The sequence below is a fragment of the Olea europaea genome, chromosome 9 (genome assembly GCF_002742605.1).
Source record: "Olea europaea var. sylvestris chromosome 9, O_europaea_v1, whole genome shotgun sequence".
Lineage (NCBI taxonomy): Eukaryota > Viridiplantae > Streptophyta > Magnoliopsida > Lamiales > Oleaceae > Olea > Olea europaea.
Window position 1 is genome coordinate 7,958,465 of NC_036245.1, and position 55,390 is coordinate 8,013,854.

The 55,390-nt window shown below is 34.2% G+C and overlaps 1 protein-coding gene across 16 annotated transcripts; it reads right to left on the reverse strand.

Moving 5' to 3' along the window:
- Window positions 1-8,509: 8,509 nt before the first annotated feature.
- On the reverse strand, window positions 8,510-47,697 carry LOC111399545 (CAAX prenyl protease 1 homolog). 16 transcript variants are annotated; one of them, XM_023026929.1, is made up of 7 exons: window positions 47,353-47,697; window positions 45,405-45,425; window positions 45,168-45,266; window positions 44,606-44,701; window positions 40,639-40,745; window positions 13,770-13,976; window positions 8,510-8,837 (listed from the first exon to the last, which is right to left on the reverse strand). In XM_023026929.1, the coding sequence occupies exons 1-5, from the start codon at window positions 47,362-47,364 to the stop codon at window positions 40,707-40,709; spliced, it is 267 nt and encodes an 88-aa protein (XP_022882697.1). In that variant the 5' UTR covers window positions 47,365-47,697; the 3' UTR covers window positions 8,510-8,837; window positions 13,770-13,976; window positions 40,639-40,706. The 16 variants fall into 16 exon arrangements, 11 of the variants coding, with proteins under 11 accessions (XP_022882697.1, XP_022882698.1, XP_022882687.1 ...); XM_023026930.1 differs by lacking the exon at window positions 45,405-45,425; XM_023026919.1 differs by lacking the exon at window positions 47,353-47,697 and having other exon boundaries at window positions 45,405-45,989.
- Window positions 47,698-55,390: the final 7,693 nt, after the last annotated feature.

Genomic DNA, 55,390 nt, shown 5'->3' on the forward strand with positions numbered 1-55,390 from the left:
TAATAAATGATAAATTTAATTTTTATAAAATCTACTGCAAATTCACTCAATTCAAGAAAAAGAGAGAGTTACCTCTAAAAGAGGAGGATCACAACTTTCAGATTTTGCAGATGATGTGAGCAACATCATCCTCATCACGTCATAGATGTACAACAAATAATGTGTGTCTTCTCTAGCATATCTGTGTTAGAGAAATCGATAAATACGTAGTGAGATCATGGTAGAAGCTTACCTAATCGCATCACAGAATTTCAAAACATAACTGGTATCATTACAACCTATTCAAACATGATAATGACAAGCCATAATTGGTAACTATACAAGGATCAAAGGGTCTGATAAAATTTGCATTGCAAAGGCTATTGATCAGTGTGCACAAAAGTTGAATCATGGTCCTATTGACTGCCTTAGTTTGCCCACGGTTTGTGGGTGACAAGTTGTTGAAAATAACAGCTTTGTTCCTAACTTACCCCACAACACTCTCCAAAAATGACTCAAAAATTTCACATCCCTGTCAGATATTATGCTCTTAGGAACCCCATGCAAATGCACAACCTCTTTAAAGAACAAGTCAGTTATATGTGTGGCATCGTTAGTTTTGTGACATGGTATAAAGTGGGCCTTTTAATAAACCTATCTACTACCACAAAAGTAGAATCCCGTTATTTCTTAGTCCTAGGTAAATCGAAAACAAAATCCATAGAAATTCAACCCAATGTTCACTAGGTACAGGCAGTGGTGTATATAATCCTTGAGGTAAAACTTTAGACTTAGCCTTTTTACATGTTATGCATCGACTACAAATTCTCCCAGCATCTACTTTCATCTTAGGCCAATAGAAATGCTCCACTAACATCTCCAAAGTTTTTTGTACCCCAAAATGTCCCATCAGTCCACCACTATGTGCTTCTCTCACCAATAACTCTCGCATTGAACAATTAGGAACGCACAACCTATTTTCTTGAAATAGATAACCCTCATACCTAAAAACCTTTCTTTTCATTTCTTTAATTATATTTTATTTAAGCACTACAATTCCTATGTAATTGACCCTACTTGAATATGTTGGCCAGGTTGCTACCACTACTAATAAAGAAGTTGATGCCCACGTAACAATCACCCAAGTTGAGAAAATTGAGATATCTATATGTCAGAAATAAAAATCTGAAGAAAAATTAATTAATTTGCTAACATTCGGTTTGGTAGTTGTCCAACCAGTATCTATTCATCTAGTTTATGCAAATACAGTATTTCTACATTTTGGTGTATGTAAGTGCATATTCGGTATGTGTTAGTTGCAAAATACGGTAATTACCGTACGCAGTAACTTGCAAATACGGTAAGATTCCAAATATAGTGAGCTGCCTGCCACGGTATCCAAATTACATATACGGTATATGTGAATCCAGTTCCATCCACTTCACTAGCGATTAAATTTCGACAATAAGCACCTTACCAAAACAAAACAACAAAAAAAAAAAAAAACCAAAACTTTTTCACCTGCCAAGATATCACAGTCGCTAAAGCGGCAAGTGCAAACACGTGGAGCTCGAGCTGTAGCCTAGCGCCTAGCGAGCACCAAGGTCCCTATTCTAGGTGCTTGAGCATCCCTCGAGCGTGCACGTCTCGCGTAAAACCTCTTCTAATCTATCTTGAATTCCTTCAAAATCTCTTCAAGTCCACTACCAACTCTCGGTACTCTTTCAAGGGTATTTCCAATCAAATAATCAACAAGAATTCGGGTCACAACTCTATTCTAACAATTTTTAATTGTTAACACATTTAGAACTTCAATTTCAGTTCTAGTTAACCTCTAAACACTACAGAATATTCAAATTGAAATCCAGTTTCCAATAACAAAATCACGAAGACTACTAGCAATACCAAGCTTAAATTCGAGAAAAAAATGAATTTCATCGGGCAGTCCAACACGCACATACAAAATTCAGTTATTAGGCCAGCAGGCCCAGCACGCACGTACAGAGAAAGAACAGAGTAGCAACAATTGAGTAATAATTTTCAGTTGAAAAAAGCAGCAAATCCAAGACATACATGAGATGGTTACAGAATATGGAAAGTCACTGTCAAATAAAATACTTAAATTTTGAAAATTCAACCAACGTCAATAGACCAATTATGTATAATTTGATAAAATCAAATAATGATCATTTGGTTACTCATTGTTGTGACACATACACCTCTGACGTGAATTCCAAAAATTAATCTGTAATTTTACATTAAGTTAGATACAAAAATAATTCAAATTACATTTATGTTATGCGTTGAATCTAACCTTGCAACTCACACCCACAACTGATCAACAATTCAACTCACTTCAGCTGAATCGATAAACACTTTAAAAGCAAGCAGAATTGAGAAATGAATAAAGGAGCAAACATAAGAAGTGAGAGGAAATGAAAAGTTGAATTACCCAACTAATTTTGCAGATTACAAATTGATTCCTTTCTACACACATGATTCAGTATATATAACCAAATCATACCGTTGTATAGAGGAATCGTAGTTCTAAAATGAATTGAGAAACGCACTTTTAACTATTACAATTAATTGACATTAAACGGTGTCGTCTCGCCTAATCGAAATTTAAATGATAAACACTAACCTGATGTAAAACCGGTGATTGAGTGATAAACGGTAACTTTATATAATACGGTGGCTTTATGTAAATACGGTCACCTCAGTGATATACGGTAACTTCAATCCATTTCAAATTATAGTTATTTGCTGTTGGTTTTTCATCTCCCGCCTGGTTCTATTTGATGACGTCATACCTCATGTAATAATTCCAGATAAAATGATAAAAATTATATCGAGAAATGTGTCGTGATAAAATTATATCGAGAAAATGTGTCGTCCAAAATAGTAAACATTAATGAAATAATTGATTTTTTTTTAAGAAAAAATGAATTAGACGCATCTTTTTGAACCACACGTTTAACTATTTCGATGTCCATTTGGACCATTCGATTTGTCTACAATATAGTTCTTAAAACGAGTTTCGAGACGAAGGCTAGTGTAAGATAGTTGGAGAAATTTTAAAGTTAACATGTTATTGAAATTTTCAAAATACTTGTGTTGAACGACCTACTTTGATGCATCATAAAATTTGCTACAATTGGGCGTTTTGTGCACTGTAAATGACGTGGAAAACTACGTCATGAGCATTTCGAAATAGTATTGAGAGTGAAATATTTTAACTTCATTTGGAATCTCGTAATGATCCCGAAAATTGAGACAATTCATTGATTTCATTATTAATACAAATATTTGATAATTTTATATATTAAAATCTACTAAAAAAATCTAATTTTAATCTCTACCAGATATGGCTTAATAGATTTGTAGGAACTTCATAAATATTTTCGAAATTTTCAACAAACGATAAACCTGAAAATCACATAATGTAGATAGCTTAATAACTTAAATCTTATCAAACTCTTTTATCGAATAAAATTATTTTTGGCTTTCTTATCAATAAAGTCATTTAAAACCTTGAACTAAAGTCAAATAAAAGTTTATTAAAAATCAATACAATTCCTATATAATTGACCCTACTTGAATATGTTGGCCAGGTTGCTGCCACTACTAATAAAGAAGTTGATGCGCACGTAACAAATCACCCAAGTTTGCCACCCTAGTTGCTCTGCTGACTATACAATGTTACAATGCTTGTGAGTTTTTGAACTTCCTACGTTACTCATTCTTGTAGTCTTGTTGTGACGAACTCATAGAAAATTCTTATACATAAGAAAACTGTGTTTATTTCTTCAAATGCAGACACATGTTGAAAGAAAATAAAATTCTGGTTCAATTTTTTGTGAAAAAAGATAATAAAAACTTAAAATTAGTCCAATTATATGTAGAGAAAATTGAGATAGTTGCCATAATTAGAAAAAAAAAATTGGAGAGGGCTAAACTGAAAATGAAGGAATCTTGAAGGACATCTTGTGAGGCACATTAAACAGTCCAAAATTATATTAGTACATTACCTCACTTTCAAAGTATCAAATTTTGTTAATTAAGGTCCGAACTAAAGAGTCGTTAAATAAAAATTGAAATTCTTTATTACGTGCGCTATACGCTCAAAGTAATTTGTACAAGTAATAATCCCCTCCGTTGCATAAGCTTATTGATGGTATACAAAAACTGCAAGCAAATTTGGCTAAATTTATGCATTCCGCCTGTGAAGATGAAATAGTTTGTCCTTTTCCAACACTAGGAATTGAACGATGCTACAGAGCCCGGGATTTATCCAGGGCCAAAGTGGTGCATGCCTCGGCCCTTGGATTTTAATACATGGGGTCCGCCCCCTTTACGTAATCCCGGGTTCTTTATCTTTTTTCCTAGTAATTAAAGTAAAATAGTATTCTTCGGGTTTTGGGCCTTTCTTTTGTTCTTATTGGCTTTCACTTGGGTTGGGCTTATGGTCTTCATTTGTTCTGGACCTTTTCCTCTAGGCCGGATACAGGCATTTTATTGGGACCCCATCATCCGTTTGGGCTGTTTAATATCGGTTACTTGTTCGAAGTAAAATAGTGGCTTGTCTTACCTTTTTCATTTTGTAAATTCTTGTTTTCATATATAAATATTCTTTACCTTCAATGTGTTTTTCTATTTTCTTATAGCCTCCTCTTTAAAATTGGTGTGCATTTCTTGTAAAAGGACAGTGTACATTTCTTTTTTATAAGTTGACTTTGAGAGTGGTCTTTTTGAGTTTTTATCTCCTGAAAAATAAAAAGACCTGATGTGGAGCAATCGTTGACCTGACGATTGAGATTGAAACACTTGACTAGACAGATGAAACTTGATGAATCTTATTGCGGTGACTAGTAAACTAACTTTTCATTTATCTTTCCTATCCTCGAGTTACCGTTCACATACCTCGGGTTCCGCCTCGGGATGCCACCAATGCTAACTTCCATAAACATTCCCTCTAGCTACGTAATGTAGATACACTGCCAAAAACATCATCAGACTTACATTTCTAATTACAATAAGGCCCTTGGGCAACTCGATGACGCGATGTTCAAGGAAGATGCACCTTAATTCTTTGTGAAATTTCTCTCCATTAATATCTATTTTATATTTTATGGTTTTAGCTGGTGAAAGTTATTTTTATTTATTTATTTATTTTATTTGTTAAGAGCAACTCATGTTCCCTTTAAAAAAAGATGATAAATTTAAAATGAACTTTAAACGGGCCGATAGCAGGACGAGGACCATATTTTCCGTCCCCATTTTGGAGCAACGACCCCCCACCCCATCCCCGTTTACCCTATTAGGTAGGTAATCTCTGTCCTGTTAGAAGTGGGGCCCACGAATGACTGGTTTGCCGAATTTTTTTGGTCATCCCTAGAAATAGGGGTCGGTCACTTTGAAACCTATTCTAGATTATGGGCCTCTTGACCTATGTAAGATTCCTTCCTCTTGATACTATTGAATCGTGGACCTGTCTTTGTTTGTCTCCATTAATGCTCGTGATGTTTCATCATTCTTGGACTTTTGGGCGAGTTATTCTACATGTACAGAGGTCTGCCATTACAGACCTCTTACAGATACTCATAAGAGTGGGGTCAGCATTTTTTTTTTGGTCATCACAACAATGATTTCAATGGATAGCGTAAGTCTATATTTAAAACTCGACTGTATATTCACGCAACAAAAACCTGTGACTGCATAATCATTTTCTGTAGAGTCATGGTCTGTTTGCATATATAATTCCTGTCAAAAGTCTGGTGATATTGTTTGAACACTTAGTCAGTTCGCTGGAGTGGAACCGCGGTGCTCGGATTCTGCTGGTTACCATTGTATCTTGGGAGACAAGCACTCAAAATAGACCTCTAGAACCACGGTGAGGGGGCAAATCTGTCTTAAGCAAATTGTATTTACAAAGTTCTCGAGTTAAAAGTTTATCTCAGATTTATATGCTTTCCAGTTTAAATATCTGTGCTTTAATTATTTGCAGAATTATAAGCCCTCCAGATTTATTTTAGCATGCTTTCAAATTTTATTTAGCTTTCTGAAATTTATACTACTTTTATGTTTCTGCGAATAATATAATTTGTCATTCTTATTCAAGTAGTTTAATTTGTTTAATCAGATAATATTTTGTATATACGAACCGGGATATGAAACCGTGTTTGTGAAAATTCAAACTCTGTGTTATTTTAATTATTTTATGAAGACAAACAATTTGTCCAAAATCTCTGTTGTTTAAGTTATCATAAAGTTTATACAAATTCTGTTGTTATGTCACTGCCATATACGGTGAACTGACTGGCATATACGATAAGATTCCAAATACGGTGAGCTTCCTGGCATATACGGTGAGTTGAGCTGCCAAATACGGTAAATAGCTACCAAATATGGTAAGCATTTGTAAAATACAGTAAGCGTGAATCCGATGTCTAAATCACTAATATGGTATATGAGAACCCCATTCCACTACCAATTAAATTTACCAACACTTCTGATGGGCCAATTTAAAGCATAATTCAGGTGAGGTGAGATTAAGGGTGTCCTCCATAATCATACAAGATGTTGGTGGATGTTAGGGCGCAAATCCAACATCTGTTTACCCTAATTATCAAAAATGAGTAGTGGAAGACAAGCCCTCGACGTTGAGTTCCTCCCCCACTTCCGCCAATTACACCACCTCCAAAACCACACAAGAGCTCGCAATTGACGGCCAAAAACACCTCGAAGAAACAATTGAAGCTGCTTTCTTAATCCTCTCCGCCATGAATGACAAGCTTTGCAATCCGCCAATCCTAATATCTGGTCCACCACCACTACTCAGCGTAATACCACCATCGCCGCCGCTGCTAATACTACTATTGCTAATTGCTGGCCTACCAGTATGAGTATTGGGCAACACTCGAATGGTGACGTTTTATCGAACTCGTCTTCTTTCGCTTCTTCCTCCGCCTCTACTGCCTAGTCTCATCACCCTAACTTTGATATTGGAGGTGGGACCCTCGATGAGGCCCGCCTCCGGTATAAAGCAGTTGTGGTGGTTCTCACTGCCATTTCCAATGCTGAAAAGGCAAAGGCGCCTGAAGCTATTTCGTCTCTATCTCCTTCAGAACAAACTGAAATTGAGAAGCTTGAAGAGCAGGCCTCTACCTTAAGAAATGAGCTCACGAACAAAAATAAGCATCTGAAGCTTCTGATAGGCCGGAAAAATTACGAATGGGATGTTAGGAAAAGGAAAGAATGAACAAACTGATAGTGATAGGCCACTACCTTAGTTTTTATATTTGTGGTGTAATAATAATTTATTAATTAAAAACCATATTAAAAGTCTAATTGTGTAATTTGAGTTAAGGATATTGTAGTAATTAGTAAATAAGAAAATTGTCGTGTGTTTAGTACATTTCATAGTACCCTTGTATTTATTAAATTTTGGACAGTTTTGTTTGTGCAGGTGCTGCCTAACTATTACTTTGGGCAGGGTACTATCAGTCTATCCCTTTCATCGTATTTTTTGAATTTTTGTTATTAATCTTTAACATCTTGTGAAGCAAGAAAACACATTATTTGAAATTTTTGACCCTGAAAATTAATGCTTTAACTGATTTGGGGGTATCGATCCGGAAAAGAAAAAATATTAAAGGTTGAAAAGTCGAAATCAAATCGACTTCCCCTGTGATTTCTTTAAGAAATAAATAAATGAAGAAATTTACAAAAATGCTTTCATATATTTTAAATCGGTGAAATCGAAAACGAGTTAACGATTTTCATTTTTAAATTTGTTATTTAATTATTTTATGTTGGATAACTGGCACATGTCTAATTTTATATATTTTTAGATTTATACACAAATAAATGTTAAAAATTCATTATTCCAAATGAAAGTTAACTCGATAATAGTCTATTTAAAGCATAAACTTTTTCTCTGATTTTATTGACCATTAATATTTATAAAAAAAATATTAAACAAAAGACAGAAAAAATATGTATTAAATAAAAAAGACTGTCTTGTTAAAGTGTGTAATTTTTTTTTAGTATGCTTCTTATTAATGGAGTGTTTGAGATATATATACCACCCAAAATCGAATTCATCGTTGGGACTACTATGGTTTCTTGGCCTGCACACTTTCTCATTGTCCGATTTACCCTAAGGTTATGGACCCTAGAGTCTGCCATTAGCTGCGACATAATTTAGCTGTACTATCGAAAGCATCATCTGACTTGCGTTACTAATTACAATGAGGCCCTTGAGCAGCTCCGTGGCACCGTGTTCTAGGAAGACGCAGTTGCTTCAACTTTGTAAAATTAGTAATTAGATTATTATATAGCTAACAACTCATGACTTACTATTTAATAAGATCAAAACTTGAACAAATGGAAATTTATCAATAAATATAAATACGCTGCTCAAGAACACAGCAGGATGGTTGAGAAGGATAAATTTATTTATTTTTTATTTTTTATTTTTAAGACTCATTTCCCATATGCATAGTTCTCTGCAATGGTGGAATTTGGAGAAAAAAATATCACTCAATATGGTACAAAATAATAAGAATTTAAGAGGTATTTAGTGCCACGTACGTTCATCATTGAGGCCTATCTAACAAGGCTACAACAAGATGCACACAGTTTGCACAAATTCTCAAGATAAGCATACAGAACTCTGGAATCTGTTTTACTCTGAATGTTAATGAATTAAAAACAGAAATTAGTTTCTCACACTAGAAAAGTTCACAAAGGAAGAGTCATTGTGTAGATCTGGAGAAGCAGAAGCAATATATGATTGTTCTAGTGGCCTTTCAATCACTAAACTGGTAGGGACTGGTTCAAGTTCCTCAAACTTACTGCAAAGAAGAAATCAGAGAAAAATATAAGAATTGGAAGAATGCATTGAAATGAAATCCGAAGAAATACCAATACCAAGCATTGCCAAGAAGTACATATGCCATGAATGACAACATGTACCACTTAAAAAAACTACAGAGTCAAGTTTGAGATGGTGATCACAGCATGCAATTTTTGCTCCATTCCTTTCATAATCAAGGGTTTTAAGATTTCAAATCAGCTGTGGTTTTCGGTGGTCACCATCGGATGTACATTAGTAGTTTTATGTATTCTGTTATTTTCAGTAATAAGACAATATTCTAATTAAACTTTAAGTCGAGGGAATTGATTAGGAACCGATTACAACTCTACAACGATTTGGAATTATATCATCAGGATATTCATGTTAGATTGAAGAATATGTGTTCTAGAATTTTTCTCTCATAATTTCATTATACAGAGATTGAGGGACACATATAGTCGTCGGGGTGGGTCTATATTTGGCTACTTTTACTAATTATGCTAAAAGCTATAATTACAAGACTAATTTAAAGATTACAGGCACAATTAACTCTAATTTCACAGCTCATGCCAATACTCCTCCTCAAGTTGGTACATATAGATCTCTCATGCCCAACTTGTCGAGTGAGTTGTGAAAGTTCTTGCTACACACGGCTTTGGTAAGAACATCTGCTAATTGATCTTCAGATTTGACAAATGGGAAACGGATTATCTTGGCTTCCAGGTTCTCTTTGATAAAATGTCGATCTACCTCCACATGTTTTGTTCAATCGTGTTGTACGGGATTATGAGAGATATTGATGGCAGCCTTGTTTGGTCACAGAACAGATCCATTTCACAGTCTGGAGTGAAGCCAATTTCTGTCAATAGTCTTCTTAGCCAGAGGAGTTCACAAAGACCCTTAGCCATCCCACGAAATTCTGCTTCTGCACTTGATAGGGCTACTACCTGTTGTTTCTTACTTCTCTATGTCACCAAGTTTCCCCCAACAAATGTAAAATACCCTAAGGTGGACTTTCTATAGAGAATATTTCCTACCCAATCAGCATCTGTGTAGCCTTCAATTCTTAGATGATTATTCTTTGAGAGCATAAGTCCTTTTTCCAGGGGATGACTTTAGGCACCTGAGGAATTGGATCATTGCATCCATATGATCTTCACTTGGGAAATGCATGAATTGACTTACCACACTTGCCGCATAAGCAATATCGGGTCGTGTATGTAAGAGATAAATGAGCTTTCCAACCAATCTCTGGTACCTTCCTTTGTCAGTTGGCACTTGGTTGGGATATTCTCCAAGTTTGTGATTCTGGACAATTGGTGTATCTGTCGGTTTACATTCCAGTAGTCCAACTTCCGATAGTAGGTCTAGAGTATATTTTTGCTGAGAAAGAAATATACCTTCATACAGTGTTCGTTGTAGTTTACACATGACTCTGCTAGAGGTCGTCACATACCCTGGGCACATACCCCGAGAGAACATCCATATAGATCTCCTCTTCAAAATCTCCATGAAGGAAGGCATTCTTCACGTTAAACTGATGTAACGGCCAGTCCAAGTTTGCTGCAAGAGATAGGAGAACTCTAACAGTATTTAATTTGGTCACTGGTGAAAACGTCTCCTGATAATTTACCCCATATGTCTGTGTATAGCCTTTTGCCACTAGTCTAGCTTTGTAGCGCTCGATTGTTCCATCAGCTTTGTACTTGATAGAGAATACTCATTTGCACCCTACTGTCTTTTGCCCTTCGGGTAAAGAAACAAGGACCCAAGTCTCGTTCTACTCCAGCGCCTCCATTTCTTCCTTCATAGCTTGAACCCATCTTGAATCTTTCAATGCCTTGTTAATACTTGTAGGAATATGGTGCGAAGATAAATCATTTGCAAATTTCTTGAGTAGTTCAGAAAGTCTTTCTGTAGAGACACAATTTGCAATGGGATATTTCAATCTCCGTGACTTGATCTCAGGTGATTATCTACTCGGTGGTTTTCCACGATTATGCCTGAAAGGTAGCTCATAACCACAATCAACCTCATTATTTGAGATAAAAGGTGTAGTAGGAGAACTTACCTCGATGATATTCTCAGGAGGCGGGTGGGTAGGTACTGAGGAGTGGAGGGCTACTATTTCAGTTTCAGGAGCTTCAGGAGATATATCAAGAATCGGCTCTGTAACAAGTTCCTTATCAGTTGATTGAGTAGTAGTTGGTACCACTGTTTCTGTATTCTCAGTGCTACAAAACCAGTCAAACCTCATCCAATTTAGCCCTTCATCCCGTGTCTCCCCCTGAAAAGAAGAATTGGATGCAGGAGACAAAAATATACTGTTCTCGAGGAAAGTAACATCCATAGTAACATAGGTGCATCGAGTAGTCGGATCGTAACAGCAATAACCTTTCTGATGGATGGCATATCCCAAGAATAGGCACGTAAGAGCACACGGATCAAGCTTCATGCGTTGGTCTTTGTAGAGGTGAACAAGGCAACACATCCAAATATTCGAGGTGGAAGCATCAATGCCGTTGGTAAGATAACATAGGTTGACAGAGTTTGCAGTGGAGTCTTAAACTTGAGTACTTTGGATGGCATCCGATTGATTAGGTGCACAGCGGTAGTTATTGCATCAGACAAGTACGAACTTGGAACGTATGCCCCAAGTAGAAGTGCTCGAGCTGTTTCAAGAATGCGGCGATTTTTCCGCTCAGCTACACCATTCTGTTCAGGTGTCTGATGACATGATGCTTCATGAATCAATCCGTGATATTGAAAGTACTCACGAAACTGATGATTTACATACCACCGTTGTCAGACCTAAGGATCTGAAGCTTAGCTGAAAACTGAGTTCGGATCATCTCATGAAAAGATTGAAAAACAGTAAATACTTCATTTTTATGTTTCAATAAGTATAGCTAAGTCATTCGAGTACAATCATCAACAAAAATTACAAACCAGCAAAAACCAAATAGAGTAGGCTTTTGGGAAGGCCCCCACACATTAGAATGAACTAATGCAAATGGAACTTCACTCTTATTCATACGTAATGGATAGGGTACCCGATGACTTTTAGCTAAAATGCAAGTTTCACACTTAAAATTCGAAATAGATGTAACGCCCTGACCCCTTGTGGACTGGAACGCTACTTACTTTATTTAACTAACCGGTGATTTAGTTATAGGAGAATATGTTTTAGCGGAAGCTTAATTTTTACAATGATAATTTTAACAACAACCTTTCGAATACTTTAAATACAGAAACTTAATTTTTACAATGATAATTTTAACAACCTTTCGAATACTTAAAATAAAACACTGAATAAAAAAACAACGAAATGTAATTTATTTGAAGAAAACACAACTTGTTCTCGCGTTCAGCGTTATTCAAATACTTTAAAGAAATAATATTGAAAACGTTCACAAAAATAAATCTAAATAATTTGTTCATCGGCTTTTCCATGGACTCGTTGTACCACTCTCCATCTTTTCCATCATTCAGGCCCAAGGTAGAATCATATCAATTTGTAAAGAATGGGTTAAACCCAAGAGCTAAAAAAACTCAATAGATATTATTGGTGCATTTGTGATCAAACTATACATTTCAAAACTGTAACTTTAGAAACATTTTCATAGTAGGATTTTTGGTAGAATCCCAAACACGTAGAGTCATGACTTAACACGACACCTCGACCGGAAGTACATGCCGTACCCGGAGGTACCATTAGACATGGAGGTGTATGCCGTACCGGAGGTACCATTAGACATACAAACATTAACATAAATCTTCATTTGTTAGAAACTTATAACTTAATACGAATTAACATTTTGCACCTCTACCTATCTTGATTGATGTTTTGAACCTTGTTGAAAAAATGTACTCCTTTGATGTTTCAAAAAAAACACTCCGTTGAGAATTGATGCTTTGAAAACACTTCTTGATAGCACCAAAACTTCTAGGAAAAACTAATTTTCCTTTCTCTTTTTTCTAGACTTGAAAACTCTCTTTTATGTTTAGAAACTTTTGTCTTGGTGTGAAAAATGTGTATGCATTGGGGCCTATTTATAGGTGAAAATCTCACAACTTAAGGGCAAGTGAAGGGCCTAATACTCATTAATACGAGTATCATTTATGTGGGAGTTATAGGTTTAAGAAGGTGCTAGAAAATCGTGTAGGAATTTGACTTTTCATATTCCGCATACTTCGATTGATACTATACAACCTTTAGTATTTCTATCATAACTTCTTCTCCCGATATCCGATTGAGGTAATTCAAAGTGCGTTGGAAAGCTAACTCAAAGAGTTTCAACTTTTCTTTAGATATCATTTTCCAAATCGAATGTTTTCTATGTCATAAATGGGTCTCAAATGAGACTAAAAATCTTAAGTATAATTTAGCCATCCAATATTCATGTCTTAGTGCCACTAAGGTGTTTAAAATTATTTGGGGTTCTACAATAGATAATTCTGAAAATAACCAAATGAAGGATGACCTAGTCGACGATGCCAAAGCCAAATCTATTCTGATTTGGTATCACTCAGTTAACCAACATGATGTACTTGGCCCAAGCTAAAATCATCCATATAATAGTCCTCCCTCCCCCCCTTAGTACCACGCCCAATGATCTCCTTCGAGAGTATATCCTGAATAAGACAATATTCCGGGTGAATAAGTCTAGTACAATTGAGTTCTTTAGTGATCTGACTCACAGATATTAACTTGTAAGAAAGGGAAGGCACGAGTAAGGTAGCGATAACCTTACGGTACCAGCCCCTTTTACCGAAGAGATACCCCCATTGGCATTGGCAATGCTAGCCTGCCAAGGACGAGTATGTTGACAAAAATCTCGTGCATCAAATGTCATATGGTCAGTTGCCCTGGAATCAAGAATCCATGTATTACAATTCTTATTGTTCTTAGACTCGAGTAGAGCCATACCTGAATTTGAGGTGGGAGATTCGGTCAAAATGAGGGGCAAGTGTGGTTGTGCTACAGCAACTATTGCCTTACCAGTGTTGGCATCTTTAGTGTCGGCCATGGACAAACACGGAATACAACTCTCCGACCGAGTCAACCTGATGTTAGCATCTAATGAATTTTGAAGAATAGAAGACATGTCTTCTGATTCATTGTTTCCATATAGATCTGCCATTTCAATATTCCAACACTGTAATAAGATCACGACTTCATCCAAAAATAAATAAATAAATAAATTCCACAATTTGATAATTAGACTATTTCGGGTATTTTTCTGCCTTATCTTGAAAAAACCCAAGTCTGCAATCTCTAGAAAAATATGAAAATTAAATGGAATTAGACTCAAATTTATCCCTCAATTCAGCCCCAGTAGTCACCGACCTGTGTATATGTATAAATAGATTTTAGCTCCAAGAAACAGTCGCCCAGTGTCTCCAAAAACTGCTGTTTTTCTGTTTAGATCTTTATAATCCAAAGTAGCCGTCGACTTTATTTGTTTAGCAGCTCAATTCTCTGCCTCTTTTTTGTCCAATTCAGTAGCCTACTTTTAATGTTTGACTAGAAGAAAACTCCAATTTCCTCCGGCCGTGATTAGGGTTGTCAATGGATTGGATATGGAGCGGATCTGTCCAAATTCAATCTGATTCGATCTGTTAAGAAAAATTATTCGATCCTCTAATCCAACGGATATTTGATTGTTAAATCAATATCCGATTTGCTATGTTATCGACTATCCGATCCGAATTTTTTTTCCACCAATTTTTTCCAAAAAAAAAATAATATTTTAACTATCTTGATGTGCTCACCTAATATACCAGAAGGCTTAAATCAATTTTTTATCCAAGTGATGCTCCTTTAGTTCCTTTTAACGAAGATTTCTCTTGGAATGTTTTAATAATCTTCCTATGTGTGATGCTACATTTTCAAAGGGTACTTCTCTTCTAATGTTTTAGCGGTCTTTCAATGTGGGATATTACTCAATTATCAATTTTAAGTGTTTACTAGTTTATTTTATTATTTTTCACTAAAAATCATAGCCTTAACAAAATCAAAATAAAAAACAATATCAATTTTAATAAAGTAAATTATTTTTGGACATATTAATTATTAGTTTTTGATGTAATTACTATAGTTATTTTTATCTTATTTTAATTAATAAAAAAATTAAACCTCTTTGAATTTTTCAAGTAAAAATATTATACTATTATCTAATATTATTTATTATTTGAAAATTATGCGTAAAGCATAATATAAGTTTCAAAATGGAAAAAATTATATTTAATAAATTATGATATAATAAATAAAATATATAATATTGTTATAATAAATCGGATCGGATCGACATATGTCCATATTTGCTCTATTTAGTTAACGGATTATCGAATTCGGATCTTAATCGGATTATCGGATTGAAACCTTAAATCCATCTCCCATTAATTTCATCGAATTTGGATCAAAATTCAATCTATTGACAGCCCTAGCCGTGATTCCTCGTGCCTATCTCTTTATCCCAGATTCTAGTGGTTATACGACCAGTGCACTTGCTAGCACAGATTGGTCTAGCGGTCAGATTCCCGCTTTGATACCATGTTAGATTGAAGAATATGTGTTCTGTAATTTTTCTCTCATAATTTCATTATACAGAGATTGAAGAATGTGTTCCGTAATCTTTCTCGATTGATATTGCACTTGACCAACTACGGTGAGATATCTCACCGTTTCCTCATCTGGATAGACCGAATTGCACCTCCATTTTTCATTCCCAGCGCTTTTTCAACTGCTGCTTCAACTTTCAGATCTTCAGCACCATATATTGCAAGATCTTTTGCCAGATCTCTAATATCAAGCAATTTCCAGTCTGCCTCCCTGAACGCAGCCGCAATATAGGATTTATTGTCGTCGATGTTATGGCCAACAGGAATCTTCCTCTTTAGAAAGTTCACAAGTTTCAACGATAGAGCTTTGAACTCACAATTGTTTTCCATGACGAGAATTGAGATATTGAAAAATCAGTGCCTCTTCCCCTGTTGAGATAACGAGGGTATTTAAAAAATCATTCTGTTCTTTATTTTGTTTATCATCAGGGAATTTTGTGCTCAGACTGAAATTTATGATTTGACTATCCTATCCTACATCCTTAGTCATTTTTCCTTAATGGTTTTATCCTTAGTCACAGTGGTTGTTATGACCAATTTTTTTCGGGCCGAATGGAAATACCACCTTATGTTTGTGGAGGTTGTTGACCATTTTTATTTTGGGAGGAGTGAAGTACGGTTTGACACAAAATGTATTCATGATCGGAAGAAAGTAAGTGGACAGAGGAGAGTGATGCGAAAATAATAATAAAAGGTCTATCATTAACGGAAGTACCCAGAAAAACTACTAAACAAAAATCAATTCATTAACAAGTCTATCATTCAAATTAGAATTATGACTATCAAACAAGACTTGGACAATAAGTCAACAAAAATCAATTAAAACAAAAACAATATTTTAATCAATATATATCTTTCCTAATTGATATTGCATTTGACCGACTACGGTGAGATATCTCACCGTTTCTTCATCTTGGCAGACCCAATTACACCTCTATTTTTCATTCCCAACGTTTTTTCAACTGCTGTTTCAATTTTCAGATCTTCAGCACCAAATATTGTAAGATCTTTTTTCAAATCTCTAATATCAAGCCATTTCCTTTCCGTCTTCCCGAACGCAGCCGCAATGTAGGATTTCTTGTCGTCGATGTTATGGTCAACAAGAATCCTCCTCTTTAGAAAGTTCACAAGCTTCTAAACAATTTAAAAAGTCTAAATGTCTCGTAAAGTAAGAAACTTATAATATGATACGAATCCATACATTATCCCATGGTCATATATTGCTAAGGGCACGGTGCTTTTGATAAAAAGAGAGTTCCTATAGGTTTCCAAGTTAAAATATACACCATCACACTCTCCTCCTCCATCCTTTTCATAAAATATGCACCATCACACTTTCCTCTCCCATCCTTTTCAAACTTTTTTAGAAAAAGACAAATGCTTTGCCTATATATATGCATCCACCCTACGTTCACTCCACTGTTCCTCTTCAAGCATTTTCTCAAACATGAATATCTCTTTCACTATAAAACCTTCTTTCACAACTCAAAGATCAAAAACACATGTCCTAACCTCCAGAAATATGAGGTTGATTGCCCATTTCACAAGAAACGCTTGGTTACCACCACCATCACCATAGACAAAATCCATCTGGAAGAATGGATTAAAAGAGAAGATGGAGGTAGTAAGGGCATTGAGTTTGATGTCAATACACGGCACATTGTGGTTGAAGATGAGCAGACAAAATTTCTTGCCATATTGATTGTTGCAAGCGGATTTGATACTTTGATATATCAAAGAACAAGCGACCATCATGCAAACGACCGACGCTTCGTAGATTTACCACTGGCTTTTGAACTATCTAAGTAGGAACACTCTTGTATATCACAATATGAAGGAGAAAAATACACCTCTTGCAGCTTCCTTTCGAGAAAAAGATCGGGAATCATTTTAGATCCTAAATCTCGAGAAAGAATTTCACCGTCAATTTGATATTAACAAAATGGTCTAGAGGCAGCTGGGAACAAGAAAGACGATCTAGGACTTGAACAATCGGGATTTATGTCAGCTGGAGAATATAGAAATGATGGAATTTCTCACCATTGTTGGTCAACTAGAGTTCTATTTAGGAAAAATTTTCACCGATTAGCATTCTGACTGTGATTTCGTTGAAATTGTTGAAGGATAGTTTTTTTTTTTTACTAGGATTTGATTGAAACAGTGTAGGATAGATCGAAAGCGTAGTATTTTGACTAGGATAGGATAGTCAAATCATAGATTTCAATCTGAACACAAAATTCCCTGATGATAAACAAAATAAAGAACAGAATGATTTTTTAAATACCCTCGTTATCTCAACAGGGGAAGAGGCACTGATTTTTCAACATCTCAATCCTCGTCATGGAAAACAATCGTGAGTTCAAAGCTCCATCGTTGAAACTTGTGAACTTTCTAAAGAGGAGGATTCTTGTTGGCCACAACATCGACGACAAGAAATCCTATATTGCGGCTGCGTTCAGGAGGCAGACTAGAAATTGCTTGATATTAGAGATCTGGCAATATATGGTGCTGAAGATCTGAAAGTTGAAGCAGCAGTTGAAAAAGCGCTGGGAATGGAAATTGAAAGTGCAATTCGGTTTGTCCAGATGAAGAAACGGTGAGATATCTCACCGTAGTTGGTCAAGTGCAATATCAATTGAGAAAGATATATACTGATTAAAATATTGCATTCGTTTTAAATGATTTTTGTTGACTTTTTGTCCAAATCTTATTTGAAAGTCATAGTTCAAATTTGAATAAGACTTGTTGATGAATTGTTGATTTTTGTCCAGTAGTTCTTCTGGGTACTTTTGTTAATGTTTGACCTGTTATTATTATTTTCGCATCACTCTTATGTGTTCACTTACTTTCTTCTGATCATGAATACCTTTTGTGTCAAACTGCACTTCACCCCTCCCAAAATAAAAATTGTCAACAACCTCCACAAACATAAGGTTGTATTTCCATCCGACTCAAAAAAATTGATCATAACAACCACTGTGACTAAAGATAAAATCATTATGGAAAAATGACTAAGGATGGAGGAGGATAGTCAAATTATAGGCTTCAATCTGAACACAAAATTTCCTGAGGATAAAAAAATTAAAAAACAGAATGATTTTTTAAATACCCTCGTTATCTCAGCAGGGGAAGAGACACTGATTTTTCAACATTTCAATCCTCATCACGGAAACAATCGTGAGTTGAAAGCTCCATCGTTGAAGCTTGTGAACTTTCTAAGGAGGAGAATTCTTGTTGGCCATAACATCGACGATAAGAAATCCTACATTACGGCTGCGTTCAGGGAGGGCAGACTGGAAATTGCTTGATATTAGAGATTTGACAAAAGATCTTGCAATATATGGTGCTAAAGACTGAAACTTTAAGCAGTAGTTGAAAAAAAGCTGGAAATGATAAATGGAATATGGAGGTGCAATTGAGTCTGCCCAGATGAAAAAATTAGTATGGTTTTGGGCCGAGTATGAATGACTTTTTAAAAATTTGAATTTCAAACGAATTCTTCTAAAAAATGCCACTGACTTTCTTCCATTTCTTTTTTCTGTTTTTTTTTTACACCCATTTTCCACCTCATCGTGTCAAAAATTGTGGTCAAGTAGTTTTATCCATCTTTCCCAATCGATATTGCATTTGACCAACTACGGTGAGATATCTCACCGTTTCTTCATCTTGGCAGACCCAATTGCACCTCCATATTTCATTTTTCATTTCCAGCGCTTTTTCAACTGCTGCTTCAAGTTTTAGATCTTCAGCACCATATATTGTAAGATCTCTAATACCAAGCAATTTCCTGTCTGTCTTCCCGAATACAGCCGCAATGTAGGATTTCTTGTCGTCGATATTATGGCCAACAAGAATCATCTTCTTTAGAAAGTTCACAAGTTTCAACGATGAAATTTTGAAATCACGATTGTTTTCATGATGAGGATTGAAATGCTGAAAAATCAGTGTCGCTTCCCCTGCTGAGATAACGAGGGTTTTTTAAAAGTCATTCTGTTTTTTATTTTTTTATCCTCAAAAAATTTTGTGTTCAGATTGAAGCCTATGATTTCACTATCCTCCTCCATCTTTAGTCATTTTTCCATAATAGTTTTATCTTTAGTCACAGTGGTTGTTAGGACCAATTTTTTTCGGGTCGAATGGAAATACAACCTTATATTTGTGGAGGTTGTTGGTTATTTTTATTTTGGGAGGGATGAAGTACAGTTTGACACAAAAGGTATTCATGATCGGAAGAAAGTAAGTGGACAGAGGAGAGTGATGCGAAAATAATAATAAAAGGTCTATCATTAATAGAAGTACCCAAAAAAACTACTGAATAAAAATCAACAATTCATTAACAAGTCTTTCCTTCAAATTAGAACTATGACTATCAAACAAGACTTGGACAATAAGTCAACAAAAATCATTTAAAACAAAAACAATATTTTAATCAATATATATCTTTCCTAATTAATATTGCATTTGACCGACTACGGTGAGATATCTCACTGTTTCTTCATCTTGGTAGACCCAATTACACCTCCATTTTAAATTCCCAGCGCTTTTTCAATTGCTACTTCAATTTTCAGATTTTCAACACCAAATATTGCAAGATCTTTTTTCAAATCTCTAATATCAAGCAATTTCCTGTCCGTCTTCTCGAACGCAGCCGCAATGTAGGATTTCTTGTCGTGATGTTATGGTCAACAAGAATCCTCCTCTTTCGAAAGTTCACAAGCTTCTAAACAATTTAAAAAGCCTAAATGCCTCGTAAAGCAAGAAACTTATAATATGATGCGAATCCATACATTATCCCATGGTCATATATTGCTAAGGGCACGGTGCTTTTGATAAAAAGAGAGTTCCTATAAGTTTCCAAGTTAAAATATACACCATCACACTCTCCTCCTCCATCCTTTTCATAAAATATACACCATCACACTTTCCTCTCCCATCCTTTTCAAACTTTTTAAAAAAAAAGACAAATGCTTTGCCTATATATACATCCGCCCTCTGTTCACTCCACTGTTCCTCTTCAAGCATTTTCCCAAACATAAATATCTCTTTCACTATAAAACCTTCTTTCACAACTCAAAGATCAAAAACACATCCTAACCTCCAGAAATATGAGGTTGATCGCCCATTTCAAAAGAAACGCTTGGTTACCACCACCATTACCACAGACAAAATCCATCTGGAAGAATGGATTAAAAGAGAAGATGGAGGTAGTAACGGAATTGGATTCGATGTTAATACACGGCACATTGTGGTTGAAGATGAACAGACAAAATTTCTTACCACATTAGTTGTTGCAAGCGGATTTGATATTTTGATATATCAAAGAACGAGCGACCATCATGCAAACGACCGACGCTCTGTAGATTTACCACTGAGGCTTTTGAACTATCTAAGCAGGAACACTCTTGTATGTCACAATATGAAGGAGAAAAATGCATCTCTTGCAACTTCCTTTCGAGAAAAAGATCGAGAATCATTTCAGATTCTAGATCTCTAGAAAGAATTTCACCGTCAATTTGATATTGACAAAATGATCTAGAGACAGCTGGGAACAAGAAAGACAATCTGGTACTTGAACAATCAGGATTTATGTCAGCTGGAGGATATAGAAATGGTGGAATTTCTCACCATTGTTGGTCAACTGGAGTTCTATTTAGGAAAAATTTTCACCGATTAGCATTCTGACTTGAATTTGTTGAAATTATTGAAGGATAATTTTTTTTTTTACTAGAATTTGATTGAAACAGTGTAGAATAGGTTGAAAGCGTGGTATTTTGACTATGATAGGATAGTCAAATCATAGACTTCAATTTGATCACAAAATTCCCTGATGATAAACAAAATAAAGAACAGAATGATTTTTTAAATACCCTCGTTATCTCAACAAGGGAAGAGGCACTGATTTTTTAACATCTCAATCCTCGTTATGGAAAACAATCGTGAATTCAAAACTCCATCGTTGAAACTTGTGAACTTTCTAAAGAGGAGGATTCTTGTTGGCCACAACATCGACGACAAAAAATCCTATATTGCGGCTGCGTTCAGGGAGGCAAACTGGAAATTGCTTGATATTAGAGATCTGGCAAAAGCTCTTGCAATATATGATGCTGAAAATCTGAAAGTTGAAGCAGCAGTTGAAAAAGCACTGGGAATGGAAATTGGAGGTGTAATTGGGTCTGTCCAGATTAAGAAACGGTGAGATATCTCACCGTACTTGGTCAAGTGCAATATCAATTGAGAAAGATATATACTGATTAAAATATTGTATTTGTTTTAAATAATTTTTGTTGACTTTTTGTCCAAATTTTATATGAAAGTCATAATTCTAATTTGAATGAGAGATTTGTTGATGAATTATTGATTTTTGTCCAGTAGTTCTTCTGGATACTGTTGTTAATGATAGACCTTTTATTATTATTTTCGCATCACTCTCATGTGTCCACTTACTTTCTTCCGATCATGAATACCTTTTGTGTCAAACTGCACTTCACCCCTCCCAAAATAAAAATGGTCAGCAACCTCCACAAACATAAGGTTGTATTTCCATTTGACTCAAAAAAATTGGTCATAACAACCACTGTAACTAAAGATAAAATCATTATGAAAAAATGGCTAAGGATGGAGGAGGATAGTCAAATCATAGGTTTCAATCTGAACACAAAATTCCCTGAGTATAGAAAAATTAAAAAACAAAATGATTTTTTAAATACCCTCGTTATCTCAGCAGGGGAAGAGGCACTGATTTTTCAACATTTCAATTCTCATCACGGAAACAATCGTGAGTTGAAAGCTCCATCGTTGAAACTTGTGAACTTTCTAAGGAGGAGGATTCTTGTTGGCCATAACATCGACGCCAAGAAATCCTACATTACGACTGCGTTCAGGGAGGGTAGACTGGAAATTGCTTGATATTAGAAATCTGACAAAAGATCTTGCAATATATGGTGCTAAAAACTGAAACTTTAAGCAGTAGTTGAAAAAACGCTGGGAATCATAAATGGAATATGGAGGTGCAATTGAGTCTGCCCAAATGAAAAAATTGGTATAGTTTTGGGCCGAGTATAAGTGACTTTTTAAAAATTTGAATTTCAAACGAATTCTTCTAAAAAACGCCACGGGCTTTCTTCCATTTCTTTTTTTTGTTTTTTTACACCCATTTTCCACCTCATCATGTCAAACCCTGTGTCAAAGATTGTAGTCAAGTAGTTTTATCCATCTTTCCCAATTGATATTGCATTTGACCAACTACAGTGAGATATCTCACCGTTTCTTCATCTTGGCAGGCCTAATTGCACCTCCATTTTTCATTCTCAGCGCCTCTTCAACTGCTGTTTCAAGTTTTAGATTTTCAGCACCATATATTGTAAGATCTTTTGTAAGATCTCTAATACCAAGCAATTTCCTATCTGTCTTCCCGAATGCAGCCGCAATGTAGGATTTCTTGTCGTCGATATTATGGCCAACAAGAATCATCTTCTTTAGAAAGTTCACAAGTTTCAACGATGAAATTTTGAAATCACGATTGTTTCCATGATGAGGATTGAAATGCTGAAAAATCAGTCTCTTCCCCTGCTGAGATAACGAGGGTATTTAAAAAGTCATTCGATTTTTTTTTTTTATCCTCGAAGAATTTTGTGTTCAGATTGAAGCCTATGATTTGACTATCCTCCTCCATCCTTAGTCATTTTTCCATAATGTTTTTATCCTTAGTTACTGTGGTTGTTATGACCAATTTTTTTTCGAACCGAATGAAAATACAACCTTATATTTGTGGAGGTTGTTGCCTATTTTTATTTTGGGAGGGGTGAAGTACGGTTTGACACAAAAGGTATTCATGATCGGAAGAAAGTAAGTCGACAAAGGAGAGTGATGCGAAAATAATAATAAAAGGTCTATCATTAACAGAAGTACCCAGAAAAATTACTGAACAAAAATCAACAATTCAATAACAAGTTTCTCATTCAAATTAGATCTATGACTATCAAACAAGATTTAGACAATAAGTCAACAAAAATCAATTAAAACAAAAACAATATTTTAATCAGTATATATCTTTCTCAATTGATATTGCACTTGACCAACTACGGTGAGATATCTCACCGTTTCTTCATCTGGACAGACCCAATTGCACATCCAATTGCCATTCCCAGCGCTTTTTCAACTGCTACTTCAACTTTCAGATCTTCAACACCATATATTGCAAGATCTTTTGCCATATCTATAATATCAAGCAATTTCCAGCCTGCCTCCCTTAACGCAGCCGCAATATAAGATTTCTTGTCGTCGATGTTATGGCCAACAAGAATCCTCCTCTTTAGAAAGTTCACAAACTTCAACGATGGAGTTTTGAACTCACGATTATTTTCCATGAAGAGGATTGAGATGTTGAAAAATCAGTGCCTATTCCCCTGTTGAGATAACGAGGGTATTTAAAAAACCATTCTATTCTTTATTTTGTTTATCATCAGGGAATTTTGTACTCGGATTGAATCCTATGATTTGACTATCCTATCCTAGTCAAAATACTACGCTTTCAACCTATCCTACACTATTTCAATCAAATCCTAGTAAAAAAGAAACTATCCTTCAACAATTTCAACAAAATCACAGTCAGAATGCTAATCGGTGAAAATTTTTCCGAAATAGAACTCCAGTTGACCAACAATGGTGAGAAATTCCACCATTTCTTTATCCTCCAGCTGACATAAATCCTGATTGTTCAAGTCCCAGATCGTCTTTCTTGTTCCCAACTGCCTCTAGACCATTTTGTCAATGTCAAATTGACGGTGAAATTCTTCCTCGAGAATTCCCGATCTTTTTCTCGAAAGGAAGCTGCAAGAGATGCATTTTTCTCCTTCATATTGTGACATACAAGAGTGTTCATGTTTAGATAGTTCAAAAGCCTCAGTGGTAAATCTACGAAGCGTCGGTCGTTTGCATGATTGTCGCTCGTTCTTTGATATATCAAAGTATCAAATCCGCTTGCAACAACTAATGTGGTAAGAAATTTTGTCTGTTCATCTTCAACCACAATGTGCCGTGTATTGACATCGAACCCAATGCCCTTACTACCTCCATCTTCTCTTTTAATCAATTCTTCCAGACGGATTTTGTCTGTGGTGATGGTGGTAGTAACCAAGCGTTTCTTGTGAAATGGGCAATCAACCTCATATTTCTGGAGGTTAGGACATGTGTTTCTTATCTTTGAGTTGTGAAAGAAGGTTTTATAGTGAAAGAGATATTCATGTTTGAGAAAATGCTTGAAGAGGAACAGTGGAGTGAACGGAGGGTGGATGTATATATAGGCAAAGCATTTGTCTTTTTCTGAAAAAGACGGGAGAGGAAAGTGTGATGGTGTATACTTTATGAAAATGATGGAGGAGGAGAGTGTGATGGTGTATATTTTAACTTGGAAACCTATAGGAACTCTCTTTTTATCAAAAGCACCTTGTCCTTAGCAATATATGACCATGGGATAATGTATGGATTCGCATCATATTATAATTTTCTTGCTTTACGAGGCATTTAGGCTTTTTAAATTGTTTAGAAGCTTGCGAACTTTCTAAAGAGGAGGATTCTTGTTGGCCATAACATCGACGACAAGAAATCCTACATTGCAGCTGCGTTCGGGAAGACGGACAAAAATTGCTTGATATTAGAGATTTGAAAAAAGATCTTACAATATTTGATGCTGAAGATCTAAAAATTGAAGCAGCAGTTGAAAAAGCGCTGGGAATAGAAAATGGAGGTGTAATTGTGTCCCGAGATGAAGAAACGGTGAGATATCTCATCGTAGTTGGTCAAATGCAATATCAATTGGAAAAGATATATACTGATTAAAATATTATTTTTGTTTTAAATGATTTTTATTGACTTATTGTCCAACTCTTATTTGATAATCATAGCTCTAATTTGAAGGAGAGATTTGTTAATGAATTGTTGATTTTTGTTCAGTAGTTTTTCTGGGTACTTCTGTTAATGATAGACCTTTTATAATTATTTTCGCATCACTCTCCTCTGTCCACTTACTTTCTTCCGATCATGAATACCTTTTGTGTCAAACCGTACTTCACCCCCCCCAAAATAAAAATGGCCAACAACCTCCACAAACATAAGGTTGTATTTCCATTCGACCCGAAAAAAATTGATCATAACAACCACTGTGACTAAGGATAAAATCATTATGGAAAAATGACTAAGGATGGAGGAGGATAGTCAAATTATAGACTTCAATCTGAACACAAAATTCTCCGAGGATAAAAAAATAAAAAACAGAACGACTTTTTAAATACCCTCGTTATCTCAGCAGGGGAAGAGGCACTGATTTTTCAACATTTCAATCCTCATCATGGAAACAATCGTGACTTCAAAACTTCATCGTTGAAATTTGTGAACTTTCTAAAGAAGATGATTCTTGTTGGCCATAATATCGACAACAAGAAATCCTACATTGCGGCTGCGTTCGGGAAGACGGACAGGAAATTGCTTGATATTAGAGATTTGAAAAAAGATCTTGTAATATTTGGTGCTGAAGATCCGAAAATTGAAGCAACAGTTGAAAAAGCGCTGGGAATAAAAAATGGAGGTTTAATTGTGTCTCCCGAGATGAAGAAACGATGAGATATCTCAACGTAGTTGGTCAAATGCAATATCAATTGGGAAAGATATATACTAATTAAAATATTATTTTTGTTTTAAATGATTTTTATTGACTTATTGTTCAAATCTTGTTTGATAGTCATAATTCTAATTTGAAGAAGAGACTTGTTAATGAATTGTTGATTTTTGTTCAGTTGTTTTTCTGGGTACTTCTGTTAATGAAAGACATTTTATTATTATTTTTCCATCACTCTCCTCTGTCCACTTACTTTCTTCCAATCATGAATATCTTTTGTGTCAAACCGTACTTCACCACTCCCAAAATAAAAATGGCCAACAACCTCCACAAACATAAGGTTGTATTTTCATTCGACCCGAAAAAAAATTGATCATAACAACCACTGTGACTAAGAGGAGGATAGTCAAATCATAGGCTTCAATCTGAACACAAAATTCTCTGAGGATAAAAAAATAAAAAACAGAATGACTTTTTAAATACCCTCGTTATCTCAGCAGGGGAAGAGGCACTGATTTTTCAACATTTCAATCCTCATCATGGAAACAATCGTGATTTCAAAACTTCATCGTTGAAACTTGTGAACTTTCTAAAGAAGATGATTCTTGTTGGCCATAACATCGACGACAAGAAATCCTACATTGCGGCTGCATTCCGAAAGACAGACAGAAAATTGCTTGATATTAGAGATCTTACAATATATGGTGCTGAAGATCTAAAACTTGAACCAGCAGTTGAAAAAACGCTGGGAATGAAAAATGGAGGTGCAATTGGGTCTGCCAAGATGAAGAAACGGTGAGATATCTCACTGTAATTGGTCAAATGCAATATCAATTGGGAAATATGGATAAAACTACTTGACCACAATCTTTGACACAAGGCTTGACACGATGAGGTGGAAAATGGGTGTAAAAAAAACAGAAAAAAGAAATGGAAGAAAGTCAGTGGCGTTTTTTAGAAGAATTCATTTGAAATTCAAATTTTTAAAGTCACTTGTACTCGGCCCAAAACCATACCAATTTCTTCATTTGGGCAGACTCAATTGCACCTCCATATTCCATTTATCATTCCCCGCGTTTTTCAACTACTGCTTAAAGTTTCGGCTTTCAGCACCATATATTGCAAGATCTTTTGTCAGATCTCTAATATCAAGCAATTTCCAATCTGCCCTCCCTGAACGCAGCCGTAATGTAGGATTTCTTGTCGTCGATGTTATGGCCAACAAGAATCCTCCTCTTTAGAAAGTTCACAAGCTTCAACGATGGATCTTTCAACTCACGATTGTTTCCGTGATGAGGATTGAAGTGTTGAAAAATCAGTGCCTCTTCCCCTGCTGAGATAACGAGAGTATTTAAAAAATCATTCTGTTTTTTAATTTTTTTATTCTCAGGGAATTTTGTGTTCAGATTGAAGCCTATGATTTGACTATCCTCCTCCATCCTTAGCCATTTTTCCATACTGATTTTATCTTTAGTTACAGTGGTTGTTATGACCAATTTTTTTGAGCCGAATGGAAATACAACCTTATGTTTGTGGAGGTTGCTGACCATTTTTATTTTGGGAGGGGTGAAGTGCAATTTGACACAAAAGGTATACATGATCGGAAGAAAGTAAGTGGACAGATGAGAGTGATGCGAACCAGAAGTACTGGACAAAAATCAACAATTCATCAACAAGTCTCTCATTCAAATTAGAACTATGACTTTCAAATAAGATTTGGACAAAAAGTCAACAAAAATCATTTAAAACAAATACAATATTTTAATCAGTATATATCTTTCTCAATTGATATTGCACTTGACCAACTACAGTGAGATATCTCACCGTTTCTTCATCTGAACAGACCCAACTGCATCTCCAATTTCCATTCCCAGCGCTTTTTTAACTGCTGCTTCAACTTTCAGATCTTCAACACCATATATTGCAAGATCTTTTGCCATATCTCTAATATCAAGCAATTTTCAGTCTGCCTCCCTGAACGCGGCCGCAATATAGAATTTCTTGTCGTCGATGTTATGGTCAACAAGAATCCTCCTCTTTGGAAAGTTCACAAGCTTCAACGATGGAGTTTTGAACTCTCGATTGTTTTCCATGACGAGGATTGAGATGTTGAAAAATCAGTGCCTCTTCCCCTATTGAGATAACGAGGGTATTTAAAAAATCATTGTGTTCTTTATTTTGTTTATCATCAGGGAATTTTGTGCTCAGATTGAAACCTATGATTTGACTATTCTGTCCTAGTCAAAGTACTACGCTTTCAACCTATCCTACACTGTTTCAATCAAATCCTAGTAAAAAAGAAACTATCCTTCAACAATTTCAACAAAATCACAGTCAGAATGCTAATCGATGAAAATTTTTCCTAAATAGAACTCCAGTTGACCAACAATGGTGAGAAATTCCACCATTTGTTTATCCTCCAGCTGACATAAATCCTGATTGCTCAAGTTCCAGATCGTCTTTCTTGTTCCCAGCTGCCTCTAGACCGTTTTGTCAATGTCGAATTGAGGGTGAAATTCTTCCTCGAGATCTAGGATCTGAAATGATTCTCGATCTTTTTCTCGAAAGGAAGTTGCAAGAGATGCATTTTTCTCTTTCATATTGTGACACACAAGAGTTCCTGCTTAGATAGTTCAAAAGCCTCGGTGGTAAATCTACGAAGCATCGGTTGTTTGCATGATGGTCGCTCGTTCTTTAATATATCAAAGTATTAAATCCGCTTGCAACAACCAATGTGGTAAGAAATTTTGTCTGTTCATCTTCAACCACAATGTGCCGTGTATTGACATCGAACCCAATGCCCTTACTACCTCCATCTTCTCTTTTAATCAGTTCTTCCAGATGGATTTTGTCTGTGGTGATGGTGGTGGTAACCAAGCGTTTCTTATGAACTGGGCAATCAACCTCATATTTCTGGAGGTTAGGACATGTGTTTTTTATCTTTGAGTTGTGAAAGAAGGTTTTACAGTGAAAGAGATATTCATGTTTGAGAAAATGCTTGAAGAGGAACAGTGGAGTGAACGGAGGGTGGATGTATATATAGGCAAAGCATTTGTCTTTTTCTAAAAAAGTTTGCAAACGACGGGAAAGGAAAGTGTGACGGTGTATACTTTATGAAAATGATGGAGGAGGAGAGTGTGATGGTGTATTTTTTAACTTGGAAACCTATAGGAACTCTCTTTTTATCAAAAGCACCGTGTCCTTAGCAATATATGACTGTGGGATAATGTATGGATTCGCATCATATTATAAGTTTATTGCTTTACGAGACATCCTACATTGCGGCTGCGTTCGGGAAGACGGACAGGAAATTGCTTGATATTAGAGATTTGAAAAAAGATCTTGCAATATTTGCTGCTGAAAATCTGAAAATTGAAGCAGCGGTTGAAAAAGCGCTGGGAATGGAAAATGGAGGTGTAATTGTCTCCCGAGATGAAGAAACGGTGAGATATCTCACCGTAGTTGGTCAAATGCAATATCAATTGGGAAAGATGGATAAAACTACTTAAAATATTATTTTTGTTTTAAATGATTTTTATTGACTTATTGTCCAAATCTTGTTTGATAATCATAGTTCTAATTTGAAGAAGAGACTTGTTAATTAATTGTTGATTTTTGTTCAGTAGTTTTTCTAGGTACTTCTGTTAATGATAGACCTTTTATTATTATTTTCGCATCACTCTCCTCTGTCCACTTACTTTCTTCCGATCATGAATACCTTTTATGTCAAACCGTACTTCACCCCTTCAAAAATAAAAATGGTCAACAACCTCCACAAACATAATGTTGTATTTCCATTCGACCCGAAAAAAATTGATCATAACAATCACAGTGACTAAGGATAAAACCATTATAGAAAAATGACTAAAGATGGAGAAGGATAGTCAAATCATAGGCTTCAATCTGAACACAAAATTCTTCGAGGATAAAAAAAATAAAAAACAAAACGATTTTTTAAATACCCTCGTTATCTCAGCAGGGGAAGAGGCATTGATTTTTCAACATTTCAATCCTCATCATGGAAACAATCGTGATTTCAAAACTTTAATCGTTGAAGTTTGTGAACTTTCTAAAGAAGATGATTCTTGTTGGCCATAATATCGACGACAAGAAATCCTACATTGCGGCTGCATTCGGGAAGACAGACAGGAAATTGCTTTGTATTAGAGATCTTACAAAAGATCTTACAATATATGGTGCTAAAGATTTAAAACTTGAACCAGCAGTTGAAAAGGCGCTGGGAATGTAAGATGGAGGTGCAATTGGGTCTGCCAAGATGAAGAAATGGTGAGATATCTCACTGTAGTTGGTCAAATGCAATATCAATTTGGAAAAATGGATAAAACTACTTGACCACAATCTTTGACACAAGGCTTGACACGATGAGGTGGAAAATAGGTGTAATAAAAAACAGAAAAAAGAAATGGAAGAAAGTCAGTGACGTTTTTCAAACAAATTCATTTGAAATTCAAATTTTTAAAAAGTCACTTATACTCGGCCCAAAGCCATACAAATTTCTTCATTTGAGTAGATTCAATTGCACCTCCATATTCCATTTATCATTCCCAGCGTTTTTTCAACTACTGCTTATAGTTTCGGCACCATATATTGCAAGATCTATTGTCAGATCTCTAATATCAAGCAATTTTCAATCTGCCCTCCCTGAACGCAGCCGTAATGTAGGATTTCATGTCGTCGATGTTATGGCCAACAAGAATCCTCCTCTTTAGAAAGTTCACAAACTTCAACGATGGAGCTTTCAACTCACGATTGTTTCCGTGATGAGGATTGAAATGTTGAAAAATCAGTGCCTCTTCCCCTACTGAGATAACGAGGGTATTTAAAAAATCATTCTATTTTTTAATTTTTTTTATCCTCAGAAAATTTTGTGTTCAGATTGAAGCCTATGATTTGACTATCCTCCTCCATCCTTAGCCATTTTTCCATACTGATTTTATCCTTAGTCACAGTGGTTGTTATGACCAATTTTTTTGAGCCGAATGGAAATACAACCTTATGTTTGTGGAGGTTGCTGACCATTTTTATTTTGAGAGGGGTGAAGTGCAGTTTGACACAAAAGGTATTCATGATCGCAAGAAAGTAAGTGGATAGATAAGAGTGATGCGAAAATAATAATAAAAGGTCTATCATTAACAAAAGTGCCCAGAAGAACTACTGGACAAAAATCAACAATTCATCAACAAGTCTCTCATTCAAATTAGAACTATGACTTTCAAATAAGATTTGGACAAAAAGTCAACAAAAATCATTTAAAACAAATACAATATTTTAATCAGTATATAGATTTCTCAATTGATTTTGCACTTGACCAACTACGGTGAGATATCTCACCGTTTCTTCATCTGGACAGACCCAATTGCACCTCCAATTTCCATTCTCAGCGCTTTTTCAACTGCTGCTTCAATTTTCAGATCTTCAGCACCATATATTGCAAGATTTTTTGCCATATCTCTAATATCAGGCAAATTTCCAGTCTGCCTCCCTGAACGCAGCCGCAATATAGGATTTTTTGTCGTCGACGTTATGGCCAACAAGAATCCTCCTCTTTAGAAAGTTCACAAGCTTCAACGATGGAGTTTTGAACTCACGATTATTTTACATGACGAGGATCGAGATGTTGGAAAATCAGTGTCTCTTCCCCTGTTGAGATAACGAGGGTATTTAAAAAATCATTGTGTTCTTTATTTTGTTTATCATCAGGGAATTTTGTGCTCAGATTGAAACCTATGATTTGACTATTCTGTCCTAGTCAAAGTACTACGCTTTCAACCTATCCTACACTGTTTCTATCAAATCCGAGTAAAAAAGAAACTATCCTTCAACAATTTCAACAAAATCACAGTCAGAAGGCTAATCGGTGAAAAATTTTCCTAAATAGAACTCCAGTTGACCAACGATGGTGAGAAATTCAACCATTTCTTTATCCTCCAGCTGACATAAATCCTGATTGTTCAAGTCCCAGATCGTCTTTCTTGTTCCCAGCTGCCTCTAGACAGTTTTGTCAATGTCGAATTGAGGGTGAAATTCTTCCTCGAGATCTAGGATCTGAAATGATTCCCGATCTTTTTCCCGAAAGGAAGCTGCAAGAGATGCATTTTTCTCCTTCATATTGTGACATACAAAAGTTCCTGCTTAGATAGTTCAAAAGCCTCGGTGGTAAATCTACGAAGCGTCGGTCGTTTGCATGATTGTCGCTTGTTCTTTGATATATCAAAGTATCAAATCCGCTTGCAACAACCAATGTGGTAAGAAATTGTCTGTTCATCTTCAACCACAATGTGCCGTGTATTGACATCGAACCCAATGCCCTTACTACCTCCATCTTCTCTTTTAATCAATTCTTCCAGACGGATTTTGTCTGTGGTGATGGTGGTGGTAACCAAGCGTTTCTTGTGAAATGGGCAATCAACCTCATAATTCTGGAGGTTAGGACATGTGTTTCTTATCTTTGAGTTGTGAAAGAAGGTTTTATAGTGAAAGAGATATTCATGTTTGAGAAAATGCTTGAAGAGGAACAGTGGAGTGAACGGAGGGTGGATGTATATATAGGCAAAGCATTTGTCTTTTTCTGAAAAAGACGGGAGAGGAAAGTGTGATGGTGTATACTTTATGAAAATGATGGAGGAGGAGAGTGTGATGGTGTATATTTTAACTTGGAAACCTATAGGAACTCTCTTTTTATCAAAAGCACCTTGTCCTTAGCAATATATGACCATGGGATAATGTATGGATTCGCATCATATTATAAGTTTATTGCTTTACGAGGCATTTAGGCTTTTTAAATTGTTTAGAAGTTTGCGAACTTTCTAAAGAGGAGGATTCTTGTTGGCTATAACATCGACGACAAGAAATTCTACATTGCGGCTGCGTTCGGGAAGACGTACAGGAAATTGCTTGATATTAGAGATTTGAAAAAAGATCTTGCAATATTTGGTGCTGAAAATCTGAAAATTGAAGCAGCAGTTGAAAAAGCGCTGGGAATGGAAAATGGAGGTGTAATTGTGTCTCCCGAGATGAAGAAACGGTGAGATATCTCACCGTAGTTGGTCAAATGCAATATCTATTGGGAAAGATATATACTGATTAAAATATTATTTTTGTTTTAAATAATTTTTATTGACTTATTGTCCAAATCTTGTTTGATAGTCATAGTTCTAATTTGAAGAAAAGACTTGTTAATGAATTGTTGATTTTTATTCATTAGTTTTTCTGGGTATTTCTGTTAATGATAGATCTTTTATTATTATTTTCGCATCACTCTCCTCTGTCCACTTTCTTCCGATCATGAATACCTTTTGTGTCAAACCGTACTTCACCTCCCCCAAAATAAAAATGGCCAACAACCTCCACAAACATAAGGTTTTATTTCCATTTGACCCGAAAAAAATTGATCATAACAACCACTGTAACTAAAGATAAAACCATTATGGAAAAATGACTAAGGATGGAGGAGGATAGTCAAATCATAGGCTTCAATCTGAACACAAAATTCTCCGAGGATAAAAAAAATAAAAAACAGAATGACTTTTTAAATACCCTCGTTATCTCAGCAGAGGAAGAGGCACTGATTTTTCAACATTTCAATCCTCATCATGGAAACAATCGTGATTTCAAAACTTCATCGTTGAAGCTTGTGAACTTTCTAAAGAAAATGATTCTTGTTGGCCATAGTATCGACGACAAGAAATCCTACATTGCGACTGCATTCGGGAAGACAGACAAGAAATTGCCTGGTATTAGAGATCTTACAAAAGATCTTACTATATATGCTGCTGAAAATCTAAAACTTGAAACAGCAGTTGAAGAGGCGCTGAGAATGAAAAATGGAGGTGCAATTAGGCCTGCCAAGATGAAGAAACGATGAGATATCTCACTGTAGTTGGTCAAATGCAATATCAATTGGGAAAGATGGATAAAACTACTTGACAACAATCTTTGACACAAGGCTTGACACGATGAGGTGGAAAATGGGTGTAAAAAAAAACAGAAAAAAGAAATGGAAGAAAGTCAGTGGCGTTTTTTAGAAGAATTCATTTGAAATTCAAATTTTTAAAAAGTCACTTATACTCGGCCCAAAACCATACCAATTTCTTCATCTGGGCAGACTCAATTGCACCTCCATATTCAATTTATCATTCCCAGCGTTTTTTCAACTACTGCTTAAAGTTTCAGCCTTCAGCACCATATATTGCAAGATCTTTTGTCAGATCTCTAATATCAAGCAATTTCCAGTCTGCCCTCCCTAAACGCAGCCGTAATGTAGGATTTCTTGTCGTCGATGTTATGGCCAACAAGAATCCTCCACTTTAGAAAGTTCACAAACTTCAACGATGGAGCTTTCAACTCACGATTGTTTCCATGATGAGGATTGAAATGTTGAAAAATCAGTGCCTCTTCCCCTGTTGAGATAACGAGGGTATTTAAAAAATCATTCTATTTTTTAATTTTTTTATCCTCAGGAAATTTTGTATTCAGATTGAAACCTATGATTCGACTATCCTCCTCCATCCTTAGCCATTTTTCCATAATGGTTTTATCTTTAGTCACTGTGGTTGTTATGACCAATTTTTTTGAGCCTAATGGAAATACAACCTTATGTTTGTGGAGGTTACTGATCATTTTTATTTTGGGAGGGGTGGAGTGCAGTTTGACACAAAAGGTATTCATAATCGGAAGAAAGTAAGTGGACAGATGAGAGTGATGCGAAAATAATAATAAAAGGTCTATCATTAACAAAAGTGCCCAGAAGAACTACTGGACAAAAATCAACAATTCATCAACAAGTCACTCATTCAAATTAGAACTGACTTTCAAATAAGACTTGGAAAAAAAGTCAACAAAAATCATTTAAAACAAATACAATATTTTAATCAGTATATATATTTCTCAATTGATTTTGCACTTGACCAACTACGGTGAGATATCTCACCATTTCTTCATCTGGACAGACCCAATTGCACCTCCAATTTCCATTCCCAGCGCCTTTTCAACTGCTACTTCAACTTTCAGATCTTCAGCACCATATATTGCAAGATCTTTTGCCATATCTCTAATATCAAGCAATTTCCAATCTGCCTCCCTGAACGCAGCCGCAATATAAGATTTCTTGTCGTCGACGTTATGGCCAACAAAAATCCTCCTTGTTAGAAAGTTCACAAGTTTCAACGATGGAGTTTTGAACTCACGATTGTTTTCCATGACGAGGATTGAGATGTTGAAAAATCAGTGCATCTTCCCCTGTTGAGATAACGAGGGTATTTAAAAAATCATTGTGTTCTTTATTTTGTTTATCATCAGGGAATTTTGTGCTCAGATTGAAGCATATGATTTGACTATCCTGTCCTAGTCAAAGTACTACGCTTTCAACCTATCCTACACTATTTCATTCAAATCCTAGTAAAAAAGAAACTATCCTTCAACAATTTCAACAAAATCACAGTCAGAATGCTAATCGGTGAAAATTTTCCTAAATAGAACTCCAGTTGACCAACAATGGTGAGAAATTCCACCATTTCTTTATCCTCCAGCTGACATAAATCCTGATTGTTCAAGTCCCAGATCGTCTTTCTTGTTCCCAGCTGCCTCTAGACCGTTTTGTCAATGTCGAATTGAGGGTGAAATTCTTCCTCGAGATCTAGGATCTAAAATGATTCCCGATCTTTTTCCCGAAAGGAAGCTGCAAGAGATGCATTTTTCTCCTTCATATTGTGACATACAAGAATGTTCCTGCTTAGATAGTTCAAAAGCCTCGTTGGTAAATCTACGAAGCGTCGGTCGTTTGCATGATAATCGCTCGTTCTTGGATATATCAAAGTATCAAATTCGCTTGCAACAACCAATGTGGTAAGAAATTTTGTCTGTTCATCTTCAACCACAATGTGTCGTGTATTGACATCGAACCCAATGCCCTTACTACCTCCATCTTCTCTTTTAATCAATTCTTCCAGATGGATTTTGTCTGTGATGATGGTGGTGGTAACCAAGCGTTTCTTGTGAAATTGGCAATCAACCTCATATTTCTGGAGGTTAGGACATGTGTTTTTTATCTTTGAGTTGTGAAAGAAAGTTTTATAGTGAAAGAGATATTCATGTTTGAGAAAATGCTTGAAGAGGAAAAGTGGAGTGAACGGAGGGTGGATGTATATATAGGCAAAGCATTTGTCTTTTTCTAAAAAAGTTTGAAAAAAGACGGGAGAGGAAAGTGTGATGGTGTATACTTTATGAAAATGATGGAGGAGAAGAGTGTGATGGTGTATATTTTAACTTGGAAACCTATAAGAACTCTCTTTTTATCAAAAGCACCGTGTCCTTAGCAATATACGACCATGGGATAATGTATGGATTCGCATCATATTATAAGTTTCTTGCTTTACGAGGCATTTAGGCTTTTTAAATTGTTTAGAAGCTTGCGAACTTTCTAAAGAGGAGGATTCTTGTTGACCATAACATCGACGACAAGAAATCCTACATTGCGGCTGCATTCGGGAAGACGGACAGGAAATTGCTTGATATTAGAGATTTGAAAAAAGATCTTGCAATATTTGGTGCTGAAGATCTGAAAATTGAAGCAGCAGTTAAAAAGAGTTGGGAATGAAAAATGGAGGTGTAATTGTGTCTCCCGAGATGAAGAAACGGTGAGATATCTCACCGTAGTTGGTCAAATGCAATATCAATTGGGAAAGATATATACTGATTAAAATATTATTTTTATTTTAAATGATTTTTATTGACTTATTGTCCAAATCTTGTTTGATAGTCATAGTTCTAATTTGAATGAGACTTGTTAATGAATTGTTGATTTTTGTTCAGTAATTTTTCTAGGTACTTCTGTTAATGATAGACCTTTTATTATTATTTTCGCATCACTCTCCTCTGTCCACTTACTTTCTTCCGATCATGAATACCTTTTGTGTCAAACCGTACTTCACCCCTCCCAAAATAAAAATGGCCAACAACCTCCACAAACATAAGGTTGTATTTCCATTCGACCCGAAAAAAATTGGTCATAACAACCACTGTGACTAAGGATAAAACCATTATGGAAAAATGACTAAAGATGGAGGAGGATAGTCAAATCATAGGCTTCAATCTGAACACAAAATTCTCCGAGGATAAAAAAATAAAAAACATAATGACTTTTTAAATACCCTCGTTATCTCAACAGGGGAAGAGGCACTGATTTTTCAACATTTCAATCCTCATCATGGAAACAATCGTGATTTTAAAACTTCATCGTTGAAGCTTGTGAACTTTCTAAAGAAGATGATTCTTGTTGGCCATAACATCGACGATAAGAAATCCTACATTACGGCTGCATTCGGGAAGACAGACAGGAAATTGATTGGTAGTAGAGATCTTCCGAAAGATCTTACAATATATGGTGCTGAAGATCTAAAACTTGAAGTAGCAGTTGAAAAGGCGCTGGGAATGGAAAATGGAGGTGCAATTGGGTCTGCAAAGATGAAGAAACGGTGAGATATCTCACTGTAGTTGGTCAAATGCAATATCAATTGGGAAAGATGGATAAAACTACTTGACCACAATCTTTGACACAAGGCTTGACACGATGAGGTGGAAAATTGGTGTAAAAAAAACAGAAAAAAGAAATGGAAGAAAGTCAGTGGCGTTTTTTAGAAGAATTCATTTGAAATTCAAATTTTTAAAAAGTCACTTATACTCGGCCCAAAACCATACCAATTTCTTCATCTGGGCAGACTCAATTGCACCTCCATATTCAATTTATCATTCCCAGCGTTTTTTCAACTACTGCTTAAAGTTTCAGCCTTCAGCACCATATATTGCAAGATCTTTTGTCAGATCTCTAATATCAAGCAATTTCCAGTCTGCCCTCCCTAAACGCAGCCGTAATGTAGGATTTCTTGTCGTCGATGTTATGGCCAACAAGAATCCTCCACTTTAGAAAGTTCACAAACTTCAACGATGGAGCTTTCAACTCACGATTGTTTCCATGATGAGGATTGAAATGTTGAAAAATCAGTGCCTCTTCCCCTGTTGAGATAACGAGGGTATTTAAAAAATCATTCTATTTTTTAATTTTTTTATCCTCAAGAAATTTTGTATTCAGATTGAAACCTATGATTCGACTATCCTCCTCCATCCTTAGCCATTTTTCCATAATGATTTTATCTTTAGTCACTGTGGTTGTTATGACCAATTTTTTTGAGCCTAATGGAAATACAACCTTATGTTTGTGGAGGTTACTGACCATTTTTATTTTGGGAGGGGTGGAGTGCAGTTTGACACAAAAGGTATTCATAATCGGAAGAAAGTAAGTGGACAGATGAGAGTGATGCGAAAATAATAATAAAAGGTCTATCATTAACAAAGTGCCCAGAAGAACTACTGGACAAAAATCAACAATTCATCAACAAGTCTCTCATTCAAATTAGAACTATGACTTTCAAATAAGATTTGGACAAAAAGTCAACAAAAATCATTTAAAATAAATACAATATTTTAATCAGTATATATCTTTCTCAATTGATATTGCACTTGACCAACTACGGTGAGATATCTCATCGTTTCTTCATCTGGACAGACCCAATTGCACCTCCAATTTTCATTCCCAGCGCTTTTTCAACTGCTGCTTCAACTTTCAGATTTTCAGCACCATATATTGCAAGATCTTTTGCCATATCTCTAATATCAAGCAATTTCCAGTCTGCCTCCCAGAACGCAGCCGCAATATAGGATTTCTTGTCGTCGATGTTATGGCCAACAAAAATCCTCCTCTTTAGAAAGTTCACAAGTTTCAACGATGGAGCTTTGAACTCACGATTGTTTTCCATGACGAGGATTGAGATGTTGAAAAATCAGTACCTCTTCCCCTGTTGAGATAACGAGGGTATTTAAAAAACCATTCTGTTCTTTATTTTGTTTATCATCAAGAAATTTTGTGCTCAGATTGAAACCTATGATTTGACTATCCTGCCCTAGTCAAAGTACTACGCTTTCAACCTATCCTACACTGTTTCAATCAAATTCTAGTAAAAAAGAAACTATCCTTCAACAATTTCAACAAAATCACAGTCAGAATGCTAATCGGTGAAAATTTTTCCTAAATAGAACTCCAGTTGACCAACAATGGTGAGAAATTCCACCATTTCTTTATCCTCCAGCTGACATAAATCCTGATTGTTCAAGTCCCAGATCGTCTTTCTTGTTCCCAGCTGCCTCTAGACCGTTTTGTCAATATCGAATTGACGGTGAAATTCTTCCTCGAGATCTAGGATCTGAAATGATTCCCGATCTTTTTCCCGAAAGGAAGCTGCAAGAGATGCATTTTTCTCCTTCATATTGTGACATACAAGAATGTTCCTGCTTAGATAGTTCAAAAGCCTCGATGGTAAATCTACGAAGCGTCGGTCGTTTGCATGATGGTCGCTCGTTCTTGGATATATCAAAGTATCAAACCCGCTTGCAACAACCAATGTGGTAAGAAATTTTGTCTGTTCATTTTCAACCACAATGTGCCGTGTATTGACATCGAACCCAATGCCCTTACTACCTCCATAATCCATTCTTCCAAATGAATTTTGTCTGTGGTGATGGTGGTGGTAACCAAGCGTTTCTTGTGAAATGGGCAATCAACCTCATATTTCTGGAGGTTAGGACATGTGTTTTTGATCTTTGAGTTGTGAAAGAAGGTTTTATAGTGAAAGAGATATTATGTTTAAGAAAATGCTTGAAGAGGAACAGTGGAGTGAGCGAAGGGTGGATGTATATATAGGCAAAGCATTTGTCTTTTTCTAAAAAAGTTTGAAAAGGGAGGGAGAGGAAAGTGTGATTGTGTATATTTTATGAAAATGATGGAGGAGAGTGTGATGGTGTATATTTTAACTTGGAAATCTATAGAAACTCTCTTTTTATCAAAAGTACTGTGTCCTTAGCTATATATGACTATGGGATAATGTATGGATTCGCATCATATTATTAGTTTCTTGCTTTACGAGACATTTAGGTTTTTAAATTGTTTGGAATCTTACAAGAGTATTTTTTGTGTTTACGGCTCCTTTGTAATGCCTATTCCCTCAAATTTTCTGATTTGTATATTATACAACATTAATTTGAGATACAGTGCTTGTGGGTTTTATGCCAATCTACAGTAGCATATACAATTAAAAGGTCGAGTGGAAGTGTTATATGGAGAGGAGATATTAGCGACGGAAACAGCGACCATTTTCTTATCAAGGATTTTATTTGTTAATGTCGTGCTTGAATGGGTATGTCATATATGTGTGGAAGTGGAATTTAAGGTTTTGAGTAAGTTGATTTTGAACCGAGTGATAGCTCTCATAATTCTATTATTCTAAATTGTTTAATGAGATTAAAGTATCTCTAATCCAAAATCTGTAGTCGGAGCGGTGTTCTTGAAAGTTGAATCCGTACCAACAAAATGTTTGTGATATATGAAAATTTTCTTCAATCTGCAAATAGAATCTCAGTTTTATTTTATTTGTATATAGATGCAAGAAAATTTTCTCTAATATCAAAACAGAACACGTATAAAAATAAGATATACCTCAACATCTAAAGGTGGAGACGACAACCATGAAAGTACAGTTGCTTGGAGTAAATCCACATTTCGAGTTAGGCGTTATTGCTTGAGCAACTCGAAATAAGGAATGCCTACAAACATAATAAACTCAGATTTCTTTTCACCGCCAATTTATAAGTACACAACAACGAAGAATTGCTAGGAAAAGTAACATGAACCATATCATCAAATACTCGAGGAGAATAATCCAGTATCTTTAGTCTAACGAAGTGTTGGCATGAGCTGTGAAATTAGAGTTAATTGTGCATGTAATCTTTACATTAGTCTTGTAATTATAGCTTTTAACATAATTAGTAAAAGTAGGCAAATATAAACCCCTCCCGACGACTATATTTATCCCTCAATCTCCTCTGTTCACTTACTTTCTTCCGATAATTCATAAAGCTTACAAAATATAAATTTTGTAATCATCCAGTTGAGAGAAAAACCCAATCTCAAATGCAATTACAATATATTATAGTTAAGAAGCCAATGAATTTTATGTAGATTCTAATAGTTTAAAAAAAATTATAGAATTAGAAATTTAACTGAACTATTGTTCACTTCATTTCCTAAACCTTTAGGTGTATTTGATTAGCAATAAATATCTCTATTATGAGACTACTGAATCTAAGCTAACTGCAATTGTCTCACTCATTAATATTAACATCAACTTGGAGAGAAAGCTAGTGAACTGTAGTAAAAGACACTATATTTTCACCACTTGAAGCATTCTTTTCATCCTTGATGTGAAAGTACACAAGCATATTGATGAAAAGGATAGCTAGCTACAATTTCATGAAGCTTCAGTACAAGAATATACAATTATTCATGTGATTCTAACACAAGTGTAAAATTAGAATAGATTATCCCAATAATAGCATGACTTTTCATTAAATTTTGTGCAAGTAATTACAAGTTTATTTGTTTCGTGGAAACTCAATTTTAACATACTCATAACAAGACAATCATTACACAAACTTGACAATGCAAAATGGACATGTCTCATCTGTTCCAAGTGAAGAACAAATATAAAGGTGAAACTAATAAAAACGAAAATCATAATTATATCAAACTTAAATATCACATGTTCACATCAAATGTAAGAAAAACAACTCAAAATAATAACAAAGGATTGCATAATTATAATAGAACCACAAAACCATATAATCGAATATTAAATACAAAACCCAGTACCTATATAAAGTGTATAAGCATGGACAATATATGCAAATATGTGTGTGTGTACAAATTTCTGTTTGGCACAAAGTGCAGATCACATTCAATAGAGAGTTTCCAATTTAACACTCAGAACTTATTAAATAGAAATTCGATTTCGTTAATCCTGCAACCAAATAATAAAGACACAAGTATTTAAACAATGTCCATCTTGAGTAACTACTCCTCCAGGACATTAATACTCATACAGGACCGAACGAAATGAAAACCCAGAAAGGGGAATGAATCCACACCAGGCATTTTGGTTACTTCTGATTCGGTACTATGTGACTTTGTTGGGCTTAAAGAGAGGAGAAAAGCATTGCATCTATTCCTCTTCTACATTGGAAACTAAAAAAGTGCAGATATTTACATAATGCAGGCTGCAAAGCAAAGGGCTTTGCGTGTGTCAAACGAAATCTTTTTCGCATTTACTGTGAGGAATTAAAAAAAATGTAAAAAATGTCATTTATTTATTTTGTCGAAAAAAATTTAAACCATTTATGATTTCACCAACAATCGTAAAATGAAAAGGACAGTGACACCCTCAATTCTATATTTTCGTTGCCAGAAGTACCCTTGCAATCATAGATAAATATTTTTTTCATTCTGTTATACTTAAGAGTAAGATTGTAATTCCAACTTATACATCTATATTTCTTAACCGCAGTTTGGCACCCATTATTTGATGTTATAATTTTTGGAATAGTGTTTTTTTTTTTTTTTTTTTTTTTTAAGAATGAGTGATTAAAAAAAGTTTTGATTTATGTATAATATTATTTTATTGAAAAGTATATAGTTAAAAAGAAAAGAGAGAAAAATATATTATAAATTTAGTCCTTGTTTCATTCCCATTTGAGGGGAAATAATACATTTTGAATAGTAAACTGATAGAGAATGTGTGATTAAAAATTAAAGAAAAAATTTGAATTTACGTGCAATATTATTTTATTGAAAAATATATGGTTGAAAATAAATTTTAAAAAAATGAATTTTTAGAAGAATGATAATCAAACAAGGGCTTAACGAGGCTCCAACCGGGCTACATTTTTGAAAGTACTTAGAAAAATCTGTTTATTGAAAATTGTCTTTAACCTATTTTAACTTTTTGCTTTCTCTAGTCAAACAAGTGTCAGATGAACAGTAAATGTCCAAGTATATCAAACGTATCAAATGAATAGTAAGATAACCAAGTGGTAGAAGTTGGATTGAAGTGTGAAAGCATTGTCATTCTTTTATCTATACTAGTTTTTCGCCCGTGCAATGCACGGGATGTGTTATTTTGAAGGTAATGTTAACGTCTTAAAAATGTCAAGGATTGACAAGAAACTCTATCACAAAATTTCGATGCAAACATCTGTATAAAAGAAAGAATGTTGCCTAAATTACAATATAATTCAAAAGTTCCACATCAAGGTACAATTTTATTTCTACATATTATATATGTAAGGCATCCTAGGAGAAGTGGTGTTATTATATTTCTTTTCACAAGAAAAACTACAGTTGGAATACATTTTGCACCTCAACATAAGTATGGCCAGATGCCTAACAAAATGGGAAAAAAAAAAATTATCCATAAAGTATGAAAAAGTGAATAAAAACTAAACAGCATTTACTGGAAGTTCAAGCATGTTAAAGGTACACACTTCCATCAATAATTCAATCACTTGAATAATTGCATAGGACTTATGCACACTAACAAAATGGCATTGCATGAAAATTAGGAGACTTCCATTTAAATAATTTCTCATTTTATTTGCACAAAACACACACATAATCTGAGTTGCAAACGCGAACAAATAGATAGAGTGATTGCCTTGAACAACATTTTTATTGTTTGGTCAAGAACTCGTGAACACAAACCAAGTTCATGAGGTGTTTTAAGAAGTAAACAGTGATGACAAAAGATACAAAATATTCCAAACTCAAAGAACGGATTTACTAATTTAGTGCTCAATACCTTTAAAGCTGGAGTTTATATCTACATTTAGCAGTGATAACAACTAATAACACATTAAAGCAGCTAACTCCAAAAATAAGTTACCATAAGAAACCTAATTAATCATTCCCTCACTACAAGATTCTGTCCACTACACTGTTCCCGCGAATTCATCTCGTCATGAATAATTCCATTACTCTTTGAAACCCGAACCCTACTTCCCTTCCTCTCTTGATCCCAATAGTGCAGCCCCATATACTCAACAGAATTCATCAGGATATGCTCTTTTAACATGGGACTTTCAAAGCCTTTGGGCTCAAAATGATCCTATACTTGGATCATAAATCTAAGTTTTGGTCCTCAGAACACGACAAACCAGATGAAGGCTACAAATATGGCAACTCCTACATTTATTTGGAATAAGGATTCGAAGTGCAGAATTAAGCAAAAAATTATTGTTGAAAAGGTCAAAAAGAGGATGATAAAAGAAAGGGGGAAAAGCCACCAATTCTACTATATTTAAAAGTTAGGAATCAAAGCAGGTATTATCCGACACTTTTTTACTTGATTTGGCTAAGAGTGGCTTCTCATCATCAAAAAGACCATATTTGTTACAATGCAGCCAATCCAATATATAAATAAGCCAATCCAATATATAAATAAGAAAAAGTGATCTACTTTACATGTCTATTAAAAAAAAAAAAAATTTAAAAAAATTTGCACCCATTAAAAGAAAGTTGGGAAACAACTACAATATAGAAAAATAAATAAATCCATACATAGCTAATGCTTGACCTTTGTGGATCCATCAACAACGAATAGTTTCTTCAAGGGAAATTTGAGTGACGAATCAAGATTCTCAATTTTCACCCTAAGCTCTCCAACGGGAAGCTATTTGTTGGCCAAAATAACTAATGAATAACAAAAAGAGCAATCCAAAAAAGTATCACAGGTGATGCCACAAACAATACACAACTTTTCCAAAGATTGGCCATTTAAGATAGAATACTAATTTTTTTCCATGCCAAAAATAACTAGAGCCCAACCTACCGGCGTGAATTTGTTGAAAAGTGTGAGGAATAAAAATTGAGTAAACTGTCATGATGACAAGAGACAGAACAAGGATGAAAGCCACAAATATATGACCAAGTAGGGACCCTTTTTTAGCAACCAGAAGACATTACCATTCACTGAAACGATTAATCCCTTTCTTTCCATCAATAATTGCTGAAGTCATTATTCCCAGTCTATAAATGTTGATGACATTTATATAAATGAGATAGAAATGAAAATATAAATCTCAATTACAGGTGTAGCAAAAAAATCATGTTAATTACTTATTATAGAAAAAATGTACCTGTACTATCACAATTACGGCAGCTACAATAGGTGGACCGATCACTATAGCTAAGATAATCCCTTTTATCATGTCTCTAAAGAGTAACCATGTTGCTTGCTGTAGAAAGAAAAATCAAGTTTCAAGGAAATAAGTTGATCGTTAGGGAGATAGGATAAAAAAAAAAAAAAAAGGACATGTCAGGAAAGTTAAGAGTGAAAAACAAAGAAAAAATATCCAGAAGGTCGAAGTAAATACCTTGTTGAAACCATGGTCAACCTCAATGACAAAAGTTGAGTACAAAGAAAATGGAAAATAAGTTACTTTCTTCCTCATATTATGATTAAAGATTTTACACAAGCAATGAATACGTGGATATAACTTACATTATCATTAAAAAATATATTTCGAAAACGTATTGATTTGCATGAGATAACTTCAAAACATTGATCATAACAGCATGTAAAATTCATAAGGAATCCGAACATAAAGTTAATAGCAATATAGCATCATTTAGAAAGCTAATTTTACACTCACTCGATTAGGATGTTGGAAAAAATTCTATAAATTCAATATATAATCAATTTGATAGATAACACTGAGTAATGAGTAACAAGCTAATGAAGGAAAACAAGGAAGATTTTTCTAACTTCTTCCTCCATACAAAGTGCCCAAGTTTTTTTAACAATCAATTAAACCCGGACTTGCCGCAAGGTTTTAGAATTTTTTTTGCTTCTACAGCCCTATAATTAAACAAAGTTCAATAAGTCAAAGGCAAACTTCAGAGGAGGATCTATTAAATTCTACAATTCTTCAAAAAATTACTAATAATTATCTTGCCGAAATGAGTTTATCTTCTTCTTTAAAAAAAAAAAAAAAAGGACCTCACTCCCTCAACCCCATATTTACAACTGAAATTCTCAGAGCAGTGATTCTAATAGAAAGTCACTACATTTTTCTTTCATGCTAGTAAAAACATAGAACATACAATTATGTTATACTATGTGCTGAGAGACTTGCCAAAATAAGTAATAACTATACTTGGATAGGTTTATATTCATTTACTCCAAGCAACATCATTGTCATGGATAATCATTAAACACAATTAAAATCTTTGAATTTCAAAAACTATATAGCTCAAAAAGAAAAATTCTGGTCAATATATGCAGATTCAATTCTGTCTTTCTACCCAGAAATTTATTACAATTAGCTTTTTGCAAAATTTTAGGGAAACAATTCAAGTAATAGGGACATTGTTACATAAATTTAGTAAAAAATGTTAAAAAATATGCTAAAAATTCTGTAATGAGTCTGAAACCCCTTAAAGTAAATAATAATAGAATAATCAATGGTCATAGAAGCGAAAAACAAGAAATCAGATATTAATAAACTAATCAAAATCCTTGACATTTTTTCTTTCTTTTTCCACATAAATAGAAGAAATAAAATAAGCGAAACAAGACGGAATCAAAAAAATTATAAACAGTAAACAATAAAATCTTGATTTAAGGTTTGTAATTCTTGATGCACAGTAGAACTCATACCGTGAAAAAAAAAATTAAAACACGACGTATACAAATATATAAATAAGCCCAACACTATAAACTCTCAACCAAACAACAACGAACCAAAAAATTCTGGATGTATGACTACAAATATTAACCGTAATCCCCAAAAAAGAAACAATGGACTCTAACCTAACTTAAACATAAAGACATCAATTCGATCGATTATAACCCTAAACTACACTAAACGTGAAGTTTTCTGAATTTTTGGGAAACTTTCACAAAAATTGAAACAAACATAGAAGAATAGAGTTCGAAAAAATTAAATAAAATACCAAAAGAAAAAAAATGAGTATGAGAAGAATATACTTGGAGTCGAGACTCTTCAATTTCCTGTAGAGATGTCCTCAATTTGTTTTAGATTTTCACCAAAGGTCGAGAAGGCGATTTTGTGTGAGAAAGGAAACAACAGGGGCGTTAAGGAAATGGGTGGTGGAAAACAAATGGATGGCTCAAAAATAAACAGCTTTATGAATCAAGAATTTTCTGAAGCAGAACTGGCATTAAAAAGCTGTAAAATGGTCATACCTGCCCACACAAGTTCAAGAGGAAATTCAAATTCTAAAAATTTAAAACAAAAATATAAAATAAATTACGTTTCAGCTCATATCAATAAATTCAACCCTTATTCAAGTTCATACTTCAAGTATCATAAATCTCAGAAGCGCAGATAACCAGCGAAAATCAAACTCTAAAAAAATACGGAATTCGAGCCTTTTAACTGGTACTGGTGTAGTTTTTGCACGAGCATCTGGGCTTCTTCAAGATTATACCTCCTTGCCGGCCCAAAAATTTACGAGCTGTCCAACAGCGAGCAATACGCATAGGAGAACTTCGAAGTCAAAGAGTTTTAGGTGAATTTATAGCACAGAACGAGGATTTTGAGTGAAAAATTTTTGTGGCATTTTTGGGGGCGGGGAATAGTCTAGGCTTTCAGTACATTACAATCCCACCCAAAGTGAAAGAGATAAATGAAATAGAGGAAATTAGGCCCAGTACGGCCCATAAGGAACAAAATTGAATAATACACTTTAAGTTAGTTAAATAATACAGAACGTAATTAATGCGTCAAAAATCTCCCAAAATGTTAAGAGAGAGAACGATTGGTGTTTCTTCAACTTCTTCCCATTTTCATTATCTTAACCGACAAAAACTGAGAAAAAAGCAGTAAATAGAGCAGTGGCATCGCCGAGCACATATCGGCGAGTCTCTAAACCTTCACCGACCGGTGAGAATTTCTCACAAGTCTATGGTAGCTCCACTGTCCGTCACAATCCTTTGCAGCACTCTCTGGGCTGATGACCTCACTTTTTTTAATGTGGGCAAGTATTGATAATTCTACCAACCATGAGATAAATTTCATGGAAGATTCACACTATAGATGCCAATTTAATTTAATTAACATACATGATTTACTATTTTGTTTTGGGAAATAGATCTAGGGGTTCGACGACCTGTGATTGTATTTTGTTGTTATGCTTTTGTTATTGCTTTAATGGGTGGGAAAAGTTTAATTGACTTGAATTAAGTTTTATTTTGTGTTGCTATGTGAATTCGTAGCTTTAAATTTGTATTGTCGTGATGCCTTATTGTTTCAATTATACATCTTGAAATCCCTACGCTGTTTTTAAATTATTCTGGTGTAGCCTTTCCCCCTCCAATTTTGGTTTGTTTCTTTAGACTAATATAAATCCTGGCATTTCAAATGTTCCTGTAGGTTTGTGAAAACTTCAAACATAAGATTAGGTTTGTCACTTTTTTAATCTGTGTAACTTTTTTTAAATTGTGTCACTTTTTTGAATTTGTCTTTTTTTTTAATATTTCTCACATTCTTGTTTTCTATCACTTTTTTAAATTCACCACTTTCTTTTAGTGTATGTCACTTTTTTGTGTGTCACTGTTTAAAATTTGTCACTTTTTTTTAATTTTTGTCACTTTTTTGAAATTGTCACTTTTTTTGGTATTTGTCACTTTTTTTTTGAAATTTTGTCACTTTTTTGTAGTGTTCGTTACCTTTTTTTTTTCAGTCGCGTTCTTGAAATTTTTATCATTTTTTTAGTGGTAAACATCATTTTTTTATAAAAGTGAGATTGTATGTCATTTTTTAATAAAAAAGTGACACTAAACTTTTAAAAGTGACATTGTGTCACTTTTTTAGATTGTCACTTTTTTGAATTTTTTGTCACTTTTTTTTTTAATATTTGTCACTTTTTGAAGAAGATAAGAAAATGACATAATATGTTATATTTTTCTAACATAATAAGCATGTGGACAATGCACATGCTTATTATGTTAAGAACCGTCACTATGCTCACTTGAATTGTCCTAAATATGCTGATTATGTTGAGAACGCGGTTACTGGTGCTGCACAAATGGATGATTTTATTTTGGTGTTTGTTACTTTTTTTAAGTTTGTGTCACTTTTTTTGAGTTTGTATAATTTTTTTAGTGTTCGTGTCACTTTTTTTTTTTTGGTCACTTTTTTTGAGTTTGTGTCACTTTTTTAAAAAAAGTCACAATTTTTATTAAAAAAAAGTGACATTGTGTCACTTTTTTATTTTATACAATATTTTTTACTTCCTAAAAACTTTTCATATGATTTTTCAAAACACATCTAATTTTAAGGGTATTTTTGTAAGTTGCCCTTAAATTAAGCCCTTGTTTGAGCCTCACTTTTGTCAAGAAAATGCATTTTTAAATAGTGTAATGATGTGAAATGTGCGGTTAAAAATAAGAAAAAGTTTTAGATTTTCGTATAATATTATTTTATTGAAGAATGTGCGGTTGAAATGATGTCAAAATACTGTTTAAGAATGCATTTCTTCAAAAAAAATGGGGCTCAAACAAGGGCTAAAATTTTCTCCCTCCTACTTTTAACCACACAATTTTCAATAAAATAATATTATACGTAAATCAAAAACTTTTCAACCACTCATTTTTTAAAAAAAAACATTATTCATCTCATTATAGTCTACAAATAATGGGACTCAAATGGCCCCTTAAACAAGTTAAATGTGAAAACAACCCGACAAAAATGAACGGTGAAAAAAAGGTAGATTCTTTTTAAGATAGAGGGACATATGAAGACCATTAAGCCCTCAATTTGTAAATTACTAAAATAGCATTGAAGGGTAAAATGGGAAACAAACAAATGCTTCGTAAATGATCAGTAAACACATGATTCCCTCTTTTAAGAGAAGAGGGATTTTCACAGTTTTGTTATTCATCGGAAAAAAGGAAATACAGGAAAAACAAGTTTTGTTTTATTAAATGTGAAGTTTGATTGTTTAATAACTCCATTAATTTGCGTGAAATGGTCCTGATCATACTTTTTCAAAAAAATACAAGTATCTAAGTAAAATTTGCTAAAGTTGCGTTATAATTGGACATATACAAGTAAATCACTTTGAAAACATTATTAATTACAATTAATATAGTCGTAAAAGAAAATCAAAATCTTGCTCAATTTTTGAAAAATAAATAAATAAATATGTTTTTGCTTTTTTTACACAATGACTTCACTTTAGACTATAATTTTAGTCCTCGACGCCAAATTACTTATGTTGAATCATTTTATACATCATGTATTTAATGTACGATGTTTTAGACGTTAAGCTTCTAGAATTGAGAAAATGACTCGATGAGTGACACTGACAAGGCTTAAGTCATAATTTTTTTTAATGAATATAACGCTGATTTTGAATAATATTAAAGTTTCATTCTAAAATTAATGAGAAAACTGGATGATACTATCGTTGGACTACTGACCTATAGACTCGATGTGATGACACTGACAATATGTATTCTAACGACATTGCAAAAATTATTCAAAAAACATTTATTAATAATAAAATTATTTATATACAAATGTAATATCAATAAGTTCCAAAACGTTTCCGCATTTTCCGCAGAGAGCGGAGAATATGATAAATGATATTTTAACTAATTTTTATCAATTATGACAATGCATTATGTGATTTTAATGTTGTGTTTTAGTTTAAATGAATTTATGAAATGAAATGCAAATGGAAAGAGAAAGAGAAAATAATCTAAAAAGGGAACAAATTAAATCGATGCTTTTAAAAAGGAACAAAATGAAAATACAATATAAATAAAAACATGGGAAAAAAATTTATATTAAAATTTGTAACAAGGAACTTTTTTTTTTATTCAATGAAGATCCCTATTAATTAAGAACACAAATGTAAAACATAGAACATTACTAAAAATAGTTTCTTAACCAGATAAAATAATTTTCTTAAGGATAATCCTATCAAGATCTATACTCTTCAAGGAGTGATCTACTCTGCTCAGCACGGACATATAGTCTTGTTGATTTAAAAAAAAAAAAACTGATTTTTTTTTTCTAACTGTTGGTAAATGCAATTTGGTATATGTTAGTTGCATATACTGTATTTAATCTCACTGTATGTATTTATATGAAATGGGTAAAACAAATATGTGTAAATACAGTAAAGTGCATATACGGTGAGAAGCATGTACGATAAGCTTCCAAATACGGTAAGCATAAATTAAATATCTAAATTACATACGTGATATATGTGAATCCAGCAGTGCTAAAATTTTAATTTTGCTTTTTGGAAATGGTTCGTTATATCATTGGTAGTTGTTTCCAATAATTTTTTTCAACTTTAAGATATTGATTAGTCTGACCTTATATGTTCGTGCTTGCAGGATGGAACTTGGGATACATTCAAATGGATTTGAGCTTCAAATCGTGTGTATTTTGAACTTATTCTTTGTTTCCCTGTTTTTGTGTGTACAATATTACACTTTTTTCCGTGGATTTGATAGTTGTAAATTGTAATATTACGTCCAACTTTTCTGGAATTTTTTTTACACATAGAAAAGTATCATAAAAATAGGACATTGGTGACTTGAGGTGTGTTTATTTCGTAGTACATTTGCCATTTAATAAAAACGATAAAACTGGATGGCCAGGGGGGTTGGTGACTGAATGGCGCCCGACCCCTCACTGTAGCATGGGCCCCGCGCAAAAAAAATATTCCCAAAAAATTGTGGGGCCAACCCCCATGTGAGAGGTTGGGCACGACCTATCATCAAGAACCCTGGCACCATAGCAGGGTTGTAATAAAAATTAGGTTCTTTTGTAATTACTTACTAGTTTCATAATGTTTGATAATAAAGTTTCGAGTATCCATAATTCTTAACTTTGAACAAGCATGTACATAATAGAAGCTATATTATATGTATCACAGTTTAAGTAGTCATAAAACAAGAGAGGTATAAATCTACTTTTCAAGGACACTAAACATTACCTACGAAATAACGAAGCCCGTGCATTGCACGGGCAATAAACTAGTATCCATATCCCTATCATATAAAAGAGTCAATTTGCCTTCTACTGTTCATTTGGGAAGTATTTTGGATCTTCCCATTTTACCCTCGAACAAAGGCCCAGACATTTTTCACTATCATGGCTTATATTCGTCCACCCAAGAATTAGGATTTTCATTTTTTGTCATTATTTGTTGTTCTAATGTACATTTACTATCACGCTTCTTTAATGAGAGTTTGTTTTTCTTTTTCCAACCATCTATTGTTTCCCCTCGTACTTGAATTAAGCTCCAGATTGCTGGAGATTAAAATTAGATTTTAGCATATGTTGATATAAATTAATGAAATCTATGCTTGAAGGGTTGTGGGATCCATGAAATATGTAGTTGAAATTAATTGTTGACTTTAACTTAAATTAAATACAAATTTTAATCTCTACCAAACATGAACTGAATATTAATAGGTAAAATATGAAATATAATATGAATAGTTTAAGTACCAGAACATTGAACCTCAAGACTTTTTAAAATGCAATCGTGCTAAAATAAAGAATATCAGATTTTAGCATATGTTGATATAAATTAATGAAATCCGTACTTGAAAGGTTGAGGGATTCATGAAATATATAGTTGAAATTAATTGTTGACTTTGATTTAGATTAAATACAAATTTTAATCTCTACCAAACATGAACTAAATATTAATGGGTAAAATATGAAAAGTTTAAGTACCAGAACATTGAACCTTACAACTTTTTAAAATGCAATCGTTCTAAAATAAAGAATATTTTACTTTAAAAGAGTCTCTTATAACAAAAGTGATAAATAAAATTGAAAATAAGTTTGAATTTTTTTGAGTCTAAAGACTAAACTCATACCTCCACTATTTAATTGAAAAGGAAGAACAAGAAATAAAGATAAAAATGAAATCAACAAAAATCATTGATCACCTAAGATTTCAATTTAGATCAAGTTATCGGTTGAAATATGTAATAATTTTTAAAGTTGAAATCAAAACAAGCCAACTAAAACAATATACTCATAACTCGTAACCCTAAATTCCAATTTTATTCAAATTGCACGCTATCCCCAATATCAAAATTATTAGTCAAAAGTCTCTAATCCGATTATCCATGGCGGCTAGAGAAGTAAAACCAAACACGTCATTTAATTCAAATTTCCCTTCGGTCGTTAAGTTTAAAAGAAAATAATAAAAAGCACCTGATAACAATTAATAATAAAAAATGAAAATAATAAAATGAATCCTGCCATATCTCATCTTCTTCCCTTGGATCATTTTTACCTCATCCTCACGTGCTTGTTTGTTTGATAAGTTAACCAAATCATCTTATTGACCAAATAACAAATTAGAGGGTGTATGGTGGGGATTTAAATTTGATTTTTTATATTTACTAAATATTCGAGATTGGTTCAATATTGAATTCGACTTCTTTTACTCAATGTTAAAGTATGTGTCAAAAGTCAACCCATAGAATTGTTTTATATAGTCATCTAGTTTAATTGATGCATCTAAAAGTGCTATTACATATATATTTATCGTAGAATCGTCAATGGTACAATATATTTAATAGACAACATAATTCTACAACATGAGAAGTGTGTTTTTTTAAGACTCAATTATAAGTAATTTTTTACTTATATTAAAAAATTTAATTTTTATTTATTAAAATAAATAGTTTATTTCTAATTTTGATGACATGTTTACCAACAATTCCATGAATCCCTTGTTATTTCATGGTAATCCATATCTTTTATCAACTTTTCAACGACAAATTTTGTCAATTTTTATCAAAATAAAATGAAAATTCAATTTTGAACTAAACCAAATAGGAACAAAATTACAATTGTTAAACGTTTGTCCTCCCCTTTCAGTTATCATGTTCACTTATCATGACTACTTTTAAAAAAATATTAAGCGATTGTTGATTTGGATTAAAATCTTATTTTAATCTAAGTCAAAGTCAAACAATCAATATTAATCACATTTTTCTTGGGTTCCACAACTTTTCAACCACACATTTCAAATATTTCTCTCACAATCTACTAAAAAATTTTAATCCCCACCAAACATCCTCTAAAGTGTATAAACTTGCACGTGGAATTGTTGACGCTGACAGGTTTCCTATGAGAAGAATGAGGAACCAGTATTGTACCTGAACATCTACCCTGTTGTCCTTGTGAAGAAACGGAAGACCCAACCTCAGTGAAGAATGCATAATCATGTGTACCGAAGTCAAACACCGCATCGCGGGCTCTCTTCACTTCCGCAAACTGAATATGCTCGTGTCGCGCCTCCCCTGTCTACCTCTCCTCGTTATCTTCCTTAACAAAAAGCATTTTTGCTGTGCACTCTATCACATAGTGCCCCATCTGCCCGCACCTAAGACACCCCATTATTGTTCTTGGAAGAGCTCCTCCATCACGATGTCGAATGAAATTATCCATGGAATCGTGCGCCTGTGAAACGTAGATCATCGTCGATCAAAAATTGGAAAATCTGTTTGACTGATTGCTTGTCAAAGATTCATCATATTTTGATTAGTCAACCAGCAACCTCATTAAAGGGCACGATATGTAATAGCTTATAAATAACCTCAATCCCACAAAATCTTGGCATCAAATCAATTAACAAAAACCTTCACAAAACCACAATATGTGTTTCAAAACCAAATTACAATTACTAGTTTCAACAATTTTATAACATGATGACAAATAGCGAATTATTTCATCCTATGTTGCAAGAATTCCCTCAACCATCAAGGCCTTTACATATTTATGGAACGAGTATGGAGTCCAGCAGTACAACACAAGAATATGCATCTTCGGACCAATATTTTGATGCGGTTCATGATTTTGAAGACCCAGAAAAAGGAAAATAATATACGAATGGTTATGATTTGCATCAAACATTGAGAGGTTTTGTGGATGAACTCGATGAAAAAGGCCATGAAATTTTCAAGAAATTGTTTATCAAGTTAGAGTGTTGAGAGCTTGGAAGTTCCATTACCTGCTGCAAGGGATCTTTCCAAAACCACATCAATGGCTGGAGGTATGATTTCGATTCTGTGGTCTTTCCATCTTTCGATCCAATTGATTTCCACATATTTGTTCTAGATCGATTTTTATCTAACATTTGGTATCAGAGCATGAAATTCCTTCTACCTTGGTGTTTTACCATGAATCTGCAGAATTTTGTTTCTTCTTACCGGAATTTTTTTTGAAAATAAATTCAGATTTCTCCATGAAATCTTTCTTCTAGCCTCTGTGTGTTTTGAATCTTATGTTTTGACATTGAAAAGGATAAAATTTTGAAGTGGGTCAATATTTATTGGCCTATTTTA

Coding starts and splice junctions, on each gene's coding strand:
- LOC111399545 (XM_023026922.1), bottom strand. CDS start 45,482: ATGAGGAAGAAAGTAACTTATTTTCCATTTTCTTTGTACTCAACTTTT. Junction 45,267..45,404: donor TTGACCATGGTTTCAACAAG/GTATTTACTTCG, acceptor TTCTTTCTACAG/CAAGCAACATGGTTACTCTT. Junction 44,702..45,167: donor CCGTAATTGTGATAGTACAG/GTACATTTTTTC, acceptor GCCAACAAATAG/CTTCCCGTTGGAGAGCTTAG.